This window comes from Motacilla alba, chromosome 9 (genome assembly GCF_015832195.1).
Source record: "Motacilla alba alba isolate MOTALB_02 chromosome 9, Motacilla_alba_V1.0_pri, whole genome shotgun sequence".
Classification (NCBI taxonomy): domain Eukaryota; kingdom Metazoa; phylum Chordata; class Aves; order Passeriformes; family Motacillidae; genus Motacilla; species Motacilla alba.
In genome coordinates this window covers 25,048,999-25,107,760 of record NC_052024.1, presented here as the reverse complement: position 1 = coordinate 25,107,760, position 58,762 = coordinate 25,048,999, and the positions used below count along the sequence as shown (strand labels likewise).

General features: G+C 55.8%; 4 protein-coding genes across 7 annotated transcripts; all 4 read right to left on the bottom strand.

Moving 5' to 3' along the window:
• Nucleotides 1-2,340: 2,340 nt before the first annotated feature.
• GPR87 (G protein-coupled receptor 87) lies at nt 2,341-14,867 on the bottom strand. Of its 2 annotated transcripts, XM_038145949.1 has the most exons (3): nt 14,383-14,867; nt 4,304-4,436; nt 2,341-3,423 (listed from the first exon to the last, which is right to left on the bottom strand). In XM_038145949.1, the coding sequence occupies exons 2-3, from the start codon at nt 4,335-4,337 to the stop codon at nt 2,402-2,404; spliced, it is 1,056 nt and encodes a 351-aa protein (XP_038001877.1). In that variant the 5' UTR covers nt 4,338-4,436; nt 14,383-14,867; the 3' UTR covers nt 2,341-2,401. The 2 variants fall into 2 exon arrangements, with proteins under 2 accessions (XP_038001877.1, XP_038001879.1); XM_038145951.1 differs by lacking the exons at nt 4,304-4,436; nt 14,383-14,867 and adding an exon at nt 6,853-6,891 and having other exon boundaries at nt 2,341-3,403.
• Nucleotides 14,868-21,343: 6,476 nt separating this feature from the next.
• On the bottom strand, nt 21,344-23,933 carry P2RY13 (purinergic receptor P2Y13). Of its 2 annotated transcripts, none has more exons than XM_038145947.1 (2): nt 23,034-23,933; nt 21,344-22,512 (listed from the first exon to the last, which is right to left on the bottom strand). In XM_038145947.1, exons 1-2 carry the CDS (start codon nt 23,081-23,083, stop codon nt 21,468-21,470), a joined length of 1,095 nt encoding a protein of 364 aa, XP_038001875.1. In that variant the 5' UTR covers nt 23,084-23,933; the 3' UTR covers nt 21,344-21,467. The 2 variants fall into 2 exon arrangements, with proteins under 2 accessions (XP_038001875.1, XP_038001876.1); XM_038145948.1 differs by having other exon boundaries at nt 23,044-23,111.
• A 759-nt stretch (nt 23,934-24,692) lies between these two features.
• On the bottom strand, nt 24,693-37,237 carry P2RY12 (purinergic receptor P2Y12). Of its 2 annotated transcripts, none has more exons than XM_038145953.1 (2): nt 36,448-37,237; nt 24,693-26,663 (listed from the first exon to the last, which is right to left on the bottom strand). In XM_038145953.1, exon 2 carries the CDS (start codon nt 26,644-26,646, stop codon nt 25,621-25,623), a length of 1,026 nt encoding a protein of 341 aa, XP_038001881.1. In that variant the 5' UTR covers nt 26,647-26,663; nt 36,448-37,237; the 3' UTR covers nt 24,693-25,620. The 2 variants fall into 2 exon arrangements, with proteins under 2 accessions (XP_038001881.1, XP_038001880.1); XM_038145952.1 differs by lacking the exon at nt 36,448-37,237 and adding an exon at nt 32,476-33,100.
• Nucleotides 37,238-42,853: 5,616 nt separating this feature from the next.
• On the bottom strand, nt 42,854-55,516 carry IGSF10 (immunoglobulin superfamily member 10). The gene is made up of 7 exons (XM_038145251.1): nt 54,760-55,516; nt 53,564-53,693; nt 52,545-52,935; nt 49,069-52,037; nt 47,637-48,780; nt 45,902-46,793; nt 42,854-45,247 (listed from the first exon to the last, which is right to left on the bottom strand). The coding sequence occupies exons 1-7, from the start codon at nt 54,951-54,953 to the stop codon at nt 43,339-43,341; spliced, it is 7,629 nt and encodes a 2,542-aa protein (XP_038001179.1). The 5' UTR covers nt 54,954-55,516; the 3' UTR covers nt 42,854-43,338.
• Between the last annotated feature and the right edge of the window lie 3,246 nt (nt 55,517-58,762).

Below are 58,762 nucleotides of genomic sequence, written 5' to 3'. Positions count from 1 at the left end.
CAAGAGGAACTCTTAGAGACCAAAATTCCGTGTCAAAACTGGATAAATTAAATAGAGTTATCTGGTATTTGGGGATTGGGATATTGTTGTGCAGTTCCTATTTAGCCCTGGGAAAATCTCCACAAAGAGCATCCTCAGAGAGCTGTCACGTGTGAGTGTGCACCTGGCCAGGTCAGGATTGTCACAGACACACCCTGTCGAGCAGAGCCAGCTGCTCCGGGGGTCACTGCACGGTGCAGTGCTGCCTCGTGGGGGGCAGGCTGCAGTGCAGGGCTGCTCCTGGCTGGCCTGGTGCTGGGGGGCATGGCTGTGCCTCCCCTTCCCAGATTCCACATGGATTTCACGTCTGGGACCCTTCCCAGAAACCACGGATTGCTTCCTCCCTCGGTCCCTGGACAGGGCAGCTCCAGGCTGTGCTTTGGAGGGCATCGTCCCGTCGCCTGAGAGGGCTGCTCTGGGTAACAGGTTTTCTGGGGAAGAGCTCTTAGGAGGGATCAGCAGTAGCGTCTCTCCTAGGAGGAAACGCCATGAAAATCCCTCCCTCGGCTGAAAATTCGTGGTGGTGAGGCGGGTGGCATGCGTGCACCCCATCGAGAGGGCACACAGCACACGGGGGGATGCAGGTGCCCGTCTGGTTGTGTTTGCAGCCCCCCTGCCCTGCCCCGGCCGCTGCCCCCTGCGCCCCCGGCCGCCTCCTCGCCGGCCCTGATGCCCTCTGGCTGGGCACCAGCAGGGATATTGCCCCTGGAGCGGCTCCTGGGGCTTTGCTGGGCTCGTGTGGGAAAGCCCCCGTGCACTGGGAAAGGGTCATTGTGAATTTGGCACGGGAATGGTCAGGCACAATTTAACGAGCCGTGACCCCTCGGTGAATTACGCTTGTGACAGGGAGGCAGAAGCATCAGCCTCGATTTGCTTTAGCCACATAACCCCGAGAGGACAGTCTTTGGTTAGGAATGTTTGCACGCAGAGCTGATCTTCCAGTCCTAAATACTGTCACTCAGTTTCCTCTGGTGCTTGTCAGAATTTAAGCTACGCAACCCAGTCCCCAGACTGGCTCTCTGAATATGGTTTTGTGTGTGCAGGGGCTGCTTGGGGTGCAAGATGGCAGATTTGGTCCCAGAACTTGTCTGCTGTGTGTCAACAGTTTTCTGCGAAGCTGATTGGGAAACAGGGTTTATCTGTGGTATTTTAGCTATTTAAAGTATTTTTATTTAAAGTAGGATAAATACCCAAAGTATTCTGTCTTCCTTTCCAGAAATGTTCTCTCCTGATCATGTAACTGGTTTCATAATACTTGCATTAATCCAAATATTATCATACTTACATTTCAACTTCTTAATTATTCAAAAACCAAAATCTAAACCTAAACCAATAGTGTTAAAAAAATAGAAGAAAGAAACCCCTCTTTCAGTGAAAAGCTTTATGAAAGGTGTTCTCATGCAGAACTTTATCTTGTCATTTGAGTGCTGCATTTTGAGGATTTTCTTGTCAAGGATTTTCTTGGGTTTTTTTTTTTTTTTTTTTTTTGTGTATTAGAAGGAAGGTGTTTCTGTGTTCAGGCGCTGGCCGATGGACTGTTGCCATCTCCTGCCTGTGCAGCTGCACTGCATCCCGGGCTGGCTGCGAGCACAGCCTGCTCAGGGCTCCTTTACCAGCTTGGTTGGTTTTTGTCCCAGCAGGTTTTGCTCTAAACAAATCTGATTTATTCCCCAGCGAGTCCCGGACAGGGTGACCCATGCGAGGGCCCCAGGGTGCAGAGGGCTCAGGGCGAGCACTGGCTGAGGGACACTGGGGCTGGAGGCACAGCGAGCCCTGTGGCACGGAGCCCTGCTGCCCGGGCACACGGGGGTCCTGGGGGGCCCGTGCCACCTCCTGCCCTTCTGCCAGGCCCTGGGGAAGCTGACTGCTCCTGGAGGGTCTGCACCGAGGCCAGAGCCCGTCCTGGCCACAGCCTCCTGCGCTCAGGGCTGCTTGCTGAGCTGAGGCAGCCTTGTGGGGGCTCCGAACCCAGCCAGCCCCAACCCAGCCAGCCCTAACCCAGCCAGCCCTAGCCCAGCCAGCCCCAACCCAGCCAGCCCTAGCCCAGCCAGCCCCAACCCAGCCAGCCCCAACCCAGCCAGCCCCAACCCAGCCAGCCCTAGCCCAGCCAGCCCCAACCCAGCCAGCCCCAACCCAGCCAGCCCCAACCCAGCCAGCCTGCCCACCTGCCACAACAGCCCCCGGAGTGAGCCTGGTCCCCGCGGGGACGGGGTTTGAGGTGGATGTTGGTGAGCTGGCACAGAAAAGCTGAGCGTGCCTGCGCGTCCCTGAGTGAGCTGCCGTGGTCAGATACTTAAAGAGAGATTTTATTTACACGATATACAAGCGCTCTCACAAGGCAGCTCAGCCTCTGCGGGGGCCTTCAGACGTCGGTGTACTCGTGGTAGATGCGCACCTCTGATCTCCTGACGCTCTGGAGGGACCTGATGCTCTCACTCCTGGTTCTCATGTTGGATTTCCTGAACAGCCTTCGTGAGAACGATCGACACATGAAAAAATAAATGATCGGATCCAGGCAGACATTGCACGCGGACAGGAACAGTGTCATTTCCTTACAATAGTACAAGATTCTGTGCGCAGAGTCATCCAAAATTTTGTCCAGATGACTAAAAGTGAAGGGTATTCGGCATAAATGGTAGGGCAAAAAGCAGGTGAAAAACACAGCCACGACAACCCTTATACTCTGGTTGTGCTTCCTCTTTCGGCTGGACGAGCTGATGAACTGCTTGCTGGATTTATAGATGTACCTGGAAATGGCGATGTAACACCCGATCAGCACTATCAGCACCACCACGAACGTGCAGGTGTTGATGTAGATGACAGCCGAGTGCCACTTGACTCCCAGGGGAGACTTCAGCTTCAGGCAGTCGTCCACGTTCCTCCGGGTGGGGTAGCCGTTGGTGAGGATGAGGTTGGGCAGCGCCAGGAACGCCATCACCACCCAGACGCAGGCCGACAGCACCTTGGTGAAGGTGATGCTGTACATCCTGGAGTCCCCGAAGGGCTTCACCACCTTCAGGTAGCGGTCGATGCTGATGAGCCCCAGGAAGACGATGGTGGTGTACATGTTGGCGTAGAACAGCACCGTGCTGTAGCGGCACAGGAAGGAGTTGAAGTGCCACGGGCCCAGCTGCGAGTCCTGGATGATCTTGAAGGGGAACGTCAGCGTCATCAGCAGGTCTGCCACCACGATGTTCTTCAGGTAGAAGATGAAGCTGGTCTTGTTCCTGATGTGGAAGAAGATCCAGACGGCCAGGCCGTTGAGCAGGAGGCTGGCCAGGAAGATGACGAGGTACAGCACGGGCAGCACGATGGTGGTGAACTCGTCCTGCGCCAGGGCGCTGGCGTTGGGCCAGCTGCTGTTCTCGGGGCCGGGGCGGCTGTCTGTGGGGAAACAGCAGGTCAAGTGTGGGGTTGTGTTTAGTTTAATGGTGTGCTCTGCCTCGCCCCTCGAAAATGCACGGTTCATTCCAAGCTGTGATCCTCCCCTGCAGTGTCGTGTGTCTGTACCCCCACTGGCCCAAGTCCTATTCCACACCCGCTTTGAATCTCCCTCTTCAGCTGTTCAGAGGAGACCAGACTCTCTCTTGGCCCCTGTTCTCCCTAGGCTCTCCCTCTCTCCCCCTTCTCCCTCAGAAACCGTGCTGCTCCCAGGGGTGGCACCCCAATAAACCCCCATCTAACCAGCACCCTCAGGAGCCGAGTGGAGCCTCCCTGCCTGCTGCTACCAGCAAACACCCAGCTCAGGGGCCCCGGGGACCCCCAAACGAACAGCAGCAAAGCTCTCTGGTGTGCTACGGAGGGCAGTTTGGAGCTGCCCTCTCTCTGGGCAGCTGGGGCTGCTCGGCTGAACCATAAATCAGAGCTGCGGGTTGTCAGCTCGTGGCTCTCTTGACAGAGAGTGACTTGTGGGCTGAGATGTTTGTCCTGAGACAGGGCTCTGGAGAGACTCCTCAGGCCTATCAAAACTTAGTGAATTTAAGCTTGGTTTACTTAAATGTATTTAAAAGTCACAGTCTCTGGGGGATTTTAAGATTTCAAATGTAAATGTTTGTGAAAAACTCATAAACTCTGCCATAAAGTGGCAGTAGGTTTTGTTTCATGCTGTTTATGCTCTGACCTCGTCTGGTGAGCAAAGCAGGCTGGCCGTGGGGCAGTGCTGACAGCCCGTGCTGCAGAGACTAATTTCTTTCAAATATTGCTAGGAACTGACAGTAATAAAATAAACACTTATCAATCCCTTATATTTCCATTGTTATTTTACCTGGCAGTGTTCCATAGGACAAATTGTACCCCATCCTCTGCGTTGCTGAGGGTTCTCAGCCAGAATGCTCTTCAGGAGTCCCACTGACAGCCGTGGATCTGGGATGCAGCAGGGCCTGTGCCAGGATGATGTTCTGGGGAAAAAAATCCAAATTAAAACCAAAGGAAAATAGAAGAGCCCACCTCCTTGTCCCCTGCATGGAGAGGAGCCCTGTGAAAGGAGCTTCCTCTGGAATTCCCAGTGAAGGGCTGGTGAGGGGGCTGAGGACAGCACAGTGCTTGCGTTGTCAGGTCTTCACTGCCCTCCTCTTGCTCATTTCAGTGACAGATGACTGTGAGTAGATGTTTTTCTTAAACCATCACTCACTTCTTGAAGTAAAAATGTTTTATCCGTAATTACGAGATATGTGTGTATATAACTTCATAGTGTATTCCCCAAACTGGGGTGGAAATGGTGGGAATGACCAGTTCCTGTTCTTTTTTCATAGAAACTGGCACGCAAGGAGCACTGAAACCCATAGGAACTCAGTAACACCATGATGGCATCAGGATGTTTGACACTGCTAAAGGGATTTTGCCAATACCAGTTTGTAAGGCTGTGCTCCAAATTGTTCTTTCCCCAATCAGCATGCAGAGTCAGTAACTTTTCTGGGATTCATTTCTTACTCACAAGTTTTGATAGGAAAACTGGCAAAATGGTTCAGATCTCACAATTCCACAAGACCTGACTGCTCTGATGGGCATGAAGAGAGGGTGGGATTCCTGCAGCTCTTTTGCAGATCAGAGCCTGTTTTAGGGGCCATCCCCACGTAGGAACTGCGTTGTGTGGCACTAGATGGCACCAAAACAAGAAATGGTGTGTGAAAGCATCAGTAAAAAACTTTATTTGGGTATTTTAACCTTTTTATCAGTCTGGCTTCTTGGCTGGCACTGTTTGCTCTGACGGTGACAAGCCTGCCAAAGGTGTTGCAGGTATTTTGTTTCCTGTGTGTCTGAGCAGCAGTAATCCATCATGTTTTGCTGTTGTTGAGGATTTGCAGCTCTCTTTTCTGCCCAGGAGGCAGGGATCAAAAGAGAACGTGATTTTATGAAAAGATGCATATCTAACTCCTTATGTAAATAAGGTGCTTATTTCCCTGCTTTTCTGAGTTTCTTTCAAGTCTGCATAATTCCTGGCCCCTGGAAAACTCCCTGTTCTCAGGCTCTTCAGGCAAGGGCTCTACGAAACCCTCAGTGCAGAGACGTCAGGGAGGTGCTGGGTGGGTGGGACTGGGGGCAGAGCAGAGGGGGCTGCTGTGTCCCTGCTGTAACCCTGGGACTGCTGCAGCATTCCTGGGGCTGGCTCCGTGTGCCGTGGGCTGCACACAGCTGCTGCTGCTCTGGTGTCCTCTGCAGTGTCCCCATCCTTGTGGTGGCTCCCCCAGCGCTGCTGAGTCCTGCCCAGGCTGGAGCCCTGCCTGTGTCCCTGCTCAGGGAAGGTGTGACCCCCTCGGACTGCCCAGGGACACCCAGGCCACGGGAGCCCATCCTGGGAGCTGCCTGCTGCTGTGCAGGCCAGCTAGCACCGAGCCTCCCTGTGTCTTCTTGTTCCTGATGGTTCTGATGTTAGAATGTGCTCCAAAATTATCTCAACAAACCGTGGTTGGAAAAAGAAAGCAGCAAATTCTTCTCCAGTGTAACCTGTGCCAGCTGAGCCTCGGGCTCTGTGCCCTGCCAGCACACCTGAGCTCAGCAGGCTCTGGTGTCTGCAGGGTGGAGGAGAGAGGCTGCCCCTGCGACTGCCTGCCCTCCTGACACGCCAAAGGCTCGCCTGCAGCTCCGAGCTCGAGAGGCCTCAGCAAACAGGTCTGTGCAGAGCTGGGAGCAGGGCTGGTGCGATGGTCCTGCAGCTCAGAGCTGCTGTGTGATGGGAGGTGGGATGCACAACCATGGTCCTGCAGCTCAGAGCTGCTGTGTGATGGGAGGTGGGACGATGGAGGTGGGATGCACAGCCGTGGTCCTGCAGCACAGCTGCTGTGTGATGGAAGGTGGGATGCAGATCCATGGTCCTGCAGCACAGCTGCTGTGTGATGGGAGGTGGGATGCAGAGCCGTGGTCCTGCTGCAGAGCTGGTGGTGTGGCAGAAGGCGGGATGCAGATCCATGGTCCTGCAGCACAGAGCTGCTGTGTGATGGAAGGTGGGATGCAGATCCATGGTCCTGCAGCACAGCTGCTGTGTGATGGAAGGTGGGATGCAGATCCATGGTCCTGCAGCACAGCTGCTGTGTGATGGGAGGTGGGATGCAGAGCCATGGTCCTGCTGCACAGCTGCTGTGTGATGGAAGGTGGGATGCAGATCCATGGTCCTGCAGCACAGCTGCTGTGTGATGGGAGGTGGGATGCAGAGCCATGGTCCTGCTGCACAGCTGCTGTGTGATGGAAGGTGGGATGCAGATCCATGGTCCTGCAGCACAGCTGCTGTGTGATGGGAGGTGGGATGCAGAGCCATGGTCCTGCTGCACAGCTGCTGTGTGATGGAAGGTGGGATGCAGATCCATGGTCCTGCAGCACAGAGCTGGTGGTATGGCAGACGCTGGGATGCAGATCCATGGTCCTGCTGCACAGCTGCTGTGTGATGGAAGGTGGGATGCAGATCCATGGTCCTGCTGCACAGCTGCTGTGTGATGGAAGGTGGGATGCAGAGCCGTGGTCCTGCAGCAGAGCTGCTGTGTGATGGAAGGTGGGATGCAGAGCCGTGGTCCTGCTCAGACTCAGCAGTCCGAAGGTGTTTCCAGAGTTTCTTACCAAAGTCTGTCAGGCTGAGGGGTGCTGGGGTGGCAGAGCACTGAGAGCAGTGTGGCTTCATTATTTACATTCTGGGCGGGGTGATCCAGTGTAGAGCTGGGGTGTCTGTACTCTGTAGCTTCATTCTTTCCAACAAAGCCCGCTATACTGCAGATTCCAGGAGTAGGAACACATTTATTACATGGAGAATTCACTCTTTTTCATGTGTTTCATTGCAACAGGAGATGAAGACTGTGTTCTCTTTGAAGAGCAATTTAGAGTATTTTGTAGATGCCCCCTGACTGTACACTCTAGTTGTGGATTTTTTGCTTGTCTGAATACAGTATTTTCGTGCTCAGCAGGGCTGGCTTTCCTCTCCTTGTCCACTTTTCTGGACATTTTCCTCACCAATTTTATCCTAAGCAGCTGTGTCAGTCTGCTATACAAATATATTCTGCTTGGAAGGCTTTGAAGAGGCACTAGAAGCTGCTTCTTTATCCAGGCAGCTTTGTAAACCAGAATACATTTTACTTCTTGTAGCTTCTGTACTTTGTCCGTGGTTGATGAGATAATCTCTTGCTGCTGATGTGGACGGACTGGTTTATGTGCATGACTGATGTAACTTCAGAGAAGAAGTGAAATAATAGGCTGCATGGCAGCCTTCAGTGTCAGGTGGATGGGGAATGACTGCAGAGTTTTTCTAGTGACTAAGGCTTTAAGTTACCTTCTGGTTTAAAGAAGTTGTATATCCTCAAATCTAACCTTTTTCATCTTATTTAAAATTTTTAGAATTAGAAAACTCTCGCTGCGACCTAGGCCAGCTATTCTAGGTCGTGGGGCTGCAGAGTCTTAAGCAATGTTTTTTATGTGAGCCCATAACTTGTTGATGTCTGCCTCCTTGCCTCTGCTGCGTTCATCACCATAAGGGTGGGCAAAGGCAGGGTGACTGCAGCAATGGACGTGTGAGGCAGGTACTGCACCTGCTGTAGGCTGCCTGCAATGCTCTTCTCTCCTGCTGCCCATCACAACCAAACCTCAGAGCTGTTTGTAAAGATGTAGGGGAAAAAGCACTGGTGCAGGGTAGGAGCAGGCGTGCATGAAGCTGCTGCAGGCAGGCATGAGCCTGTGCCCCTGGTCTCTGTGTCACCCCACACCTGTCCCGTGTCCCCTGAGCCTGCTCCTGTCCCACGCTCCCTGAGCAAGCCTCCATGCTCTGGTTTGCCCTGCCTGCATCTCTTTCTTTGTCTGAGTGCTGTCTCTTGCTCACCACAAGCCTGGTCCCAGTAGACATGGCACTGCCACCTTCCCCTTCCTCGGAGGCTTCTGTCAAAAATGGTCCCTCTCCCTTTGGTGAAGGAATATGTTAATGTGTTGGTAATGCACGGTGGAATAACCTGAAATTCCTGTTTGATCGCTGCCTACCTGGGCGAGTTGCCCTTCTTGCTGTCTTGGGCTGTGCACACTGATGGTTCTGGTGCTTTTGTAGCCCGTACCTCCTGGCGTGGGCTGGGAGCTCCTGGGCTCCCCCGTGCTCTGGAGTGCTGGAGCCCCGAGCAGCCCGTGCTGCTGGCTGAGCATGGGGGTGTCAGACCCAGCACGGGTCCCTTCCTGGGCTGGGAGAGGGTGAGAGCAGCCCCGTGCCCCCCGTGCCCCCCGTCCTGGCAGTGAAGCCACCATGGGCTGGCTCCAAGCGCCAGCCACGCTGCCCTGCTCGAGCAGCCACGCTGCAGAGAGCCTCAAAGGAAGGACTGGGGCACAGCTGTCCCAGCTGAGGCTCATGCTGCCCCTCTCCTTCGTCCTAGCCAGAAACAGGAACCTGCATCTGCTCGGAAAGCTGCTCCAGCATCTGGCACAACACCCCCTTCTGTGTTTCAGGTTCCTCCTCGGGCTTCCCCTCGTGTCCAGCCTGGCTCTCCTCTCACATGTCTCAGGGCAGCATCCTGCCCAGTGCAGCTGGCTTCCCTCTGCCTTGGGCTGCTGCCTCCAGGACCCTGCCCTGCCCTGCCCGTGTGTCCTCAGGAGGGACAGGAAGGGCAGAGGTCGGGCACACCTGACACAAAGGGTCCGGCCCTGCCCGGCCCCGGGCTGGCATCAGCTCGGGCTGCACACGGCAGCAGCCCTCCCTTGGCTCTGTGCTGGGACAGCTGCTGGCAGGGACCAGTGTCCCCAGCCTGGCTCTGCCCTAAAGTCACCCGCGACCCGCAGAGCCCCCACGCAGGCAGCGGCTGGCAGCGCGGGGCAGCGCTCCTCTGAGACAGCGGGGAGTGCCGAGGGTGGCCCCGGGCTGGCGGTGCCAGGGCTGGCTGTCCCTGTGCCTGGCTGTGCCCAGGATGGCTGTGCCAGGGCTGGCTGTCCCTGTGCCTGGCTGTGCCCAGGGTGGCTGTCCCTGGCCTGGCTGTCCCTGTGCCTGGCTGTCCTTGTGCCTGGCTGTGCCCAGGGTGGCTGTGCCTGGCCTGGCTGTCTCTGTGCCTGGCTGTCCCTGGCCTGGCTGTCCCTGGCCTGGCTGTCCCTGTGCCTGGCTGTCCCTGGCCTGGCTGTCCCTGGCCTGGCTGTGCCTGTGCCTGGCTGTCCCTGGCCTGGCTGTCCCTGGCCTGGCTGTCCCCGGTGTCAGGGCAGCCCCTGCGTGTGCTCAGCCTTTACCCGTGCTGCGGCTGAAACCTCACAGTCTGCACCTGTAACTTGTTGCTGTACGCTTGCACTGGGGGTAGCAAAACCCTGGAGTAGGCATTTGATAACACCACCTAGCATGCAACATTCTCATTTTGGGGGAATATGCCCCAGGTTTACAGGATTTCCTCACTATAAATGCTTGGACAAATCTAACTTTCTCAAAGCCACTTTTGGAATATTTTGTCCAAACATAGCCATTATTTTTTCTTCATTTCAAGCAAATGATTATGAACTCTCATGCTCCCTGTGTGAGATAGCTGACCTGAGATGTTGCCCGAGCTAACAAGTTCTTTCTTTTTGCTGTGTTTTGGACTGCTCCTTGCTAGCAGTTCGTGGATTACACTACCTACTGTGAATTGGATTTTCTGAGCAGAGTTTGCAAGGTGTAGTGACTGTTGTTAATTGTTACAGCAAGACTGTTTTTGGGGTGCTTTGCATTCCCTTTCCCCTCGCACAGGCAGGGTAGCTCCCAGGTGATGCTGCTGCATCTTCCTAGCTCTCTGCTGCGGTACTGCCAGCACGGGCACTGGCCAGGGCCAGGGCAGGAGCCCTCAGTGCCCACGGTGAGCGTGCCAGGTGTGCTGGGCTGTGCTCCTGTGTGCAGGAGGGGCTCGGCTGCCAGCCCTGCACGGCCGCCTCTGAGCAGGGGGACTGGGGGGTCGTGGCAAGCTACAGCTGCCCAGCTCCTGGGGACTGCAGTGGCTTCTGCATGAGAAGCTGAGAGCTCTGCCAACAGAGCTGGCCTCACCTGGCAGCAGGTGAGCAGCTGCCCTCCATGCAGGAGAAGCTGGGCTGCAATTGCTGGCTGCTATTTGGAGGGGATAAAAAAAGAGAGAGCTCAGCACAGTGTTTGGCAGAGCTGGTATAATGAATGTTTTCTCAGTAAGGCAGCCTCTAATTAGCAAGGAGGAAAGTAATTCTGGAATGTTTCCTTTGTTTCTTTCTAGAAGATGCTGCTGCTGGTTGTGGCTGCACACACTGCTGGCAGTGGGAGCAGCCTGGGCCCTGCACTGAGCCCTTCCCTGGGCCCCCACCCAGACCCACCAGGCGAGGGGCAGCCCCCGTGCACGACCGGCCAGGGGAGGGTCCCACAGCTCCTGTGCAGGGGAGCAGGGGGTCCTTGGTGCTGCTGCAGGGCGTGGTGCCACGCTGGCAGTGCCATGGCACGGGTGCCTGTGCCATGGAACTGGTGCCATGCCTGTGCCATGTCACTGGTGCCTGTGCCACGGAACTGGTGCCATGTGCCCTGTCACTGGTGCCATGTGCCCTGTCACTGGTGCCTGGTGCCATGGAACTGGTGCCTGGTGCCCTGTCACTGGTGCCATGTGCCCTGTCACTGGTGCCTGTGCCCTGTCACTGGTGCCTGTGCCCTGTCACTGATGCCTGTGCCACGGAACTGGTGCCATGTGCCCTGTCACTGGTGCCTGTGCCCTGTCACTGGTGCCTGTGCCACGGAACTGGTGCCATGTGCCCTGTCACTGGTGCCTGTGCCCTGTCACTGGTGCCTGTGCCCTGTCACTGATGCCTGTGCCACAGAACTGGTGCCATGTGCCCTGTCACTGGTGCCTGTGCCCTGTCACTGGTGACACAGCTGCCACCCTCTGCAGCCCACCAGCAAAGGCCACGGCTGGGGTGGCCAGGCTTGAGTCAGAGGTTTTTACTGAAAAGCTCCTAGGTTTGATTATTAGCACTGCGCAGTGAAAAACATTAGGTAAAAATTTCACTTTTTAAAAGAATAAAGGTGTCTGGGGCACGAACACAGAAATGCAGCTGTGTAATTGGCAGCATTGCAGCTTCATCTGTTGGGCCTGTGTCTGCTGTGCCTCTATCACATCCCTCAGGGGCCACTGTGAGAAAGTATCTTGGGAAACAAAAATAATTATTGGTATGCGCACATAGCCAGTGCCATTTAAGTCTTTCAGTAACTCCAGCCGAACTTTCAGGCATTTTTCTTTTTGCTGAAGCAATTTCTATTGATTTTTTGTACGCAATCCTAATTCCCATCACAGAAGCACCAAGAAATCCTGGTGTGCCCGTGTCAGCTGGTTTCTCTGTGCTCCAGCACATCCTGCTGCCACACCGGGCTGTTTGCTACTCGCAGCAGCACCACTGCTTGGAAGAGGAAGGAAAGGGACTCGGGGATTTCAGGGAGAAGTCCAGCCTGGTGCAACGCTGCTTATCATGCACAGCCCGGAGAGCTCCCTGCCCCTCTCGGGACGGGCAGGCTGCTGGCCCTGGCTCAGCTGTGAGAGCTGCTGCTCCTCCTGCCCCAGCTCCAGGCTGCTTTTGCAGAGGCAGCTCCTGCTGCTGCGGGGAGGGTGACCCAGGCTGATCCAGGACACTCAGCTGCTCCGCATCCGCTGTCCCTCGGCACGCCACTGACATTTCCTTGAGCAAGAGCCAGGAGCAGTGGTTGCTGCAGCACCTCGTGTGGGGTTCACTGCTGGTCAGAAGTGGAAACCCAGCTTCTGGTAATTGACAGTGCAATGCTTGAATTCTTTTAAGATGTTACGGTAATTTTTTCTGTTGGAAAGGATTAATACTGCTGAAATGCAGGAATGGACCTTGCCTCCTTCCTCTAGAGCTGTCCTGGCAGCCCTGGGGCTGGTGTCTGCCACAGCCTGGGCTCCGGTGGAGCTGACAGCGTGCAGAGGGTCAGCAGCTCAGGTGTGTGTCAGGTGTGATTTCACCTGGCCCCAAACTGCTGATGAGACTGCACAGCTGGAGTTCAGCGCTGCAGTCGGAGCACAGGGGGCTCGCCTGGCTTCCTCTGGTGCTCACTGCATCCAAGAGGAGGTTCTTGTGGAGCTTTGCTTTGAGAAGGCGAGCAAGGGACTGGTCACCAAGTGAGGAGAAGGAGCGTTCCCAGTCCCTGGGTCCTGGCTATTCCTGGTGCCTGTCCCCTCCAGGGCTCTGTGCCGGGGCAGTGGAAGGAGCCCGTGGCCTCTGAAGGGCTGCCTTGGTGGGGAGCAGTCTGATCGGTGCCTCGCTGCCCGGTCCCGATCGGCCCCTGGGTGCGCCCCGCTCGGCCACCCTCCCGGGCTCTGCGGGGCCGGGGGGCGCCCGGCCTGGGGCTCTGGAGCCCGGCACGGGGCGAGCAGCGGGGCCGGGCCGGGCTGGGCCGGGCTGGGCCGGGCTGTGCCGTGCCGGGCTGTGCCGTGCCGGGCCGGGCTGGGCTGTGCCGGGCTGGGCTGTGCCGGGCTGGGCTGGGCTGTGCCGGGCTGGGCTGTGCCGGGCTGTGCCGGGCCGGGCTGGGCTGTGCTGCGCTGAGAGTGCCGGCGCTGGGCGAGCTGCGCTCCCTCCTTGCCCCGGGGCTGCGCCAGCCCGGAGGGAGCGGGGCTGGGACACGGGACAGAGCTGGGACAGGGGTGGGCTGGGACACGGGACAGAGCTGGGACAGGGTCTAAGCTGGGACAGGTTCTGGCCTGGGACAGCCCTGGGCAGCGCGGAGGAGCGGGGCTCGCGGCTGATGCTGCCCAAACGCGCTGGTTTTGTGTCGCAGCCCCGGCGCGAACGCACGGTTTGGGTGTGTGAGATCCATCAGTGCACCTGCAGCCCCGCTGCTGTCCCCGCTGCGGTCCCGCTGCCAGGGCTGCCCCGACGCTGCAGGACCAGGAGCGGGGAGGCAGGAGCGGGGAGGCAGGCGCGGGGAGAGGCAGAAGCAGGAGGCAGGAGCGGGGAGAGGCAGGAGCGGGAGGCAGGAGCGGCTCTGCGGCGCCCCGGGGCTGCTGCCCACCCGCAGGACAGCGGGGGAAGCTTCTCCCAGCCAGAAAGTCCTGGCGGCTTCCAAGCTCAGGGCCAGCGCCTGCGAGTGAATCAGCGGCACCAGCCAAAGGCTGCCTGGGTTTCCTGGTTTCCCTTTCTAGAGAGGGTTGCAGAATTCTTTAAAAAGATGGGAAGAAGTGTGAAGTGCTGCCAGTTTCCAGACGGAGCACCCAGGAGTGTCTGCAGGCCCCACAGCGCACAAACAAGCGACTTTTAACAAACCCTGGAATCGCCCTGCTGCTCCCAGTGCTCCCTAACCGAGAACAACCTTTCCAATGTGAAATCTCACTAAAAGACAGAGGTTTTTGCAAGCACCTAGATATTTCCCAAGCTGTGAGACTCATCAGATCTAGTCTGCTCATTCAGAGCTATGTGGTTTTTCCAGTGAACCTGACAAGTTTTAACATGACTTGAGCGAAGTACGAAGGAAGAGAACATTTATTCTCTTCATATAGTGAAGAGAGCTCAAGTTCGCTTTTCTGTACGGAAAGAGGTGAAAGGGAATGTAGCACAAACCCTTTTGAAGCAAATTCGGATACTGTAGCTGCTGAATCTTACTTTATATGAGTTAAGCTCTGTCAGGAAGCGAGTTACTGAAACAATGGACCCACCTGCACTTCGAGTACCTTAGAAGGAAGGGTTAGTAGAAACCGAACTTTTTTTCCAGCATGAATGCTATGTATGAGTGAATAAAAGGCTGGTAAAGGCATGCCATTATGAGACCTTCCACGCTCTGAATTGATCCCACACTCAGTTCACGGTTCCAAGTCTGTTTTTCAGCAGCTATATCTGACTCCTGTTTATCCAGCTGGGGTGAGGAAGTGCTAGCAGATTCGCTGAACAGCTTATCGAATGCTTTTCGGATGGTCAGAGCTCACTTACCTGTCAGCATCGTCCGCCCGTCTCGGAGCTGCATCCCCAGCGTGCCTCAGCCTCCCGCAGAACGCCCCTCGGAGCTACAGTGGGCAGGAGAGGATCTCCTGGCAGAGGGCAGCTGAGCCAGCCATGTCTGGCAGGAGGGTTTTTGGGCTTCCGATGGCTTTTTTTTTGGTGATACCTGATCAGAGAGTCAAAATTCCCCCGGCCAGGAGCAACTGGAGCAACTGGCTTTCTCATTCCTGGGAATGACTCACATGCCAGGGTAGGTGAGCGCGCTCCCGCTCACTTCCTGGCTCCAGAGCAGCTGGGGCGCCCGGGACGCAGACAGTGATTCACCTGGGAGGTGGGTTCGTGCTGGGGAAGGCTGCAGAGCCTGCGGGGTGCTCACTGCTGCCCTGCCTCTGCCTCCCGGGCCACGCAGCGTCTGCAGCGTGCCTCTGATTTAATGTCAGCCTGAAAAATCTGGTGCTGGATGGATGAAAATATCTACTAATCAAGCTTATCTTGTCCATTATTAATTTGATTATATTTATATTGCCTTTAGTGTTGTGCTTTGAACAGGTCCCTCCTTCTGAATAACGTGTGGGACGAGAGTGGAGCTCCAGGTCGGTCGCTCAGCGTTGCAGCTGAAGTGCCCCGAGTGTCTGTTTGCTGCCGTGGTGCCCCGAGTGTCTGTTTGCTGCCGTGGTGCCCCGAGTGTCTGTTTGCTGCCGTGGTGCCCTGAGTGTCTGTTTGCTGCCGTGGTGCCCTGAGTGTCTGTTTGCTGCCGTGGTGCCCCGAGTGTCTGTTTGCTGCCGTGGTGCCCCGAGTGTCTGTTTGCTGCCGTGGAGCTCCTCGGGGCTGGCTGAGCCCGCTGCCTCTCACAGCCCTGCCCTCCGTGGTCCTGGCTGTACGTGTGTCCACAATCAGACCACTTAGTGCCTTTAGAGACAGAGATAATTGTGGGGTAAAATTGGGACGTGTTACACTGGGGCTGTTCTATCGGGACAAAGCTCTGCTTCGTGTCACTGGAAGATGCAGGGGGTAATTTTCCATATCTGCTGCCTCCTTTAAAAGAAAGCAAATTCCCATCTCTCTCATTAAAAAATCAGGAGAAAAGAAAAGATAATCCCAGTGCTCTGAGAGCAGTGGCTGCCAAGGCCATTTTCTGTCTGTTCTGCCTGGGCTTTTCCATAGACACGTTTAAATTCTTTTCTCAAATACCTGGGGGCTGAGCCCCTCGTGCCCCTCTGCACAGGAGCTGCGAGGGGCCGAGCCAGAGCAGGACCCCCCTGCTGCCCCCGCAGTGCTGAGCAGCTTCTGCTGGCCTCTGCCCAGGGAACCCTGTGCTAAATCCCTCATTTCTGCTCGGGGGCAGACTCCAAAGTTTTCTCTTGCCCCGGGAGCTCTCCCTTGAATCAGGCACAGCCCCTGATCACAGCAGACTGCTGGCACGGCTCACTTTGAAGCCCAGCTTTTGCAAGGCAAAGCAAACCCATGCAGATGAAGCTGCAGGATCACGGGCCCACTCTGTTGTGCTTTTTATCATTGCAGGCTGCCAAACTCACCCCAGGAGCTGCAGGCCCTGGCGGTGGGGATGGTCCTGCTGCAGGCACACGGCACCCTGAGGATGGAGGAGGCTTTCCCTGCAGCGAGGGAGAGCAGGCTTGACAAAGCCTGGCCTGGCTCGTGACTGCGCAGGAAGGTGTGTGTCCCCTCCGCCTTCCTCCGGATGCCCCTTTGCCCTGGGCTTTGGCAGCTGCCTGCTGGAGCAGGGCAGCAAAACCCAGAGGGTCTGGAGGGGTTTGTACCCTCCTGGAACAATCCCCTGCACGAGGCACTGAGCTCCAGAGCCAGCGCTGCGTGGAGCACAGCTCCTGCATCCCTGCAGGATGGGCTCCAGGGGCACAGCTGGGCTCCAGAGGGACACAGCTGGGCTCCAGGGGCACAGCTGGGCTCTAGGGGGGCACAGCTGGGCTCCAGGGGCACAGCTGGGCTCCAGAGGGGCACAGCTGGGCTCCAGGGGTACAGCTGGGCTCTAGGGGGGCACAGCTGGGCTCCAGGGGCACAGCTGGGCTCCAGAGGGGCACAGCTGGGCTCCAGGGGCACAGCTGGGCTGCAGAGGGGCACAGCTGGGCTGCAGAGGGGCACAGCTGGGCTCCAGGGGCACAGCTGGGCTCCAGAGGGACACAGCTGGGCTCCAGGGGGGCACAGCTGGGCTGCAGAGGGGCACAGCTGGGCTCCAGGGGGGCACAGCTGGGCTGCAGAGGGGCACAGCTGGGCTCCAGGGGCACAGCTGGGCTCCAGGGGGGCACAGCTGGGCTGCTGAGGGACACAGCTGGGCTGCAGGGGGGCACAGCTGGGCTCCAGGGGCACAGCTGGGCTCTGTGGGCACAGCTGGGCTCCAGAGGGACACAGCTGGGCTCTGTGGGCACAGCTGGGCTGCAGGGGGACACAGCTGGGCTCTAGGGGGGCACAGCTGGGCTGCAGGGGGACACAGCTGGGCTGCTGAGGGACACAGCTGGGCTGCAGGGGGGCACAGCTGGGCTGCAGAGGGGCACAGCTGGGCTCTGTGGGCACAGCTGGGCTGCAGGGGGACACAGCTGGGCTGCAGAGGGGCACAGCTGGGCTCTGTGGGCACAGCTGGGCTGCAGGGGGACACAGCTGGGCTCCAGGGGGGCACAGCTGGGCTCTAGGGGGGCACAGCTGGGCTCCAGGGGGACACAGCTGGGCTGCTGAGGGACACAGCTGGGCTCTAGGGGGACACAGCTGGGCTGCAGGGGACACAGCTGGGCTCTGTGGGCACAGCTGGGCTCCAGAGGGGCCCAGCTGGGCTCCAGGGGGGCACAGCTGGGCTCTAGGGGGGCACAGCTGGGCTCCAGGGGGACACAGCTGGGCTCTGTGAGCACAGCTGGGCTCAGGGAATGCAGCCACTGCTGCAATCCAGGCATGGCACAGTGTTGCCTACATTTGTGCTGCTGCTTTTCAACGCTGCCAGAGCTGGTGGTCTCCCAGGCTGGGGTCTAAACCAGTGCAGCAGGATGTGCCGTGGGGAAAGAGAGAAGAAATTGAAAGTGAAAACTGAAATGTTTAAAGAAATGTGATTTAATTGTTTACAGAGACCCAAGCGTTCAGGGGTTGGCCCTCTGGGAGCAGAGTTTGCACACCAAGACTGGTGTGTCAGTAACGCTCAAATAATAAATAAAATCTGCACCAGAATGGGTGTGAGACCCACCAGTTTGTTTTAGTTTGTTTAGTTTTTGCATATGGCGCGAAGGCACGTTGACTTTTCTTTAAAATCTCTGTATTTTGGCGCACCAGTAGGACAGGATGGGCTGGAAGCTGGAGCCCTGGCACCCCCGAGCAGGCTGAATGCAGACGTGCTGCTGGCTGCTGCCAGGCCCAGCAGGCCAGGACGAGCTGGCACACGAAAGCTGCCATGTGGGGAGCCTGCCCCAAAAACAGCGCAGGAGAAGGGAGAAGGTCTGGTGCAAGGAACAGCTGAGGGTAACCTGTAACTTAACTATTGTTCACGTTATTTACAGGCTGGATCTCCCTTTTTGTGTTTGGATGATTAGAGAGCAGCTCTCAGGTTTCACAAGAGCCCGAACAACGTTATTACAACAATTACTGCGTTGCCTCACTCTAGAACTTCTTCACTGCCATATTTAGCAATGCGAGCTGCAAGGTTCTGTTAAAGCAGATTCGTCACCTGGGTAGTGCACGGGACGGGCTGTTTCTGTGTTTTGAGCAGAAAAGTGTCAGAGCACGGGGAGGATTCTGCGGCGTTACAGCTGCAGGTGGGAGGCGGGGGTGCTTCTGCCAGGGGAAGTCTTGGAAGAGCTGACCCTTCCCCTTTCCTGGTGTGGATTACTCCAGTCACTGCGTGATGCCTGTCACCCACAGGGAAGGAAGGAGGAAAGCATCTAAGAACTGACTTTAAAAGCTCAGCTCTTTTTCCCTTCATCCTCAATTTCCTCACTGTGTGCTGACAGGGAGCCCGGAGTTCCAGGCCTTGGCTGGCTGGTCCTGTCTGTAGGTCTGTCCCGGTGCCTTCAGTCCTCCCCTGTGTCCCCCTGGCTCTGTGCGTGTGCCATCATGTGGGTCAGACCTCGGCTGCTTGACTCGTCTGCCCAGCTCTTGTTGAGGATGCAAATCGTGGGTTTGCATCTCTAATTAATTGAAGCACGGCTGTGTGTTGTGAGCGTTTTCGGAGCACTCAGAGCTGTGGGAGCCTGGATGGAGGGATGTGTGTAGCTGTGCCAAGGGTCAGGCTGTCTCTGAAGAGCAGTTTGTCTCTGGGCACCCAGGAATTACCGTGCTGTCCCTCTGAGGAGAGGCAGCCCAAAGACTGGAGGGTGCATGTCTTAGGTGAGGGTATAAAATATTCCCTTTTTCTGAAACAAGAGGAAAATAAGAAATTTGTATAAGCCTCTCTGTACACAAATGAGTGATTTCCTATTAAACTCACCTTCTGAGCGCCCTGTAGTTCCCTTTCCAGGAACCCAGTGGCCTGTGGAGGTGTTCAGGACAAGTGTCAGCCCTTGCTGTGTGGAGCTGGCCCGTGGGAGCTGGCACAGGGGTCATTTCTGCAAAAGGGTTCACAGCCTGGTGCCAGTTTTCAGTTTCTAGGTTGCCTGGAGTGGGGACAAGCCGTGCAAGGGAGCATTTGTCCGTGGGGAGGGAGAGCCCTGCTGCTGCCTCGTGGAGTGGTGCTGGGGTGAGCTCGGGTGGGGTGGGAATGGTGCTGCTGCTTGCTGTCCTGGGCAGCTGCCCCAGCAGGGAACAGCCAGGGGTTTGCTCGGGGCAGCACCAGCACATTCCAGAGAGACATCAGGCTTGGGGCAGTGGTGGCTGCTGTACTGAATGAGCTCTGCAGAACGGCACAAATCCCCGGGCTGCCCTGCAGGAACGTGGGGAGCCCAGCGAAGGAGCTCCACGGCAGCTGCTGCTCCCTCCCTGCTCTGGGCTGCCCGCCAGGGCAGAGCTGCTCCCCAAACACGGCGCTGTTTGATCACGTGCAAAACAAAATACTGCTTGGGGGGTTTGTTTGAGCCTCAGAAAACACAGACCTAAACTTTGAGCCATTTAACTGTTGTGATTTTTACTCCATCTGGAGGCAGTGATCTGAAGCTTTGTAGAAAAGTTGTGCAAAATCCCAAGTGTAGTATTCAGGGACTTCTCTCCCTAAGTGCACCAAGCAGGTGTTCTGTCCTTGCAGTCACCTTCACCTCTTTGCTGCAGAGTTTGGTAGCTTTGGCTCCCTTTTACCTGCCTGAGAAGCAACAGCTGAAAAACAGATGATTAAGACTCCTCAGAAACCTTTGGCACACCCTTTATTTAAGGACCAACTCATCCCATTTTGTGGTTACACCCACCCTAGCACACAGGCTCTCGGCTGTGTGAGCTGCCAGAGCGTGTGCACTGCGTTGGACGAGCCTTGATCACAGGCAGAAATCAGAGAGTAAAAGAAATGTCTGTTCTTCATCTTGTTAGCTTCTCCCTGCCACGCTGCTCCGCAGATGCAGAGCTGGATGCAGCGAGTGCTGGGAGGGCCTGGCACCCCAGTGCCAGCTGAGCTTTGTGGAAGGCTGGTGCACAGAGCCTCCCCTGCCAGTGCTTAGCTCAGGCCCCTCTGCTAACTGCCACGCCGTGTCAGCAGGTTGAGAGGAGCGTTTCCACCTCCTGTGTGCTCCTCTAAGCACTTACTGACGGGCTGACTACTTCAGCAGCTAAGAATTTATTACGTTTACTTTTCCTAAAGGAGCAGAGCTAATCCTGCTAACTGTGTATGTGTGTGGGGAGAGCCTTTAATGCAACAGCATTTAATGTGGGAGGTAGACAATGGCTGAGATAACACTGGTTTATAGGGAGATCCAGAAGCAATTGAAAGCTGATTGGAGATTGGTTTGGTTTCCAGTTAGGAAGGGTGTTACAGCTGCAGCAGGTATGCACCCTGCCTGGTGAAGGAGATGTAGTGGGTAGAAGTTGCCAAATAAGACATACATCTCCCTTTGTGGCAGAGGCTGGGGAGCCCCAGAGGCAGATATAATTAATGCACAGCAACCTAAAGCAGCTTTGAGAAAATCAAGCTGTATGAAGCAACCTGCTGGATTGGGTTTGGCTGCTGTGAACAGTGAATTTCTAAAAATAGCAGTCAAGTGGTGATCCATGTCTGGCACATGTGAGAGTGCAAAGCTGGCAGGAGAGCTGGAGGAAAGGGGATGGTTTGGGATAAGGGACGCTGCTGTCTTGAAATAGTGACATAAATTCCAGAGTCTGGGGTTAGAAAGCAGTTTCTGGGCAGGCACAGTCCCTGTGGGACAGGCAGGGGAGAGCTCCGAGTGGTCTGGCGAGCTGGGTGGAGGGGGATTCTCTGGATGGGGAGGCTCAGGCTCCCCTGTCCCTTCTCCCTGCCCCTGCTGGGACTGGCCAGGGTGAAGGTGCCACCAAGGGGGACATCTCTGGGCATTCCTTCCTGGTGAGGGCAGGCTGGGGCTGAGCACCACACGGCTCTGGGGTGGGGGATGCAGCCCTGGGCGCTCTGCTCGCCTGGACGAGGAGCCTGTCCAGGGAAACTGGGGTGCTGCCAGCCCTGCCCTCCAGCAGGGTGCTGCTGGGGCAGAGAGGAAGGGTGGTGAAACAGTGTGGGTGGCAGGAGAGTAATTGCATGTGTGACAGAGGCGAGGAGGGGTGGGAAGGGACCGAGTCCTTCCCTCTGCTCCTCCTCTTCCCTACTCCTGATGTGCAGCCAAGGCGACACTCAGGGGAGGAGCTGCTGACAGACACAGTCACCAGCTCCGGGGCTTACTCCCAAATAAAGCTGGATTGCCCTTGGAGCAGCCAGAGCCAGTCAGCTGCTCAGGTGTTAGCAGGTGAGCTGGTTTAGTTTAAAGCAGATAGAATTGACCTGTGGATTGTCTAAGGCAGCTTGAGCAAGAGCCCTTTGGCCATCAAGGCTAGGCAGTGAGTGTACTTAGAAAACCCATTTTGCTGCATTTATTGAGTGTTAATGTTACTTGGCAAACACCCTTTCGTGCACCTCAGCAGAAGTAAACCAAGCTGTTTCTCAAGTCCTCTGTGAGCATGCAGAGCGTGCAGCTGCAGAATCACGAGTCAGTAGGAGACACTCGAGTGTCCAGTTCTGTTTTTGGGTTTGTCTGGACTGCTCTCTGCAGGGCCCTTACCCTCCTGCAGAAGGCCCTCTCCACGAAGGGCTTGCACAGGAACATGTAGATGAGGGGGTCCATGCAGACGTTGGTGGCTGCCAGCCACAGCGTGCCCTCCTTGGCCACGAAGAGCTGCTTCTGCAGGCGGCAGTCCATGCGGGCGCTGGTTTGGCTCACGGTGTAGGGCACCCTGCTGAAGTGGAAGGGGGCAAAGCACACGAAGAACACGGTAAAAATGATGAACACTTTCCCCTTGATCCGTTTCTCGCTTCTGTTGCCCTTCTTCTGTGTTTTCACATAGGACTCATACACCTTTTTGGCAATAATGACATAAAATAGCAACATGAGGATGAGGACAGTCCAGAAGATGAACTGGCAGACGTAGTTGACGGCTTCGTGCCATTTGAGTCCGAGGTAACTCTTCAGGGAGGCACACTTCCTCACCGACTGGGGCGTCGCTGTCTTGTTGGACAGGACCATGTTGGGCAGGGAGAGAACGAGGAAGAAGAGCCAGACCAGGATTGCCAGGATCTTTGCTGAGGTCAGATTTTGCACCCAGAACTTCCCAAACGGCCTCACAATCTTGAGAAATCTGTCGAGAGCAATGAGCCCGAGCAGCACTATGCTGATGTACATGGTGTCATAGAATATCACGGCTGAGCAGCGACAGACAAAGGCCTTGAGCTGCCACGGGCCCAGCCCCGAGTCCGTCAGGATCTTCAGAGGGAGCATCAGGGTCATTATAAAATCAGAAACCAGGATGTTTTTCAGGTAGACGATGAAGGTTGATGTGCTTGGGATGTGGAAGAAGGCCCAGCAAGCCAGGCTGTTGAGCACGAGTCCCAGGAGGAAGACGAGCGTGTAGAGCACGGGGAAGAGCAGCTGGGTGACAGCGGTGTCACGGTGGCACTGGGCAGGGGAGGGGGCCCCGCTGCTGTTACCCGCAGAGCTCGTGTTTGCAGAGTCTCCCATCGTTGGAAACAGACTGGGGTGAAAAGCAGGGAGAGAACACAAAACACAACCTTCTGCATGCAGTGTTGCACGTTCCTTGCAGTGGCAGCAGGTGTGTGTGAACAAACACCAGACCCCAGCGTGCGTTAAACAGCCCAACCAATTCCTCTTCTGCTTCATGGAAAATCTAAATCTTGGCTGAAATTTAAATTGTTTGCAAGCCAGCATCCACTGAGGAGTTAAAAGGGTTCACAGTTATTTTGGAGGCCTAGGGTAATGTCAGCAGGGTGTAAGAGCAGGCTGCCTGGAGCACTGTTGGCCTTTCCATGGAAAGGTATTTTAGTGTTGAATGGAAACGTCAGAGCTGTGGCCCAAAAGCCAGCCGCTCCTGGGCAAGTGGCTTCTGCTAATTCTTTCCAAGCACCCACTCTTTTCCTTTCTCAGCACAGCTTTAGATAACATTTCCAAGATCAGACGCACACAGGCGGCTCCCAGCCCTGAGCACCAGCTGCCCCAGCACCCATCACACCCCAAACACTCCGACCCTGCCAGTACCTGGACAAACCTGCAGCAGCTGTCACAGAGCCCTCTGAGGCCGCCTCCATCCCATCCGCTGCTCCTCTGCCAGCAGAAGCCTCCAGCAAAGTGTTAAGAGTGGGGAAATGTAGAAAGATGAGACCTTTTTCTGTTGGAGTGTGGTTTCCTTCCTCATTTTCAGTGTCGCCTGTTAGTCACATTTGCTATTGCTTTTGTCTCTTCCCTTTGCTCTGCGTGAGAAAGCACACCATCTGCTGCTGCACTAGGAGAGGAAACCTGACCCTGCCTCTGCAGGCACACACAGTTCTGGGTTTGTGTGTGCACGGGACAGACCTGCTACACCACAGGGTGTTTCCCGACAGCATTCCAGGATGACCCTCAAATGTAGCTCCTGGATGTTGTTTGTGTGTGAATTTCTTGTTCTGGATGGCATTGCCAAAGCAGTTCAAGAGCCTGCTCAGAGCCACCTGGCAGTGGTGCTCGGGGTCTGCCCCCTCTCCTGCAGCTGCTGTCACTGGCACAGGGGCCTGGGCTTGGCTCTGGCTCTCCAGAGCAGATTCCTGGGGCTTTGGCCCACGTAGGCAGGGGATGCACTGTGCTGCTTACAGCCCCTTTCTGGTCCTGGAGAGGAGCAGCTCTCCTGCGTGGAGAGCTGTGGATTGCTGATGTGTTTGTTGGGTAGGGGCTGGAACTGGGTGCATTTCTCTGTGAGCAGAGCTGTTTGTGTAGGTTCACTGCTGCCTGCTGATGGGGCTGCTGTGGCTCAGGGCTCGCTGCTGTGCGTGCAGTGCCTCCTGTTCAGGCCATTCCCTGGGGCAGCTGTGGCTTGCTCCAGGAGGTGCTCGGGCTGCAGCTGTGGCAGGGAGTTGGTGCCTTAGTCCTGGGACATTTTGGTTAACGTAGGTGCTGGTGTCAGTGTTAAATGGCTGCTGAGAGCAGGCAGCCCTGAGCATGGCTTCAGTCACCACTGTGAGCAGTGTGATGTGTCCCTGGCTGTCCCTGCCTCCTGCTCCCTGCTGGTGCCACGTAAGGGTGTCACAGTGCTCTGCAATGCCCCAGGACTGCTGTCCAAGGCAGTGCCTCCCCTGTTTTCTTCCCAGCCGAGCTCCTGAGGCTGTTCCCAGCTGTCCGGGGCAGCAGGTACCTGTGCACACCCCACCCGTGGTGGCTCTGGGGGACAGGCGTGTCTGTGGTGCCTGTTGTCTGGACAGCTCAGCTGACCAGGGGCAGCAGCTCCTGGCTAATTGCCCCTCTCTCTCCACATGTAGGTGCAAAATGTGCACAGAATGAGCTCTGGGTGGGAGGGAGGCATGTGGCACTTCCCTCCCTGGGCGTTACTGGGAGCTGCCCCGGCCTGGGCAGTGCGGGGAGCAGGCTCTGGGGTGGCTGGGCACTGTCCCAGGAGGTCCTGGTGCTCTGTGGGGCACGCCAGGTCCTGAGTGTCTCAGCTGAGCAGGGCCCCGTTGGAGGCAGGGTGAATTCATCCCAGCGGGTTACCAGACATGCACAAACCCCGAGGCCGAGGGTGGCAGTAGGTGAGCAACAAGTGAGCTGCCTTCTAACTTCTTAGGAAATTGGGTTTGGGTTGCAGAAGTGCCCTGGCAGGCAGGGGCACGTCCCAGGAAGGATGGACAGGGGATGGCTTTGGCAGGCTGAGCTCCTGTGGGGCTGGAGCTGTTTGCAGTGGCGATGAATGAACCACAATTTATTCCAATAGCCCACAATCTATTTCATGTGCAATTGCTGTGATACCTCAAAATGTCATGTACTTGAAAATACTTCCTGGTTTTTTTTTCAAGTTTTCCAAGTGCAAAAAGGGAAGTGGTTGAGTATTTTGTATGGTGGAAAAAACTGTCCTTAATCATCAGTAAAGAAGTTACCATGAGCCTGTCTTTCCCCAAGATCTCAGTATGCTGTAAATCGAGTGTTTGTATGTTTTCTAATATAATGTTCTCTGTGAAAACGTACAGTTTTGTTTATTTATGTAGTAAGGGGAAGGATTTGGGGATTCAATTAATATCAAGCCTGATTATGAAATAATTTCCTCCGAAATACAACTGTTAATTATTGGTCAATGGATTAGGAACTGCAAGCACAGAACGAGATGAGCAAAGTGTTATTCTGTTACCAAAAACCGGCCCAAATGGCTCTCTGTGGGTTTCTGTTTGTCTGCCAGCTGCATACAAGGTGACAACTCCCTGTGTTGAAAAATGGCATCTGCTGTGGATTTTATCTGCATTTCTCAGGTCTTGTGTTGTCATGAACTTTACTCTGGCCCAAGTTTAGCTATTTCTGCAAAATCTTTACAGTTCATGCTATCATCCGTAGCATTTAATGATTCTAAGTTTTTCCTCACAGCTCCACCTTTAAGTGTTGGCTTCTTCCCAGCAGTTCTGACAGCTGTGCAGGCTGGGCTCTGGGGAGCCCCTGTTCTGGCACGGGTGGAGGTTGGGGCGGGGGGACTCCTCTGGTGTTTCTATCTTTGCAGGCAGTGGTTCCAGGTGTTTGTGCTTCTTCTGCAGGGCTATTTCTAAACCAGTCTGTGAAGTTCTGGGCGCTCCTCACGGGTCTGTGCCCGCCACCCTCAGTGAGGGAGCCCTGAGGTCTAGAGCGGCGTCTCGTCAGTGTCGTCCCCCTCGTTCTGCCCCTTGGCCTGTGCCCCGAGCCCCGACACTGCCCTGTGCCTGCACAGCATGTCCAGCAGGGATTTCCTGAATGACTTGCACAGGAAGAAGTATATGAACGGATCCAGGCAGGCGTTGAGGGACGTCAGCCACAGCGTGGTCTCCTTCAGGTAGAACAGGGTGTTCTGGGCAGAGCAGTCAAACACATCTCTGGTCTGGCTCAAGGTGTAGGGGATCCTGGTAAAGTGGAAAGGCACAAAGCAAATAAAGAACACAGCAATTATTATGAAAACCTTGAGGTTGACAGTCTTTTTAGATGCCTTCCCTGTGCATTGTGTCCTTTTGTAGGACTTGTACAGTTCCTTGCTGATCAGGATGTAACACACCACTATGACTGCTAAGTTAACCCAGAAGATGAGCTGACAAATGTAGTTCACAATTTCATGCCACACTAAGCCAAACTCTGATTTCAGGAGAGCACACTTCCTGACGTTCTTGGGTGTTTTCTTCTTGTTGTTTAAAATCATGTTGGGCAGCGAGAGAGCAAACATTGACAGCCAGATTGCTGTGGACAGGACCTTGGCAGCCAGGAGGCTCCGTGGCGTGGATGTTCTGAACGGTGAGGTGGCTTTCTGATAGCGATCGATAGTTATCAGGCCAAGGAACAGGATGCTGATGTACATGGTGAAGTAAAACACCACCTGTGTCACCTGGCACACAAAGCCTCGCAGGACCCAGGACACCAGCTTGGCATCACTGAGGATCTTAAATGGAAAAGTCAGGATCATGAGGAGGTCAGAAATCACAGTGTTCTTGAGGAAGATAATGAAATTGGATTTACTGGATATTTTAAAGAAGACCCACATTGCCAGGCCATTCATGGTGATCCCCACCAGGAACAGAAATGTGTAGAGCAAAGGGAAGATGACTTGGCTGATCCTGCTGTCGCTGGTGCAGTTGCTGTCATTCCTGGAGGGGCTGAATTGGGTTGTGGCTTTCATTTGCATTGTGGTATCTCTTCTCCCTGGAGAAACAAACAGGGAAAAAAAAAAAAAAAGAAGAAATTGAGAGTTTTTATCTGTTCTGAGGCTTCAGCCTTCTCAGTCAGCTTTGAATTGTTGCGTTGTGAAGAAGTGCACCCAGCTGGGCAGGGCAGCTCTCGGGTGTGTGGTGATGCAGCTGGTTCTGTGTGTCTGGGCTCTGCCCGTGGGAAAACGCACTTGGGGGAATTGAAGTGCTCTCAGCTGATGCCCAAATCCCCGACAAAGTTTTATTTCTTCCTAGAAAGTAGAAAAAAAAGGCTTTTGCTTTGAAAAATGAAGCAGGTTGGTGTGCCAAGCGCTGTGCTGTGGGAGCAAGCCCTGGCAGGGCGCGGGCAGGCGGGGCCCGGGAGCCCAGGGCAGGGAGAGAGGAGCCGGGTGCCCTGGGCAGGGGCTGCCCTCGGCCAGGGGCTCTGGGCAGGAGCGCTCCCGGGGAGCCCTCGGAGCAGGCAGGGGCAGGAGGAGCAGCTGAGCATCCCAGCCTGAGGCTCAGCCCCGGCTCTGAGCTGCTTTCTGAGCCAGTGGCAGCTGCAGATTCCAGAGGATGCGCTAAGAGCTTCTGCTTCTGTTTTCTGTAGAAAAGAGAGAGAAATGAAATTTTAAGAAATAATTAGCAGATTTCTTCCTGCCTTTGACTGACTCCCAGAGGCACTGTTTGCAAAGGGAGCAGGGATTTGTCAGATTGTGCAACTTTTCTGAGCACAGAGCTGCGCTCCTGCCTGCCTCTCTTGGCCTTGCGAGTCCTCAGTGCTATTTCTGTACACAGCCTCGCTTCTCAAAACTCTTGAAGCACTTGAGAGAAGTAGTGATTTGTTACTTGGGGAAGGTGTTATTTAAGGAAATATTTCTTCCTTATGTGATTTGTAGAACAGTGCTTCAAGTTTTAAGCTGCATACAGTAAGTCGACATGATATGATATATACATGTAATTGAAAGAATAAATATAAACAGTTACAATGAAATAAACTACACATATTTCACTTTCTTTGGGATGTGCAATTCACCACTTTAGGAGTTGCATTTTTTTTAAATGGATTTTTGTGTAGTAAGTGTCACAGTTTCTGAACACCTGTCTCCTGTTTACTGATCTGCTGCAGAGTATTGATCCAGGGGACACTTTGGAGGGGCATCTGTTCATGTCCTCTGCCTGTCCTTGTAAATACACACAGGATTCATAACAGCAGATTGCATCTTCCCCTCTGTGCTTTCACCCCTCTGTGCAGTGCTCCCCTTTGGCACCGTGTCCTCCCTGGTGACAGCCACGGGAGATGTTTTTGTGGCTGAGTTGGTTGTTTCCCCTCAGGTTTCCACAGGTGATGACAGGGACAGGCAGAGACTTCACCTGCACCTGCTCTTTTCAGGATGAATGCTGGAGCTGAGCGTGACCCGCACAGGATTCTGTGAATTCTCTTTGTGGTGCAAGGAGCGTGAAGAAGCAAGGCATCAGCTGAAGGAGGTCACCACAGGCATCCTCAAAAGCCTGACCAAGCAGAGCACTACAGAAACGGGTGGTGAATGCTCTAGCACTGCTGTTGGGGTGCTGGCAGCTCAGCACATTGTCTGGAGCCGTGCACATCATCCCATGATTTGGTTTTCCTCCCTGGCAGTCACTGGGAGAGGGCTGAGCTGCTGCCCTGCCCCGTGGTGCCTGGGGATGACCAACAGCCACCACAAATCCCAGTTTTCCATTGTAGCTCCTGGCTGCAAGCAGTCTGTGTGTGGGCTGAAGCCTGGAATGTGAGAGATCCGTGTCCCTTTCCCTCCTGGTGGCACTGAGTGACTGCTGGCAGCTCTTGTGCACTGTCACCTCTTCGTGCTGGGGTAACCTCACCGTGGCTCTGACAGTGTTTCGTGCTCTGGTGCATCTGTCCCAATCATAATGGAAAACTGGGGCAAGGAGGGTTTGTCCAGTCACGAGTAAAACTTACTAAGATTTTCATTGTCTTTGAAATCACCAACAATGGAAACCTGTTCGGGCTCCATTAAAAACAAAATTATAGAAATAACCTTTTCTATCTGTTCAGCTGAGGATGAAGGACAGAAGGCCGGGAAGACCAAGCCAGAGGAGAGCAGCTCACAAACCTGCAGCAGTTCTCCTGTTCAGATCAACAGCAGGTGACATCTCAGGTGGTGTGGCAAACGGTGACCTTCGGGGCGCTGCTGTCCCTGAGGAGCCCTCAGTCACCTCTGATTTCTGACATTCCTGTTCCCAGGTCTCCAGCAATGGCCTCGGGCAGATGCCCAGCTCTGCCTCAGGAACATCACAGCCCCTGCCCTTGGCTCAGCACACCCAGCTCCCCTGCGAGCCCCCGGCGCCAGCGCTGGGCATCAGTGAGCTCACAGACTTGGCAGCACAGGTGAGCAGAGTTCATCTGAAGGAGTCGTGTCAGGACAAAGCTGCAGTACATTTTCTGTGAAGCCAGGAAAACCCCAAGGTCTGGGCTGCGAATTCCCCAGATTTGATGCCATGGGCTGGTGTCTGTTTCAGCTTCCTGTCCTCTCAAACAGAATGCTGGGCACTTCCCCTTTCTCTTGTACTGCGATAGTTGTGGAGAATCAATACATGCATTTTCTTTTTAAATCTTTCAAAATTAATAAAGCTCTAGATTATTTTAGCACGAAGGATGTTAGGATGGGCTTTGCTGTTTTGGACCAAATCATCATACTACTCAGTGCACATCTGATTGCCTGAAATACCGTGGATTTCTGAGGAGTGCTCTGAGGGGTGGTTTTTCTACTCTAACCATTCATTCAGCCCCCTCTTCTCCTTGTTCTCTAGTGAATTGCATTTTTGTTTGCCACACAGTTTATCCCTAATGTTTTTGGGGTTCTTTTATTGCTCCTGTTTTAGGTGCTAAACTTGGCATTACTTTCAGTTTGTTGTTTGTGTGTGTGTTCTCAGCTGCTGAACGAGCTGAGCGTGCTGGAGGCAGAGCTGCACGATGGGCTGGGTGTCTGCATGGTGGCCTCCCCCTCCTCCTCCTCCTCCTCCTCCTCCTCCTCCGCTCCGAGCAGACTGCACAGCTCTTCCAAGGGTTGCTGTGCCTTTCCAAAGAGTGGTTTTGGTCTCTCTTCAGCCTCTGGGCTCAGCTATCAGGTGCAGCAGTGCTGCTGGGGGCTGTAGGTGAGCTCAGGGCGCTGGGGAGGACGATTTGTCCTCACAGCCAGTGGCCACTGCCAGGAGCTGCTGGGACCCCCTCACCTTGTAGCCTTGGCCAGGGAGGGGGTGTGCATCCTGATTTCCTGGCCCTGGCTCCCTGAGGGCCTCTGCCACAGGAGACAGCAGCTGTGAGGTCAGGCCTGCCAGCCTGATGTGGCTGTCACCTTCCCCAGCTGACGGAGGGGCTGGCACGGCCTGTGACAGCGTGGGACACGATTCTCAGGTGCACTGGGACAGACTCAGGGTGGTTTTGTTTGCAGGTTGTGCGGGGTGGTGAGCACGCCGTGAATCCCTCTGAGGGTTCCTCTCCAGAACGGGGTGTTTTAGCTCACCTGTACCACCTGCACGTGTCCTGCAGCCGCCTGGGGAGCACGTTGGGACACCTGCTCAGGGGGGTGTGAAGGAATTGCTGCCACCATGCTCACAGACTAGTGCACATTTGGAGACCTGTTCAGGGGGGTGTGAAGGAATTGCTGCCACCCCGCTCCTGTTCAGGTGGGTGTGAAGGAATTGCTGCCACCCCTCTCCTGTTCAGGGGGGAGTGAAGGAATTGCTGCCACCCCTCTCCTGTTCAGGGGGGAGTGAAGGAATTGCTGCCACCCCGCTCACAGCTGCTGTGGGCTGCTGGGGTTTCCCTTTGCTTTGCATCCCGTGGAAATCGCCGCGGCCTCTGCAGCCTTTATGTCACTCAGGCGGCTCCTCTGCCCGAGCCGGGGCAGCGGGCGGTCCCTGGGGATGTGCGATCCCGCAGGATGTGCTGTCCCGGGGCCGTGCGGTGCCCGGAGGATGTGCGGTCTCCGTGGGATGTGAGGCCCCTGGGGGATGCTCGGTCCCCGCAGGATGTTCGATCCCCGCAGATGCTCGGTCTCTGGGGCTGTGCGGTCCCGGAGCTGTGCGATGCCCGCAGGATGCTCGGTCCCGGAGAATGTACAGTCCTGCAGATGTTCGGTCCCGGGGCTGTGTGGTCCCCGGGGAATGCTCGGTCTCTGGGGCTGTGAGGTGCCCGCAGGATGCTCGGTCCCGGAGGATGTGCGGTCCTGCAGATGCTCGGTCTCTGGGGCTGTGCAGTCCCGGGGCTGTGTGGTCCCCGGGGGCTGTGTGGTCCCCGGGGGATGCTCGGTCTCTGGGGCAGTGCGGTGCCCGCAGGATGCTCGGTCCCGCAGATGTTCGGTCCCGGAGGATGTGTGGTCCCCGGGGGATGCTCGGTCTGGCAGATGTTCGGTCCCCGGGGGATGCTCGGTCCCAGGGCAGTGCGGTCCCGGGGCTGTGTGGTCCCTGGGGGATGCTCGGTCCCAGGGCAGTGCGGTCCCGGGGCTGTGCGGTCCCCGGGGGATGCTCGGTCCCAGGGCAGTGCGGTCCCGGGGCTGTGCGGTCCCCGGGAGATGCTCGGTGCCAGGGCTGTTGGTCCCGGGGCTGTGCGGTCCCGGGGGATGCTCGGTCTGGCAGATATTCGGTCCCCGGGGGATGCTCGGTCTCTGGGGCAGTGCGGTGCCGGGGCTGTCTGTTCCCTGGGGGATGCTCGGTGCCAGGGCTGTTGGTCCCGGGGCTGTGCGGTCCCGGGGGATGCTCGGTCTGGCAGATATTCGGTCCCCGGGGGATGCTCGGTGCCAGGGCAGTGCGGTCCCGGGGCTGTGCTCGGCAGCCGGGGCCGAGCCCGCTCCCGTCGGGGTCAGCCCAGGGGCTGCTGTGCCCGCAGCTCGGGACCCTCCCGGTGCCGGATCGGAGCCCCTCACCCCGCTGCCCCGCCTGGCTCGGTTCTGGGGCCCCTGGCTGCAGGGCAGGCAGTGCTGGGTGGAAAACCTGCCCAGCCCCAGCTGCAGTGCTCTGCCAAGGCTTCCTCCGATGCGGGGAGAGGCACAAACGTGTTTGAGTTTGTGAAGTTTCATGCTTGAATGTTCAGTTCCTTGCTTTTTGAGTTAAAAAATAATTGGGTTCCCGTATGCCGTATTTTTGGCTTTTACTTTGCAAAGGAGGAATGGAAACCTGTCAGATGCAAATCCACATCCAGTGATACTCACAAACTGCCCCAGCTGCTGTTTCCCCTCCTGGTTTGTGCCCCTAGTTTGGGTCTGCATAGTTCAGATCTGTGGTTCCATTTCACAGGGAGCAGGAAAGTATTTCCCAGTAATAATATTTTAATGGGTTTGACACTTGGCAGCTGTGGCATTTAATCAGAAACACCAGGAAAAAGAAATAGGAAATATAGAACTACACAAGTGTCTGAGCTCTATGTTAATTTCTTCTGCTTACAAGCTGAAGTTCAGTAACACAACAAAAATATCAAGTTTTTTAATGTTAATCTACAATAATAGGTCAGAACAGGGTCTAGTAATAATAGAGGGTATTAAATAATTTGTTAAAGATATGATACACAGAGCTTGTTTGGAAGCACCTTTTTATCAAGTGGAGTTAGAAATTCCTGAAAACTGTAAATAAAATTTATTAATAAATTTTGAAACAGCTGTATTTAAGGTAATAACATTACATTCTGGTTGGTCTCCTTTCCAAACACCCACTGCATGTTCTCAGTGACATGTTCAGCTCCCTTCTAGCCTGCTGTAAGCCCAGCTGTTTCTCTCAGTCAGTTTGAAGCAATAATAAATTACAGCTCACAAATGCTCACATTGGAGACTCACCCTGTGTGGGTTGCTGTGCTCTGGTCTCCTCTGCAGTGTCTTCTGAGAGTGTGGCAGTGAGGGAGGGGTGTGTTTGGTTTCGTGTGCCTGGAACAGTTACTTATCTTCCCTAAACTTCCTCTTTTAAAATAATTCTTTCACTTTTTTTGAAGATTCTGTCTCCTGACCACTCCTTCAGTGTTGCCTCTGGTGCAAGTGCTGTCTGAGAGTGGAGCACTCGCTGGATTTCTGTCTTTGCTGTTGCCCTGGCTGTCAGAGCAGAGGGCACTCACTGTCCATCAGGCACTGTCCTTGTAATTAATTACCCTGCTAATGACCTCGTCCTGCTGCCCTGGGGTATCAGGATGTGGAGCAGCAGGCAAGGGCTGGCAGTGGCAGGGGCTCCCAGGGCTGCAGGAGATATTTGAAGTTAACTTCAATTCATGGATTCTTTTCAGTAATGAGGAAGTCTTCCCCGTTGGGCTAATTAGTGAGATTTGTCCCTGTGAGATAAAACCTTATGCTGGAGACAAATGCTCCTTGGAATATTTTGGGAGTGAAATTTGCATTCCTCACTAAAAACTATTTTTCTCCCTCAAGAAAAGGAGGCCAGCTGTCCCTCCTGGCCCGGGACAGTTCTTGCCCTTCTGTCCAACCATTAATGTCAAAATATGAGCTTTAAGTGTCCTTTCTCTGCTTACTGATTTCCAGACCCTGTCTGTTAAGCAACCTTATTCTCAAATGCAGCTTTTAATTTGGATAAATTTCCCAATTTCTCCCTAGTGAATTCCCTGTGCCCCACTGCAGCTCACTGGGTCATGACACCTGGAGAGGTGGCAGTGCTGGGAAGTGGGGCTGTGTGCCCTGCAGGGACACCTGATGTGCCAGGAGGATGCTGGGGAGGAGGATGTTGGGCCTTACCCAGCTGCTCACCATTTCAGTCCTAGAAATGTCCAAGAAGTGATTTGGAAATTCAAGACTTTGTTTGCAGGAAAACTTGAACAAACTGGGTGCAGCGGCCTGTTACCTGGGAGATGCTGCTTATCCAAAATGAGTTTGGAAATGTGTGTATACTGCTGGGCCAGCCAGGATTCTGAAAATGTGTGTATAGTGCTGGGCCAGCCAGGATTCTGAAATTGTGCATGCAGTGCTGGCCCAGCCAGGATTCTGAAAATATGTGTATAATGCTAGCCCAGCCTGGATTCTGAAAATGTGCATGCAGTGCTGGCCCAGCCAGGATTCTGAAAATGTGCATGCAGTGCTGGCCCAGCCAGGATTCTGAAAATATGTGTATAATGCTAGCCCAGCCTGGATTCTGAAAATGTGCATGCAGTGCTGGCCCAGCCAGGATTCTGAAGATGTGCATGCAGTGCTGGCCCAGCCAGGATTTTGTCCTGCCAGCAGCTTTCCCACATTTGCAGGCAGCTCTGGGTCTGGTCCCCGGCAGTGCGTGCTCCAAGGTGCAGCAGCCAATCCTCAGCAGCACTCAGCCCTCAGGCTCCAGCCTGCTGTGGGGCCTGGCGTTCCTGCTGGATTCCCTGGAGAGCCCTGCGCTCCCAGCATGGGCTCCTCGGTGCTGGCAGGTCCCGAGTGCCGGGGCAGCTGTGCAGGGGCAGCAGCCCTGCGGCAGGTGAGCTCTGCAGACATCCCTCCTGCCCGCCTGCTCTGTGCTTGCTGCTGCAATCGTTTCCACTTTCACCCCTGTTGCTGAGGATGGATAAAGCGCTCTGAGCTGCTGTGTTAAATCGGTCTGTAGTTTCCCTGAAGGGAGGAAGGAGCAGCAGGAGCTGCTGTCAGGCACTCGGGAGCAGCTTGGCATCAGCACTTGTGCTGCTTCAGACTGCACAGCTCAGGACAATCCTTGCTTGTTTAAAGTCTGGAAATGAGGGGAGGTGCTGCATTAGGTCCCCGCCTCCTGTTAGAATGGGTGTTTTGTTTATTAAATGTGACACTTGTAGATTATGGATTTTGTCTACGTAGATTGTTGCAAAATCTGTTTTTTAAAAGTAATAGCTTTTATTGGGGGAATGACTTTAAACTGGCAGAGACTAGGTTTACGCTGGGTATGAGGAAGAAATCCTCCCCTGGCAGGGTGGGCAGCCCTGGCACAGGTGCCCAGAGCAGCTGTGGTGCCCCTGGATCCCTGGCAGTGCCCCAGGCCAGGCTGGACACTGGGGCTGGAGCACCTGGGACAGAGGGAGGTGTCCCTGCCATGGCAGGGGTGGGATGGGATGAGCTTTTACGTTCCTTCCAACCCAAACCAGCCTGTGATTCTCTGGAGTGTGGGGCATCCTTGGCAGGGCAGAGCAGCTGAGAGGAAGCAGTTTTGTAAGAGCACAAAAGGGAACATCTAAATGCAGCCAAACGAGTTTCACTCTGGAATCGGGAGAGCACAACTTGCACTGGGGTGAGTCAGCTCTGCTGTTTCTAAAGCTGTTACATAACCCTGAATCATGCCCCAGATCCCGCATTACACCGTGTGGGATCTCTGAGGTGAAATTCTTTAATGCCAGTTGGTTTTGTGGCCTGTCTCCCTCCTGGTGGCAGCGCTGGCCGGGCAGGGGGAAGGGTCCTGCAGTGACCTGTCACAGTGGCACGGAGCTGGGGAGAGGCGCCCCACAGCCCTCTGTCCGTGATGCTGGGTGCCCCACAGCCCTCTGTCCGTGATGCTGGGTGCCCCACACCCCTCTGTCTGTGGGGCTGGGTGCCCCACACCCCTCTGTCTGTGGGGCTGGGTGCCCCACACAGGTGGGTCACCTGTCCTGCCAGGTGGGTGGCCTGTCCCTGCAGGTGTGACCTGTCCCCACAGGTGAGTTACCTGTCCCCACAGGTGGGTGACCTGTCCTTGCAGCTGGGTGACCTGTCCCTGCAGGTGTGAGACCTGCCTAAAACAAAAGATGTGAGGCCTCCTGGGGAGTGCCCAGGGCCGGGGCAGGCCGGGGCTGTGCCCGGGGTGCAGGTGCCCTGCCAGGGTCCCTGCCAGGCTGCGGGCACTGGGGCAGAGCTGCCCCTGTCCTGCTGCGTGCAGCCTCAGCTCCTGCCTGCTCCACGCCCTGCTCATCAACAGTCCTGCTCTTCTTTTCTGGTTTTTAACCACTCGGGGCCATGAATGCTGATTCCTGCCGCTGAAATCATTGCGTTTCCATTAGAATGGGGCTGTGAGGAAGGACATTTCCCGGCCTGGCACTGGCACCTGTGAGGTCCTGGCAGATCCTCCTGTCCATGTCCCAGCTCCGGCAGCCTGTGGGGACCCAGTGCTGAGCCTGGGGCAGGGGGGAGCTGCCCCTGCACCCCCAGGACACCCCAGGTGTGCCTCTTTGCCCACTGAACAGGTGAGCTGCCCCTGCACCCCCAGGACACCCCAGGTGTGCCTCTTTGCCCAGTGAACAGGTGAGCTGCCCCTGGACACCCCAGGACGCCCCAGGTGTGCCTCTTTGCCCAGTGAACAGGTGAGCTGCCCGCTGCCTCATCCTTCCCCTGCAGAAAGTGAACCCACAGCTGGGTTTTGATGGCTGCATAATTCCATAGGTGAAAATATCCACAAGGGCGAGTTGAAAATTGCAGATGTTTCACTACTGAGGGGTTGATACCAATAATCTTAATTGTTTGGGAAAGGGTTTGGATGCAGGTAACCCTAGAGGAATTTGCTTAAACTTATCAATTCTCTGCACCTGGCAGTGTTGAGAAGAGCAGCAGCAGAGGCACTAACAGGGACACACACTGTGCTGTCTGGGAGCCTCACATGGAAATGGACAGTAAGTGTGATTTCAAGCATTGACAGCACTTAATTTTGCCTCATTTGTCCTGCAGGTGAGGGTAAGGGAAGCAATTTCCTGAATCTATGGTGTCAAAACCAACACTGGCTTCACTGTGGTTAAGCTTCCTGCTCACATGGACACAGCGAGCACCAGGCTCCTTTTCTATTTCAGTGCCCACAGCTTATTTTGATATGAATCCATCATAACCACAGAGCCCAGCTGAATAATCACTTACCTGTTAGGCTGCAGTTTCCATGTCAGAAGACTCAGTTCTTTCTTCAGCTCTTGAGCTTCTGTAGCTGCTCTGGCTGAGGAGGATTTCGTACAAAGGAAACGTTAGTTGGTGAAAAATGCCCATTTTTTACAAGATTTCCTCTTCTTGCCACAGAGAAATTATTTTCTGGAGTGTGTTCTTCTTGTGATTGTCACCTCCTGACTGCTGCCCACAACAGCACTGAAGAGCAGGCTGCGTTTGCAGGGCTGAGGCAGTTTTGGTGCTTGGTGAGGGAGTGCAGAGTCCTGTGTGATGCGCCTGTGCCAGGGACTGTGTGGGAAACAGCTCGTGCTTCTGGGGGAACCTCCTGGGAAGGAAAACCCTGGGAACCAGGGAGGAATGTGGCTGCTGTGGGGTCCTGCGGGGAGCACGTGGGGAGTGCAGGCTGCAGGTCAGAGGCAGATTTCCCTGGTGGCCAGCCCCAGGGGAGAGGCTGCAGGCACGTGTGGCTATTTCAGATGTTGACCTTTTCCTCCACCCCCGAGCCCCTTACATTTAAACTCAGGCAAGTCCCTCTCAAATGTAGATAGGAAATAGGGTCCCAGATGAGTTTTGTGTGTTTTGCCACAAATCCTGGGCGTCTGCCATGGTGGAGGCTGCAAAAGCATCACTCTGAGCAGCTCTCCACGAGAGGCAAGTGTCATTTTCCAAACAGGTAGCTGCCTCTGGTTTGGCACTAGCTCAGCTTGTTGGCACCCTGCATCAGTAATTCACACCTTTTCCTGGCTTTGCTGAAGAAAAGCATCAGATAAACGGCAGCTGTTGCAGGTCTGTGCTGAGGAAGCAGCTCCAGTTTAGTCAGAGCATTCTGGGATGGCTTCAGGTTCCTGTGGCCTCGGTGCCACTCTCTTAATTCATTATCTCATTATCTCCCTGCCAGGTTCTTCCCTCCCAGCCTTCCTGGATAAAGGCGTGGGCTGGCAGAAAGGTTGAGGGGCCGCTGGTCTAGCTCACCTCTTGAGCTACAGGATGTTAATGAATCAAAGGGAGAGACAGCGCCTGGGAAAGGGCAGCTGGGAAGAGTGGGCTCCTCCTGCTTGGGCAAAGTGCTGAGGAACAGGGCCAGCTCAGAGGGGTGGAAGTGCACGTCTGTTGCTGTGTGGTTGGACATTTTGGCATGCCCTTAACTATTAAAAAGATCAGTGATTGTGATGGTCTGCCTATGAGATGAGGCTTCTGCACATGCTGTGGTAAAGTATGAAATGTATTTGTTTTATTGAGACCTGTAAGGGGCTGACTTTAATGTAAATATATTAACAGTTAACATTTGTAATGTAAGCTCCTCCCTAGAACTCTGTGACAGTCCTGGTTGGATCAAACAGTGCTTGAAGGACCCTGTGAGCGTTGCTTTGCAAACTTTCTGATTTAAATATTTAATGCAAAAAAAGTCTGTTGAATGTTGACATAGTCCATGAGCAAACATGCCACGAAGGTGCTGGTGTACTTGTGTTTCACTGCCTGGGGCTGTGGCTGAAATGAGCAGCTTTTTGGGTAATATCACAAAGCCACAGTGGAGGTGTTCCAGCAGCCCCTGAGCTACACAATAACTTAAAAGAGGAGCAAGGCCTCCCCTCTTTCCCCTCCTGGGACTGCTCCTTTTGGCACAGCACTGTGATTTCCCTGGGTTTACCCCATCGTGCACACATAAAACTGCTGACACACACCTGCCTGACCAGGGGTGCTCACGGTCCTGGGCCTGTCTTACCTGAGCAACTTGATTGTGCAGGGATGCAAGGAGCCCTTCCCTTTGCTCATCCTGACCCTCAAGGCAAGCACCAGTGACAGGAAAGGCTGCTGCCTCAGCAGGGACACGCTTTAGGAGAAGCCAACACTGCACTAGTAAAGTTATTTTGATACTTCCCATCCTCAGCCCCTTCCCTGTTTTGTCTACCCGTTTTCCCCTCAAGTGGCACTGCTGCATCTCTGTCTGTTTCTGTTTCAGTCAGTAAAGTCTTGGCAGAGGCACTCAGGACATTCAGGGAGGCAGAGTCCCAGCCAGCCCAGCTGCACCAGCTGTCTCTGCAGTCCCCCAGCTCAGGGGGCCCTCGGGGAGCAAGGGCTGCCCCGCACCTCGAGGCCTGACCCGGGACACAGCAGGTTACTGCACGACTGCTCTGACTAACCAGGGATGTCATTTTGGTGGAGATAAGGCAGCTAAAGGGTCTAATCCATGCTTGTGGTCTGAAGCAGGTCCCGAGGAAGTTTCCCCTAAAGGCTCTGATTAGAACAAGAGCTGCCCTACTTGCTCTAAAATTCCAGCATGGACTTAATTCAATTGAATGTCTAGCATAACCCCAAGAAAGTACAAACACATTTCAGTCATCGTGGAAGATGCAGTCACACAAATGACAGCAGATCATCAGCTCTTTACAAATTAACTTCTTCCCATCGGTTTTCCCAGACTGTTCTAAGCCTTAAATAGAGAGAAGGATGAAGGGGTCAATAATCTTTGATGATTCCTTATAGCTAAAAGGCCACAAATACTTGGAGGGAGAGCATTACAGGAAGAAAACAACCTTGGGCCAATGCTTTTTCTTAGACCCTCAGTGAGTGGAGAGAAGAGCAGTACCAGGATGATGCCGGAGCCAGGCAGGTAAGAAGCCCTGCAACTGCATCTCAGCTGGTAACAAAGCTTGGGGCTATCCTGATGTTTTGAAAAGATGCAGCAGCTGCTGGGGAGGAGGTGGAGAGGAGCAGGGAGCTGCAGAGTGTCCAGCTCTGGGGGGCTGGCTAGCTGTTTTATTCCAGGGGGAGCCACGGGCCCTGTGCTGCTCGGGGCGTGCGCAGCCCTGCAGCTGAGTGCTGGTTTGCAGGCAGGGGCATGTTTGGCACGGTGCAGAGGAGCTCAGGGCAGCCAGACTGAGCCCTGCTGCTCCTGCAGGTCATCCTCAGAGCAGCAGGAGCCTCTGCACTGCTCAAACAGCTGGCTCCCCTCCTTACAGCTTTAAGCCTGGCTTGTGTGTGTGTAATTGTGATCTTTCCATCCTGTTACTGCTTGATTTGGAGGTTTAGAGGTTCCTGGTGTGGGGTGCCTCCATTTGGGAAAGCACTGGAGCCTTTATTCTCATTTTCCCCTTGTTGGGCTCTGTAATTCCTCCTGGCTCTGGTGGCAGTCTGTGCCGACGAGCTGCCTCTGGGGCCTCTGCCACGGGTCAGATCTCTGGGGCTCCTGGCAGCCTCAGCTCCCAGGATAACACTTGTCTTCACTCTCAGGGCATTGTTCACCACTGCGCTGGATGTGCTGGGGTCCTCATCAGTGGGATGCTCACCTCAGACCTGTCAAACCCCTCCCCAGGAGGGCCTGAGCTCAGCAAAAGGGCTTACATGCATTCGGTGAAGAAATTAGAAGTGTGATGTATGTAATTTCAGCATTTCCTTTGAACTGCTCTCTGTGCTCCTGTTTTAATCCTGCCATTCCCAGTGTCTGGGAAGGCCTCTTGGAAAAAGAGGAAAGACTGAAACATTCCTGGTGATAACAAGAAGAAATAGAAGAAAATAAAAACACAGGCATGTGGGCGTGGGAAGAGATTTCTAGGGTTCTCTTCATATTCTGTTAAATTTGGGAACCCTGCAAGACACTTAGTTACTTTTATTCACGCTTGGGACACTAAACTTGCATTATGTGCTTTCTATGCTGCATTTAAAGCAGAGATGAAGAGAAAACTTATGTTCTTCAAACAAGGAGAAAAAACCCCAAAACCTTGCAAAGCCACTTGCCTAAATTTAGTAAAAGTGCAAGGAAATGATTCATGCAGAAAGTGGATGTTTTCTAATAGCGAAAGCAGGACGGTGCTGTGCCCTGTCCCCGTTTCTGTCTGGCTGGTGGGGGGGTGCTCCCCAGGAGGAGCTGGGGGACAGGGGCTCCCAGAGCACTGCCAGGGCCTGGCAGCCCTGCCAGCTCTTGCTCAGGTTTGTGAGTGCTTCCTCTGGTGGGTTATTTCCTCTGTGATTCATACCGGGAGCCGTGGTGGGTGATTTGCCATCTGCTAGGTGTAATAAATCCACAGGCTCACGTTTTTTCAGCGTTTTGGAGAGGTGCCTTATTTTGCGTGGGATTGCCTTGCTGCTTCTAGTTAGTGAGTTAGAATTTTGCAGTGATTTACGGGCTCCAGAGGGCAGCACTCCGTGGTGATTTGAGAAACATCACTGTGACTTCTCCAAGCAGAAGTTTGAAAGTTTGGCTCCAGTTACAAATATTAAATACTTATTTCTGAAGCTCCAAATACAACTAACTGTATTGTAACTGTGTGAAGTCTTGAGAATATACTAGAGAGTGGCTAGCATGCCAGTCACGCAGGAAACACCTGGGGACAGGGGAGGGACAGGGTGGGCTTTGTCCCCCGAGGACAGAGAGGGGAGCCCCTGGCCCCACGAGGGGCTGGTGGCTGGCACAGCTCCCTGTCCCTGTGCCCCAGCTGCCCTCGAGGGGCATCCCTGCTGCCTGGCACCCCCAGCCCCACCGTGTCCCATCACAGGGCACTGCTCCTGGCTTGGGGCCCTTGGTTTTAGGCTGTACTGCTAACAGGCTGGGGGGAAATGGGGTTTGCTGTTTGAAGATCCTTTCAAATTAAATTGTTAGTAATAAACCAGAGTTGCTTGAAGACAGCTGAACACTTTTGAGACAGGACTTTCTGCTGGATTGGAGCCTTTGCTGGGTTAAGGAATGATTTTACCCAGCAATTGCAGCTGCCAAATCCTTTTTTAATCTCATTATGCTAGTTTCCTTTATTTCCACAGTTTTTCCAAACATATTTAAGGTGGGTGAGGATAACTGGGAGATGTTTGCTATAGAAAAGTAGAGAAAATACAGTCATGCTGAAATTGCAGCTTTTGAGTTAAAAGGCATTAATCTTATATAATTTTAATCTATTTTGGAGGGTTTTTAAACAGTTCTTATATGTTGAACAAACTGATGGGAGAGTGTTGCTGCAGTGGGCACCTGCCTGGTGCAGACTCCTCTGCCAGCTCCTGCACAGCAGAAGGTGCTGTGGGTTGGGTTTATGCCCCCCAAAAACCTCCGTGTGCTTTGACTAACCTCAGCAGTTCCGACAGCCTGGCAGCCAGGAGATTACACAACATGTTTAAAGTGAAGGATTTGGTTTCAGAGAGGAAAAAGATGCTGAAGTCTTGTAAAACACTGAAACTGCCTTCAGTAAGCACCAGGTTTTGCTGAGCAAAGCTGGGGCGGTTTCTGTAGCGCCCACGGAGTTATTAGGGTACAGGATTACTCCAGTTTTATTCAGCACATCAGATTTCCAAAGAATCACTTAATTAAAAGCGTTAGAAGCACGTGCATTTTCACTGGGTCAAATGAGACCAACAGCTGGGGATTTAGGAGGCAGATGTGCACAGCTGAGGGGCCAGAGATGGATGGTGGGTGCTGAGTTTGGGGTGCCGACCCCGGTGTGCTCAGTGCCACAGCTGCAGCGGGGCCTCCCTGGAGCCTGCTCTTCTGCAGGCTGAGCACCCTGCTGGGAGGCTGCAGGGCAGGGTGAGAGCAGGCCTTCTGAGAGTTCTCAGGTGCTGCCTGTGCCCTTGCTGTGCAGGACACCCTCCTGCCCTCGCTGCCCTCCCCACCCACTGTCCCCTGTGCCAGGGCGCTACAGCCGGGCACCTGTGGCTCAGGCACTGTGGGGTTTGTCCCTGCCGTGGCTCAGGCACTGTGGGGTTTGTCCCTGTGATGGCTCAGGCACTGTGGGGTTTGTCCCTGTGATGGCTCAGGCACTGTGGGGTTTGTTCCTGCTGTGGCTCAGGCACTATGGGGTTTGATCCTGTGATGGCTCAGGCACTGTGGGGTTTGTCCCTGTGATGGCTCAGGCACTGTGGGATTTGTCCCTGTGATGGCTCAGGCACTGTGGGGTTTGTCCCTTCTGTGGCTCAGGCACTGTGGGGTTTGTCCCTTCTGTGGCTCAGGTGACAAACAGTGGGGTTTGTCCCTGCCGTGGCTCAGGCACTGTGGGGTTTGTCCCTGCCGTGGCTCAGGCACTGTGGGGTTTGTCCCTGTGATGGCTCAGGCACTGTGGGGTTTGTCCCTGCCGTGGCTCAGGCACTGTGGGGTTTGTCCCTGCCGTGGCTCAGGCACTGTGGGATTTGTCCCTGTGATGGCTCAGGCACTGTGGGGTTTGTCCCTGCCGTGGCTCAGGCACTGTGGGGTTTGTCCCTGCCGTGGCTCAGGCACTGTGGGGTTTGTCCCTTCTGTGGCTCAGGTGACAAACAGTGGGGTTTGTTCCTGCCGTGGCTCAGGTAACACTGTGGGGTTTCTTTCCCCTCTCCCCTCCTGCTGCAGCTCCCCAGGCCAGGCTTGCAGCAGCCCCAGCAGCTGCTCTCTGGTGAGTGCGCGTGGGCACAGGCACACAGGAGTTGGTCACATCATTGAATATTTATTTTAAGAACATAGTAAACATTAAAAACATGAAGAAGGTAATCTGCATCCCAATAAACCTGCTCCTCGGTTCCCAGGTGTCCTTGCCCTCTCTGATCCGTGCTTGTGACAGTCATACAAGGTGGGCAGTGTTGAACTGATGCCAAACTGTGTCCATGCCAGAGCCCTCTGGGCACAACTCCAGAAAGTTACCACGTTTGATAGTCACTGTTTGCCATTACTTCGCAGAGCAGAGGTGCCTTAATTTTGCTTTCATTTAGATCCCCTGAACATGGAGACAACCAACGCTAGCAAATAACGCTAGAGCTAATTTCCCTTTCCTCTCTCCTTCTGCCCAGTGGCTGCGGGCTGAATGCTGTGATGTGCCCAGGCACTCACGGGCTAGTGGCTGCCTTTGACTGGAGCCATTGCAGGGGTGAGCCCAGCTGGCTGCAGCCTGTGCTCCCCACCGTTCCTGCAGCGTTTCTGGCTCAGATGACGTGGACGTAGGTGGCTGCAGTGTCAGTGCCCAGGCCGTTCCTGGCTGTGCACCTGTACGTGCCCGAGCTGGAGGCTCGGGGGTTCTGCAGGAGCAGGGTCCCCGTGGGGTGGAGCAGCTGGCCCCCAGAGCCCCGGCCCGGGCGAGCTGTGGAGAGCACGGAGCGGTCAGGTAACTCCCAGGTAATTTCTGGTTTTGGGAGGCCCAGCACGACGCAGTGGAGCTGAACCGCTGCCCCGGGCATGGTGTGGATGGCCGGGGGGGGTCTGCCCACGATCCGCGGGGCGTGGGCTGCGACCACGACGGGAACGGTGAGGGAGGAGTCTCCGGCGTCGTTGTGGGCCCTGCACAGGTACTCGCCTGCGTCGTGGGCCAAGGCTGCCCGGATGACCAAGGTGCCGTTCTCCAGCAGCAGGTGCCTCCCGCTGAGCTGCGGCCGCTGCAGCACGCGGCCCCCGGGCAGCGTCCACGCCAGCCTGGGCCTGGGGCTGCCCTCGGCCAGGCAGTGCAGGGACAAAGGCTCCCCGCTGACCCCCGTCACCAGCCCGGCAGGGCGGCTGAGGATCTTGGGCTTCCGGGCGACCTCCAGGACCAGCAGCTTTTCGATGTAGCCGACCTGGTTCCGCGCAGCGCAGCGGTAGCGCCCGGCGTGCCGGCTCTCGGGGCTGTGGATGGTCAGGGTGCCGTTGCTTCCCGTGGAAAACTGGGGTGTCCTGATGCTGCTGGAAAACCACGTGCCATTGGGCAGCATCCAGCTGACATCCGGGGGAGGGTTTCCATCCACAGAACAGTTCAGTGTGATCGTTTTCCCAGGTTTTGCTATTATTTTTTCGTTGAAAGGGTTTCTGAACGTTGGTCTCCGTAGCATTTCTGTGACTTCCAGCTGCACCACCAGCACGGTCTCTCCCCCATCGTTTCGTGCCACACAGATAAAATCTGCTGTGTCTGAGGGCCTGATGTTCCGAATCTCAAGTGTGCCGTTTTTGTGCACCACAATCCTGCTCCCGTAATATGGGGCTGTCAGCAAAATGTTATCAGGCATGATCCACATAATCTGAGGAGGAGGCGTCCCTTCTGCCCGGCAGTCGATGTGTTTCTTGGAGTGCCTCACTGCCGTCACCTTCATGATCGTTTTGTTCCTGTACAAACCGTTTATGGTGGGGGGTTTAGCAGCCACCTCCAGCTTGTACAGCTTGCTGTCGTCCCCGCCGGGGTTCCGAGCCACGCACAGGTACTGCCCAGCATCCAGCAGGCTGGCCTGGCTGACGGAGAGCGAGCCGTTGGCGTGCAGGGAGTGCCTGTCTGTGGACGAGGAGATGGTCTCGCCGGAGGGCAGCAACCAGAATATCTGTGCCCTGGGCTCTCCGGCAGCCTCACAGTCCAGCAGGGCTGTGTCTCCAGCTGTCACTGCCACGTGTGTCCTGTAGTTGTGCTTTATTTGAGGGGCTGCCACAACGACCGTGACGTGGATCTTCATCTCGTCCCTCCCCAGAGTGTTCTGGGCGTAGCACGTGTAGTCTCCTCCTTCTGCCACTCCAGCTTTGCTGAGGTGCAGAGTGCCATTGTCGAAGAGGACGTACCGGCGAGCCCGGTGCCCGCTGTCATCTGCCAGCATCGCGTTGTTCACCACCGTCCCGTCTGGCAGGCCCCAGGATATTTCTGGTGTGGGCGACCCCGAGGCCTTGCAGTCCACTCTGAAATCCTTCCCATAGGGCACCAGCTTCTTGAACTGCTGTTTGTGGTCAATCTTGGCCGGCTTCATTGCGATGCTGACTTTCATCAGTATCACATCATCCCCAATTCTGTTTCTGGCGACGCACAGGTAATCACCCGCATCCTTTTCTGTAACTGCCTCAATAGCCAAGGATCCATTGGGGTAGACATGGATCCGACTTCCCATTCTGTTGGGGGAGAGAGAGAGAGGAAAAGAATTATGGAAGCAAGTTCTGGGGGTGAGCACTGAGCCCTGGAAGGGACTGAATGTGTTAGCAGCACAGAAGGCCTTTCCAGAGGCCTGTGCCCATGCCTCCTGCCCACCCAGCGTGTCCTACCCTGGTGTCAGTGTCAGTTTTGGTGTTGTGTGGATGTGAGCAGTGCTGGCTCTGCTGGGAGCACCCTGAGCTGGGGCTGTCTCTCCTAAGGTGGAGGTGAAGTGGCCGGGGGTGGGGGGACACCCCCAAAGGTAGACACGGCAGAGATGGAAGAAACCTCTCCCTCCTGAGCCCTGCTTCACCAATCTGGTACAAATAACTTCCCCTCCTCTAAGCTGACAGCAGTCAGCCAGTGCATGGTGACAGTAATGGTGACAGTAATTACCTTAATTCAAATGGGACTTGTACCTGTTTTGAGACCCCACTCGTGTATGGCAATTGGTGTCATCTGTTAGTAGGTGTGCTATTAGATATAGATGCTGTTAGAACAGATGTTTTGCAGCTGTTAAAGCCTAAAGTTTGGTTTAGTTCTCAGTGTATTAGTGCTGTAATAAGCTCTTATATGAGCACCAGAGCAGACAGTGCTTGAAGCTCCAAAGAGGAGGAGGAAAAAAAGGGTCATACCTGTGCCACTGGTCCACAACAGCCTTGGAGGGCAACCTCCAGATGATCCTGGGCTTGGGCTCCCCGCTTGCGGTACAGTTCAGAAGCAACCTCTCCCCAAAGTCCAGCCGGGTCAGTTCTCGAGAGGCCACGGCAATTTTCGGCAGCGTGTCTCTGCGCTGCACCACGAGGCTGACCACCCTCCTGTCCGAGCCCGTGGAGCTGGTGGCGATGCACTCGTAGGTGCCGCTGTCGGCGGGGGCCGTGGCGCCCAGGTGCAGCGTGCCGTTGGAGAACACGAAGAGCCGGGCGTGCCGCAGCTGCAGGGGCTGCAGCACCGCGCCGGCGGGCAGCACCCAGTGCACGCCGGGCTGGGGCTGGCCCTGCGCCGTGCACGGCAGGCTCAGGCTCTCCCCCGCCGTTCCCATCACGTTTTGCCTCTTCTCCTCCAGGATGACGGGAGGCGCCGCCACCACCTGCAGCCGGAGGGGCAGCGTGTCGGTGCCCGCGGCGTTCCTGGCCAGGCAGGTGTAGACGCCCCTGTCGCGCACGGTGACGGCCCGGAGCAGCAGCGTGCCGTCCGGCCCCACGCTCGCCCTGCCGCCGCCCGCGGGGCGCTGCCCGAGCTCGGTGCCGTCGGGCAGCAGCCAGGAGATGCTGGGCGGGGGGCTGCCCCGGGCCCGGCACGGCAGCGCCGCGGCGCTCCCGGAGTGCGCGGTCAGCGGGCGGCCGCGGGCGATGCGGGGCGGGAGCGCCAGCACGGCCAGCGTGACCAGCAGCCGGGCCGAGCCCAGCGCGTTGGCCGCCGTGCACAGGTACTGCCCGCCGTCCTGCAGCCCCGCCCGGGCGATGGCCAGCGTCCCGTTGGGCAGCACCGACCAGCGGCCGGCACCGCCGTCCGCGGCATCGCGCCCTGCGGAGCAAGGCACGGAGCGGTCACTGCCTGGCGCTGCCCGACTGCCTGGACTGCCCGGCACAGTCCGGCACAGCCTGGCACAGCCTGGCACTGTTCGGACTGCCCGGGACAGCCTGGCACAGCCTGGCACTGTTCGGACTGCCTGGGACAGCCTGGACAGCCTGGCACAGCTTGGCACTGTTCGGACTGCCTGGTAGTGCCTGGGTCTGCCTGGGTCTGCCTGGACTGCCTGGCATAGCCCGGGACAAGCCAGGACTGCCTGGGATTACCTGGGACAGCCTGGCACTGCCTGCCTCTTGTTGCATTTTCCTCAGTCCTAAATACCCTGGCCTGCTCTGCCCTGCCCAAATAACCAAGACAACAGCGATAAACCGGAAAGAAATCAGAGAACTCTGCATATAGAATGAGAAAGCTTTAAAGTAAGAATGAAGCTGAATGTCCAGCAGAGGCAGAGTTTGGATAAAGCACGTGGGGCTTTGCAATCCAAACCTGGCACAGTTGGGACTCAATTTGAGTGGTTTTCACCACATTTTTGTTTTTGCTGGTCTCACTGTCCTGGAATAGCAGGTAATGTACAATAAATACTGAAATCTTCCCACAGTAAGCAGGGAACTATAATTAAACACACATTTGATTTTTTAATCATTTCACTAAAGATCTGGTCCAGAATCAGCACTAGGATGCTCCAGTGAGTCTCTGTCACTGTTTCCAATCTTACTTTTCACTTCTATTTCACAGTACTCTGAAACTAAGCAACTGTGCTTGAGTTTGGCACACAGAAGAGGTGCCAAATTACAGGACTAATGGAAGGTAAGTTCTAGAGAGGTTTATCAAGCTCACCTGTTGGTATCTTGGTCCACTGTATTGTTGGAGGGGGGTTCCCAGTAGCTTCACACGGAATAAAAGCATCCGAATTTGCCGGCAGAGTGAAAGCAGCCAATTTCCCTCCGACTATTCTGGGCTTGGAGAAATGGTTTCTGCTTGCAGAGCCGAAGGTGGTGGGACTGGGGAGGGTGGTGGTGTCTTCACGCTGTCGCCTTTCAGGCCAGGCACCGGCGGAGCTGTCGCTGTCCCCTGCGCAGGGCGGTGCGCTCCGTGGCGGCTGCAGCGCGCTGCCCCGGTCCGTGCCCGCGGGAGGCGGCCCGGGCTGGGGCTGGCCGTGCCCCCGCGGGGGCCAGGAGGCTCTCGGGGGGGCTGCGGTGGGGGCTGGCAGTGGGATGGGGTGCTGGGTGCTGGGAGCGCTGGGAGCGCTGGGCACGGCTCCTGCGGGCAGCGTGGGCTGCGCCGCCGGCTGCTCCTGGGCAGCTCCCTCGCCCACGTCCAGGCTGGGCTTTTCCCCGGCCCTGGCGCTGGCCCTGGTGTGCGGGGCAGGTGCCGGCCCTGACGGGGCACTGGCTGCAGCAGGCGGGGCACCGGGGGGCTCGCCCAGCCGTGGAGAGGTTTGGACACCCGTGGTGGGGGTCTGGGCGGGACTAGCAGCGGCTGTGGTGGCCAGCTGGGTGTTGCTCTGCCAGGCTGGTGTGGTTTGGGGTGCCGTGGGGGGGCTCTGAGCAGTCACACTGCCAGGCAGAGGCGTTGCTGACTGGGTGTCCCTCCAGGTGCCCGGGGCTGCTGCTGACTGTGTGGCTGCCGTGGGCCTGTGCCTCGGTGCCTCGGGGCTGTCAGGGACCCCCAGTGCTGGTGCTCTGGTCCTGGAGACTGCACTGATGCTCCCAGGGAGAGGTTTTGCAGGTGCAGGGCCTGGAGGAACAGCTGCTGATGTAGGAGCTGTCACCGTGGGGGTGGCTGTGCTTGCTACAGGGGAGGCTGCAGTGCTCCGGGCTGCAGGGGTAGCTGTGCTCACTCCAGGGGTGGCTGCAGTGCTCTGGGCTGCAGGGGTGGCTGTGCTTGCTGCAGGGGTGGCTGTGCTCACTCCAGGGGTGGCTGCAGTGCTCTGGGCTGCAGGGGTGGCTGTGCTCACTCCAGGGGTGGCTGCAGTGCTCTGGGCTGCAGGGGTGGCTGTGCTTGCTGCAGGGGTGGCTGTGCTCACTCCAGGGGTGGCTGCAGTGCTCTGGGCTGCAGGGGTGGCTGTGCTCACTCCAGGGGTGGCTGCAGTGCTCCGGGCTGCAGGGGTGGCTGCAGTGCTCTGGGCTGCAGGGGTAGCTGTGCTCACTCCAGGGGTGGCTGCAGTGCTCTGGACTGCAGGGGTGGCTGTGGTCGCTGCAGGGGTGGCTGTGCTCTGGGCTGCAGGGGTTCCTGCAGTGCTCTGGGCTGCAGGGGTGGCTGTGCTTGCTGCAGGGGTGCCTGTGCTCACTGCAGGGGTGGCTGCAGTGCTCCGGGCTGCAGCCCCACGCTCTGGGGCAGGTGTTTTAGGAGGCCTCTTCCTCCTCTGACCTCTCCTTCCGCCCACTCTGGGTATTTTACTTTTGGTGGCTCTGGTGTTGGTTCGAGGAGTAGTAACAAGTGTAACTGTGGGCTTTAGGCCCATCACACCCAAGCCACTGGCTGCAGTAGTGGCAGTGTGCTCTGCAGCGACAGACACCACTGTGGCAGCAGCTTTTGGCCTTGCACCATGTTTCTTGCCCTCCTCCCTGAGGAAAGCTGTGTTTTGACGGGTACCCACGGGGTGCTCCAACGGCATTTTCATGGTGGAGGGCAAAGACTGGGGTGTTCCTGGGCTAAATGGATTGATGGAGCTGCTGGAGTTATTTAAGCTTGGTACATTTGATGCATAGCTCATGTTCAGTTGAACACCTGCAGCCACAGCTGCACCTGCTCTGGCAGACCCTGGCCTCCCAGAATTGTCTCGGGGCTCTTTCATACCTGGGATACGCCCTGGTCTAACAATTCGCCTGCGACCAGAAACTTTCCTTCGTCTTCCATAGTGCTGCTGGAGCTGGGCTGGGTGAGTTGGAGCGCCCTGGATAACCTGAATTTGCTGACCAGTAGCAAAAGGCGAGGCCAGTGGTGGGTTAGGGGTTCCTCCTTTCTGAGTACTGTGAAAATAAATGGGGCCAAATTCAGAGCTCGCTGCATTGACTGCCACCACAGGAACCTGGTGACCTGTTTTGGTGGAGCCATCACCAGTAGACTCAGGAAAAATACGTGACTTGTCTGCTGTGTCTGGGGGAGTTCCAGCCTTGCTGGTGCCTGTAGCTTCTGCCGTGGGTGTCACGGACGCAGACTTTAGATGCTGATTACTACTTTCCCCAGAATATATTGACTTTTGCCCAGCAGGGAAGAGTGAGGCTGTTCCACCGGGTACAGTTGGCTGTTTTACACCATTTGCTGGCATTTGACTCAAATCAGATCTTTCCCACGAGTCTGTAGGTCTTGGAAGTGTTTGCAGCCTTTTGTTGGCAGGTGCCGCAGAGCGTGGAAGAGGCGAGGGTAGGGGAGCTGGAGGCTCTGTGAGCAGGAGGGAGGTGCTCCGGGCAGGAGGGGGACTCGCGGTCTCCTTGGGCCCTGCAGTGATCGTGAGTTCTGTTGCTCTGCCCAGAGCAGACACTGGGGATCTCTCTGTTGCTGGCATCAGGAATTCTTCTTCTGGAGAGACGAGATCACCAGATGTCTCCTCCTCATCCTCAGGTACCTCTGAGAGCTTAGGGACCTGAATGGGTGGTTCTGCAGCAGCTCCTCCTCGTTTGTCGGCCACTGTCGAGTTCCTCTTTGTTTTCTCCAGCAAGGCTGCCCAGCGCTGTGGATCAGCTCTCCTGCCTGAGGAAACAAACTGTCTCCTGTGTCCCCTGAGGCGCCGGGCTGTTCTGTCTCCCGGCCAGCGGGGTGTTTTCCCGTGGCTGTTCCTCTGAGGCGCGCTCCGTGCGCCCTGGCTGCCGGCTGCTGCGGCAGCAGGTTCCCCCCGCGCTCTCAGGGCTCCTGGGGTGCCTGAGGGCTGTGTCTGCGCTGCAGCAGAGCGCAGCAGCTCATCGCCAGAGCCTTCTTCCCAGTCTCCCAGAGCCCCGTGCTTTTCCTTCGGAGCAGTTTCATCCTGCCCCAGCAGCACCTGGAGAACCAAAAGATCGGCACCGTAGCGGTTGGCTGCCACGCATCGGAAGTAGCCCACATCCCGCAGCGTCAGCCCTTGTATTCTCAAGGTGCCATTGGCAAAAATGTGCTTGTTTCCAGCAGACTGGCGGAGAATCGTGTGCCCAGGCAGCACCCAGGTGACGGCAGCGTCGGGGGCAGCCGTGGATGTGCAGGGGAGGTGGAGCGTGCTGCCGAGAGCAGCCACCAGCCGGGCTCCGTTGGCTCCGCTGCTCTCCACGTGAGGATCCACCACCGTGATCCGGAAGGTGAGCACATCAGCGTCCTCGTGGTTGGTGCTGATGCAGTGATAGAGCCCCGAGTCGAACACGTCAGCGGTCCTCAGCGTCAGCACCCCGCTTTTGAGGACCGCGATCCTGCCATCCTCGCTGATGTGCGGGGCTGGCACTTTGCTGCCATCGGCCAACACCCACTCCAGCGCAGGAGCTGGCTGCCCAGCTGCCTGGCACCCCAGCTCCACGGTGCCCCCCACCAGCACGGTGTGCTCCGTTTGGGTGCCGTTGTCCCTGGCAATGATGGCCCAGGCGTGTCTGCCCTGCTCCCTGTCGTGGCCGGGCAGAGCCAGCTGGGCCGCGGTGGCGTAGCGGACGTGCAGCGTGCTGAGCGTGGTGGCTGTCCTGTCCAGCTGCAGGGACACCTGGCTCTGCATCAGCCACGCTGGCTCGGCCCGCAGCTCAGCCTCGACGCTGGTGAAGAGCTCGTCTCTCTCACTGTGGATCTGCTTGTATCTGCAGCTAACAGCAGGCTCGTCGCCTGTCCTCGCGGTTTGCTCCAGCTTCAAAGGAGAGCTGCTGTACAGTGCCAGGATGCTCCACAGCTGCTGGATGTGTCCAGAATCAATGCCACACACCAGGGATGTTGAGAACGAGGTTTTGAGCACTCTACTGGGGCCATTTTTCTCAAATGAGATGGGTGACATTTCTTCAGGCCTCTGGACATTGCAAACCAAGTTGCCCCGATTTCCTGCTTGGTCAGTCATATTCAAAACCACAGATCCTATCGGGGCTATCAAGTCCTTGGGAGACACGAAACTGAAATCCCCATCATCTGGCACAGTGAGGTTTCTGGATTTCAGGGAGTCATGGATGACTGGCTTGGTGCAGCTGAAAGATGCAGGGGGGAGATCCACTAAACTTCTCCCATTATGAGTTTTGGGTCTAGCACAGACTGGGCATTGCTGGACACCAGAGCTTCTCTCTTTTCTGCACTTTATAACATCTGAGGGGAAGAAAACTTCAGTGAGTTTCTGTGCGACAAGTTTTAGTGTTAAAAATGACATATAGCTACTAACAAGTGGTTCTTTTGAATAAAATAAAACCAGAGCTTGAAGTGACATGTGAATGGCAGCAGCAGAGAAAGTCCTAGAGTCCCTTGAGTTCCTGAGTTTCTTTTAAAGAATCAAGTGCAATGTGGCTCTTACTCTTGCCAATTCCACAGAGGTAATATTGTTCCCTGTGGATTCTCCCAGTGCACAGAAGCTTTGGACTGGCCAAGGAAAATTCTCCATTAAGGGAAGCTGCGCTTGGGGATGAATCCACTAGATTAATTTAATCTGGGAAACACAGTGGTGTTAATCTCTTTATCCCGACAGCACACACCCACACAAATCCTCTCTCCCAGTCTTTTCTGGGAGAATAAACAGATGAACAAAGGACAATTACCTGTATCAGGAAGAGTAAGATGCTACGACAGGATGAAAGAGCACAAACAAAGCCTGCAGCTCACCTGGTCTCTCCTGTGCCCACCCTGCCAACCCCTGCAGGCTGCAGTCACAGGACCAGGGGTTTCCGTGGAGGTAAATGCTCTCCAGCTCTGACATGTAGGAAAACATCTCCTGTGGAAGTGAAGTCAGCCCGTTGTCAGACAGAGAGATGTGCTTCAGGAAGGATATTCTGAATACCTGGCTGTAGCGCAAGGTGACAAAAGTGTCTGGATGCAGCTGCTGAAGTAAATTTCCATCCAGGTGGACCAACCTCAAGGAAGTGAGTCCATAGAAAACATTGGGATTCACAAATTCAATTTGATTGTGGTCCATATGCAGCCGCACCAAGCTGTTCAGGCCATAAAATACATCCTGCTGAAGCACTCTGACCTTGTTGTAACTCATTTTTAAGACCTGTTCATGAAAAAGTAACAAATGCATGGTGTTAGGCCATGTTACAGTTACAGAACCCCTAATAAATGCTGCTGAAGGTTGCCCTTTGCAGCGAAAGTTCTTCTCCAGACCTGGAATGCCAGGTAACTGGAGTTTCTTTAAAGAACTGAAGTGTTTGTATGCAGTGTGTTAAGTTTCTGCACAGTTTGGCCTTTTTTTCATGAAGTCTGGAAAGAGACAGGATTGCACTGAAGGGAAAGGGAAATCTCAATGGAAAAAAAGCCTCAAAAAGCCCCAAACTGACTAACAAATTAACAATGACCGGTTCCTTTTCCAGACACAGCAGTTGGAGCTTCGCAGCCTTTCCCGTCTGTGGGAAGAGAGTTTTGGCTGCAGTTGCCTGCTCAGGTACAGCTGAGAGAAATCTGCCGAGGTGTTTGTCGTGCTCTGCACCCTGTACGCGAGTGCCTGCCTGGGAAGGAAAGACATTTCCCACTGGGACACTGGATTTTGAAGGCCATTGGCCTTCACGTGAATAAGGTGAGAAACAGGAAACCGAAAGGCTGCAGAAGGCTGCTCTGTGGCTGCTTACCAGCATCACCGAGAGTTAAATCATAACAAAATTAACACTGGCTCATTTAGCTCTTACCTGCAGCGAACGTAAATCACTGAACACCTTCTCAGGGATCGTGCTGATCTCATTGCTGTGCAGCATCAGTAACTCCAGTTTCTCCAGGCCAGCGAAGTCCGTGGGGCTGAGTTTTCTCAGGCTGTTGTAGCTGTACAGGATGGGTTTAGTCAGCCCCAGCTCGCAGCTTTTAAATCCAACCAACCCAAAACAAAAGAACCACTCTCTGGGAGAGGCTAAAGGTAAGCAGCACTCCCCTTGCCAAGAGGAAAGTAATTCCTTCAGGTTAGCACAAAAGGTGGTCACTTCTCCAGGACAGGGTTCTGATGGCGAATTCCCAGTGGATGGGGAGAGCGACAGCAAGCATGGAACGCATCTGCCTGTGCTCACTTTGCCACCACTTCAGTGAAAAGTCCTTGTGTATTTTCTGCAGACACTTGTACATTCTGTGTATATTTTCTGGATGGTTCAAAGGTTATGTCTATCAAAAGGGACACACAGATCAAATACTGCTGATGGGTCTCATCGTTTGATTTAAGAGAGAGGACACTTGCTGGAATCTGCACGAAGGGGCCAGACAAGCCTGGGTATGATCTGTTCCCTGCTCCTTTAACCACACAGAGAACGGAGCCACCATGGAGGCTGACATGGCCAGACAAGTGAAATTTCCCTTGAACTCAGCAGGTGAAAGCACAGACCCCACGCTGTGGGACACTGTAGTGACAGAATCACAGACCAGGCTGAATCCCAAGGGACCCAGGAGGATCGTGGAGTGCAGCCCTCAAGTGAATGGCTCACAGGGGGATCTCAGCCCCGACTTCGGTGTTACATCACTGCAAACTCTGTGCAGATGTCAATACCCGTGCTCCTTTTCCAGACCCCTTTCTGAGCTCTGGACTATCCTTCCCCAGAGAGAAATCTATTCCAGCCTCCTTCCACGTTCCGTGCTACAGACACAACACATGCAGGTAACACAAAGGAAAGCTAGGTTCAAAAGAGCTTTCTGGGGTTCTCAGTGTCCTGTGCTAGATCCCCAAAGTTTCTCCTTGCTGTGGGTGGTCTCGGGCTCTGCTGGCTGTGGCTGCTGAGCCCCGCAGAACACTACAGACTCACCTATCGCTGTGGTTAACTTTTAGCCCTAAATCCGGACGGTTAATTACTGCTGTGCAGGGCGTTGCAAGGCAAGCCGAGCGCCCGGCTGCCGGAGCTGCACGTACCCCAGGTTGATGCGCTGCACGTCCGGCGGGATGCGCGGGGGCACGGCGGTGAAGTAGCGGAAGGTGCAGTGGAGCTCGGCGGGGCCGTGGCAGGCGCAGGGCCGGGGACAGGCGCTGACGGCCGGCAGGGTGGCCAGGCAGGCGGCCAGGAGCGTGCCCAGCCAGCGGGGCCGCTCCCTGCGCGGGGCCCCCATCCTGCGGGGATCTCCCTGCGCTGCCGTCCCCAGCGGCGGCGGCGGGCGGACGGGCTCCTGCAGGGGAAGCAGAACACGCGGGCGCTCCAGCGCCAGCCGAGCCCAGCCGCTCGGGGTTAAGCCATAAGCAAAAAAGAATTCTCGACTTGAAAGAAAAACCCGCCCACGAACCAGCCCCCAAACGCTCGGGTTTCCCCTCAGCGAGGGATCCGTGTCACGACCTAAAGGCTGTCATTTGACGGCCGCCCCGCTGTGCCCCTGCCCGGCGCGGCGTGCCGGGAGCTGCCGCTCGCAGGAGAAGCCGGAGTCCCGCCGGGAGCGCCGGGGCAGCTGCAGCCGGTGCCCGCCGCGCCTCCCCGCGTGTTTCCCGGCGCGGACCTGGCCCGGCTCTGCGGAGCGTTCCCGACCCCGCCGCCGGCTCATCCCCCGGAGGCGTCTCCACACGTCAGCTCCTTCCCCGCCAGGAACTATTCCAAGCGAAATTAACTCATTTCGCATCCCTCGCACAAACCCGCACCGGGACCGGCACCGGCCGCGCGTCCCCACCTGCGCGTCCCCACCTGCGCGTTCCCCCCGGGGCCGGGCAGGACGGGGACAAACCCGACACCGCCTCCTCCTCCCGGGGGGATGCCCGGGCTCCCCGCAGCCCGATCGGCACCGCTCGCTGCGGGGCGGGGACGGCAGGAGCGCCCGCCGCCTCTCCGGGGATGCTGCGGGACCGGCACCGCCGCTCCCTGCGCGCCCCGCACGGGAACCCCGCACGGGAGCCCCGCATCCCGCACGGGAACCCCGCACGGGAGCCCCGCACAGCAGCCCCGCATGCCCCGGCCCCGCACGGGAGCCCCGCATGCCCCGGCCCGCCCGCCGGGGCTCGGCTGCCTCGCACACGAGGGAAGAGCGTTCCCTGTCCGGGGGGATTCGTGCACGACCCCTCCCAAGACCGGCCGGGACACCTGCAGCTGGGTTTTGGGGGACAGGCCTCCTCTCGCTGCAGAGGCGTGTGTCTGTGCTCCGGAGGTGTCTAACAGCCACGAACCCGACTGACAGCCCCTTCCTGCTGAGAGTGTGTCATCCTCGGGCAAACCCCTCCAGGAGGAGTTTGACTGCAGATGTAAAGGCAATACAAAATTTTAAAGATAAGATAAAGCCTCAAGTATCTTCTGAAAGGTTCTGAAATTGTTCAGACGAGTTCAAAATCAAATGTGAGCTGTGGGAGCTCAGCAGGGTCGGCAGGAATGGGGTTCTGTGCAAGCCAGTCAGAACTTTACTGGTGGAATTCGCTGGCCGGTGTTTGCTGTCTCGGGGGTGCCGCAGTGAAACACGGATGGTCTCACCTTGACTCAGCAGGGAGCTGGGGCCAAGAAGCACTGACCCACTCGTGTCACTGGCACTTGGGGTCTCGGAAGAAAGAACAATGCCCCATCTGAGCCCTGCATGAAATCCTGAGGTGGCATCTTTAGGTGCTCCCCTAAGAACAGGGAAAATCTTGGCAGCTCACACTGAATTCTCTTCCCCTGGGTGCTAGAGAGAGGGAGAAGGCTGAAAGGTGCCTTTTCTCCATCTAAATTACTGTCTGAAAAGCAAAGCATCAATTGCTTTCTTTCAGTTCATCAAGAGTTTTTCTTCTGGAGGACTGAGGTCAAGGCTTCTGGATGACACTCCCCAATGCTGTGCTTCTGTGTGCTTAAACACGAGGTAAAAGGCATTTTTAAATTATTTGTGCCAGTCTCCATAATTTGTACACATGGTAGACAAGGAACTGAAGTCACTTCTGAGAACGTTTTCCAAAATCACATATCTGAAAATCTGCATTAAAATAAAAACAAATGTTTTAAATGTACTTGGGCCTTGACAGTGTTTTAAGAGCAGGGTTTTCATCTCAGGATGTGCTGTCTGTTGTCATTAGGCTGCAGCTCTCACTGCTCAGAGGCAGAGCATTAAATTACAAGAGATACAAAGCTCTGTCTCCGGAAGGTGGCTGAGGAACATGTGGAATGTTTCATTGTGATGTGGCTGGGATCTCCCAGGGCAGCCTCACAGGAGCACAATGGTTGAACAGCCCCGGCTGAGCTCGCTGCTTTGCTGGCAATTCTGGCCCGTGCCTGACTTTGAGGCATTGGTTTAGCTGGAATTCATTACCAGGGAGAATGAAGGGAGGGTTTGTTAAGTGAAACTATATTTTGGCAAGAAAGTGTGACAGAGTGTGAGCTCAGGAGTGCTGGGAAGGGGAAAGCTGAGTGAAGGAGGTGTTTGTGAACCGGATCTGCATAGCAAATTGTATCAAAATTGGAGCACAATTTCAGCTCATTTTCCAGCAGTTCAGTTCCTAACATACCTTTCTGTGGAATAACCTGGCTTTGTCCACGGCAGGAGGGAAGGCAGAGCTGCTCCACAGCTCGTCTGTGTGGTTTGTGTGCTCCTGGGGGCATGGGCAGGCACAGTGGGCAGGTAGGCAGGTACAGGGGGCAGGTGCAGTGGGCAGGTCACAGTGGGCAGGTACAGGGGGCAGGTACAGGGGGCAGGTCAGTAGAAATTCTGTTGAGGAGACAGCTGTGGAGAGCACCACCTTGATATGTTTCATGCCTCAGTGTTGGCAAACGGGTTTTTTCTGCAATTCTAATCTTAACCAGGGACCTGAATTATGTATCTGGGTTTTGTTTGATGATGTTTGGTTTTCAATTTGCTCTTCCATTGCAGACACGGGCTGGTCCCTCCCTCATCCCACTGCTCCCTTGTGGCACTGTCCCGGCTGTTTCCCAGGCCAGCACTGCAGGTGCCCCTGTTCCTGCAGCACAGCATTCCCTTTCTGCCTCAGCTTGTCCCTGCTCAGGCTCTCTCTCCTCTCTGCATTGTGCCAATTCTCCTTAAAGGCCCTTTGCAAAGTGTTTTCATGTTGTTCTTCTCCTTCACAGCTCCTTGCTGGCCAAATTCTTGCAGTGACCCCCCGCGCGCCGTGCTGGGGCTTTGCAGAGCAGCACACAGAGGTACGACTCCCCTGTGGCTCAGGGCCACAGTCAGGCACTCTGGTTCCTTTGTAATGAGCTGGACAAGCTCCCAGCAAAGCAGCAAGTGGCTCTGGAGGCTCGCTCAGTGCTTGGAGCTGCCGGGTGTTTGTGCCAATGTTGCTTTGGGGCAGCCAGGGCTGTCTGCGTGGGCAGGGTGGTGCTGGGCACGGGGCAGCCAACGCTGCCCTCCAGGAAACCGAGCAGCACATCAGGGGAACGCGTGTTGTAAAGGGCACTGGGCCATGGCTGCCCTCCTGTCCCCTCCTGTCCCTCCTGTCCCTCCTGTCCCTCCTGTCCCCTCCTGTCCCTCCTGTCCCCTCCTGTCCCCTCCTGTCCCCTCCTGTCCCTCCTGTCCCCTCCTGTCCCTTCTGTCCCTCCTGTCCCCTCCTGTCCCCTCCTGTCCCCTCCTGTCCCGCCTGTCCCCTCCTGTCCCCGCCTGTCCCCTCCTGTCCCCTCCTGTCCCTCCTGTCCCAGCCTGTCCCCTCCTGTCCCCTCCTGTCCCCTCCTGTCCCTCCTGTCCCCTCCTGTCCCCGCCTGTCCCTCCCGTCCCCTCCTGTCCCCTCCTGTCCCCGCCTGTCCCCTCCTGTCCCTCCTGTCCCTCCTGTCCCTCCTGTCCCTCCTGTCCCTCCTGTCCCCTCCTGTCCCCGCCTGTCCCCTCCTGTCCCTCCTGTCCCCGCCTGTCCCCGGCAGCTCTGTGCTCCAGATTCCTTCTGCCCTCCCTGTGCTCCCCTCAGGGCTGGGGACAATCCGTGCTCTGCCGGGTGGCAAGGGCTGTCCCTGATGTCCCTGCCAGGTGTGCAGGGC

Bases quoted from the DNA above. Each gene is read 5' to 3' on its own strand.
- GPR87 (XM_038145949.1), bottom strand. From the start codon at position 4,337: ATGGGGTACAATTTGTCCTATGGAACACTGCCAG. The intron at 3,424-4,303 runs GTAAAATAACAA...GTTTCCCCACAG, and splicing joins GTCCTATGGAACACTGCCAG to ACAGCCGCCCCGGCCCCGAG.
- P2RY13 (XM_038145947.1), bottom strand. From the start codon at position 23,083: ATGGAGGCGGCCTCAGAGGGCTCTGTGACAGCTGCTGCAGGTTTGTCC. The intron at 22,513-23,033 runs GTACTGGCAGGG...TTTTCACCCCAG, and splicing joins GCTGCTGCAGGTTTGTCCAG to TCTGTTTCCAACGATGGGAG.
- P2RY12 (XM_038145953.1), bottom strand. From the start codon at position 26,646: ATGCAAATGAAAGCCACAACCCAATTCAGCCCCTCCAGGAATGACAGC.
- IGSF10 (XM_038145251.1), bottom strand. From the start codon at position 54,953: ATGGGGGCCCCGCGCAGGGAGCGGCCCCGCTGGCTGGGCACGCTCCTG. The intron at 52,936-53,563 runs GTAAGAGCTAAA...TTTCATGAACAG, and splicing joins GTGATTTACGTTCGCTGCAG to GTCTTAAAAATGAGTTACAA. The intron at 46,794-47,636 runs GTGAGCTTGATA...CTTGCTCCGCAG, and splicing joins GTGGACCAAGATACCAACAG to GGCGCGATGCCGCGGACGGC.